Source organism: Salmo salar, chromosome ssa12 (genome assembly GCF_905237065.1).
Source record: "Salmo salar chromosome ssa12, Ssal_v3.1, whole genome shotgun sequence".
Lineage (NCBI taxonomy): Eukaryota > Metazoa > Chordata > Actinopteri > Salmoniformes > Salmonidae > Salmo > Salmo salar.
The window spans coordinates 87,293,462-87,365,550 of NC_059453.1; the positions used below are offsets into that span (position 1 = coordinate 87,293,462).

The 72,089-nt window shown below is 42.4% G+C and overlaps 4 protein-coding genes across 8 annotated transcripts; all 4 read left to right on the forward strand.

The window, feature by feature from the left end:
- Window positions 1–13,890: 13,890 nt before the first annotated feature.
- Window positions 13,891–14,967, forward strand: LOC106566071 (putative uncharacterized protein DDB_G0286901). The gene has a single exon (XM_014133892.2). The coding sequence runs from the start codon at window positions 13,891–13,893 to the stop codon at window positions 14,965–14,967; it is 1,077 nt and encodes a 358-aa protein (XP_013989367.2).
- A 1-nt stretch (window position 14,968) lies between these two features.
- LOC123725661 (putative uncharacterized protein DDB_G0286901) lies at window positions 14,969–19,048 on the forward strand. The gene is made up of 2 exons (XM_045692143.1): window positions 14,969–16,366; window positions 19,040–19,048. Exons 1-2 carry the CDS (start codon window positions 14,969–14,971, stop codon window positions 19,046–19,048), a joined length of 1,407 nt encoding a protein of 468 aa, XP_045548099.1.
- Window positions 19,049–31,475: 12,427 nt separating this feature from the next.
- On the forward strand, window positions 31,476–42,874 carry LOC106566038 (potassium voltage-gated channel subfamily A member 3). 3 transcript variants are annotated; one of them, XM_045691886.1, is made up of 3 exons: window positions 31,476–34,111; window positions 39,669–39,772; window positions 39,954–42,874. In XM_045691886.1, exon 1 carries the CDS (start codon window positions 31,601–31,603, stop codon window positions 33,149–33,151), a length of 1,551 nt encoding a protein of 516 aa, XP_045547842.1. In that variant the 5' UTR covers window positions 31,476–31,600; the 3' UTR covers window positions 33,152–34,111; window positions 39,669–39,772; window positions 39,954–42,874. The 3 variants fall into 3 exon arrangements, with proteins under 3 accessions (XP_045547842.1, XP_045547841.1, XP_045547843.1); XM_045691885.1 differs by having other exon boundaries at window positions 31,476–34,096; XM_045691887.1 differs by having other exon boundaries at window positions 31,476–33,344.
- A 6,932-nt stretch (window positions 42,875–49,806) lies between these two features.
- LOC106566037 (potassium voltage-gated channel subfamily A member 2) lies at window positions 49,807–58,061 on the forward strand. 3 transcript variants are annotated; one of them, XR_006758096.1, is made up of 3 exons: window positions 49,808–50,979; window positions 51,823–55,617; window positions 55,815–58,061. XR_006758096.1 is itself a non-coding variant. In XM_014133844.2 (2 exons), exon 2 carries the CDS (start codon window positions 51,962–51,964, stop codon window positions 53,444–53,446), a length of 1,485 nt encoding a protein of 494 aa, XP_013989319.1. In that variant the 5' UTR covers window positions 49,807–50,969; window positions 51,823–51,961; the 3' UTR covers window positions 53,447–58,061. The 3 variants fall into 3 exon arrangements, 2 of the variants coding, with proteins under 2 accessions (XP_013989319.1, XP_013989318.1); XM_014133844.2 differs by having other exon boundaries at window positions 49,807–50,969; window positions 51,823–58,061; XM_014133843.2 differs by having other exon boundaries at window positions 51,823–58,061.
- Window positions 58,062–72,089: the final 14,028 nt, after the last annotated feature.

The following is a 72,089-nucleotide window of genomic DNA, read 5'->3' on the forward strand; positions in this document are numbered from 1 at the left end:
TTAGCAAATTTAGGCATAACATGTCAGCAACAAACGCTGACACTACACATCCAAGTATATCTGACCAAATAATGAAAGACAAGTATTGTAATTTTGAATTCCATAAAGTGTGGAAGAGGTGAAAAATTACTATTGCCTATCAACAATGACAAGCAACCAGGTTCTGGCAACTTGGATGGAAAATTACTGAGGATAATAACGGACGATATTGTCACTCCTATTTGCCATCTGTTCAATTTAAGCCTACTAGAAGTGTGTGCCCTCAGGCCTGGAGGGAAGCAAAAGTTATTCCCCTACCTAAGAATAGTAAAGCCCCCTTTACTGGCTCAAATAGCCGATCAGTCAGCTTGTTACCAACCCTTAGTAAACTTTTGGAAAAAATTGTGTTTGACCAGATACAATGTTATTTTACAGTAAACAAACAGACGTCCAGCACACCTATAGGGAAGGACATTCAACAAGCACAGCACTTACACAAATTACTGATGATGATTGGCTGAGAGAAATGTATGATCAAAATATTGTGGGGGCTCTTTTGTTAGACTTCCGTGCGGCTTTTGACATTATTGATCATAGTATGTTGCTGGAAAAACGTATATGTTATGGCTTTACACCCCCTGCTATATTGTGGATAAAGAGTTACCTGTCTAACAGAACACAGAGGGTGTTCTTTAATGGAAGCCTATCCAACAAAGTAGAATCAGGAATTCCCCCGGGCAGCTGTCTAGGCCCCTTACTTTTTTCAATCTTTACTAACGACATGCCACAGGCTTTGAGTAAAGCCACATTAGCTACCACAGCGACTGATATGACAACAACACTTGACAAAGAGCAACACTTAAACAGCAACACTTAAAAATACACCTTATACAACAGCGGGTGACTGTGAAGCAACACAAACATAGACACACGAATACAAACACACGACAACCTACGCACTATACACACACGTACACATGTATTTTGTGTTATAGATATTCAGTAGTAGAGTAGAGGCCTGAAGGCACACAGTTAATATGTTGTGAAATCTGTTCTGAATGTATTGTAATGTTTTTAAAATGTATAACTGCCTTAATTTTGCTGGACCCCAGGAAGAGTAGCTGCTGCCTTGGCAGGAACTAATGGGGATCCCTAATAAACCCCCAGGAAGAGTAGCTGCTGCCTTGGCAGCAGTAGCGGATTTAGGTATAGGTGACATGGGCAGCCGCCCAGGGCGGCATCTTGCTGGGGCAGCACGGGGCATCCGATCAGTTTTCTATCGCTCATTTGAACGTCATGTCAATGATATCATGTCACTGTGTGGGACTGTGGGTCAATTAACCTTGTCGGAGTGGGCGCCCTGATTCTAGTTTGTGAACTAGGCAGGCTACTGTCTGGGAAGGTGTCCCACTCAGAAGTACGAGATGGGGAGGGGGGCGGGGATAGGTTGACCTCAGGTCACCCCACTGGAAGCCCGAGGTAGGGGAAGCAGAGGAATCTATCAAATAGCGCACCTCTAACTTTGTACAGTACTAATGCAATTAGTAAAATCAGTCACACTATGAAATGCTACCAAATAAACCCCAATTAACTCATAACAGTTTGAATATATAGTTTCACAGACATATTGTTGTATTTTTTTCTGGTTTGTGTGAAATCGTTAAGAATAATATAAAACCGGTCTGCACACCACCAAGGTGAATTGGTTGACTCTTGACTCTTGTTTGAGGGGATGGGTAATGTATTGACGCTCGAGTGCCAAATCAGCACAAATTTGTTTTTATTTGTGTTTGTTACTTCTTTTTGTTATTTATGAGTCTTATTTTTGTATATAGTTTTATATTTATATAGTTTTAAATGTTATGATAATTTATTTGTGTTGTTCCAAATGTATGAATAAAAATGACAGTTAGTGCAAAATTGTGCTTTTTTTTGTTTTTTGGGGTGGGGGAGCTGAAGGGGGGGTTCGCCCAGGGAGCCATACAAGCTAGAACCGCCAGTGCTTGGCAGGAACTGATGGGGATCCCTAATAAACCCCAGGAAGAGTAGCTGCTGCCTTGACAGGAACTAATGGGGATCCTTAATAAACCCAAGGAAGAGTAGCTGCTGCCTTGGCATATAAATACAAATACAAAATAGAACAAGTAGGTCACATGGGGTAGAGGCATTGTGCCGTGAGGTGTTATTTTATTTGTTATTTTAAATCAGGTTTGTCTTTCTCTTGAGCTATAGAACATCAAATCAAATCAAATTATTTTGGTCACATACACATGGTTAGCAGATGTTAATGCGAGTGTAGCGAAATGCTGGTGCTTCTAGTTCCGACCGTGCAGTCATATCTAACAAATCTAACAATTTCACAACAACTACCTTATACACACAAGTGTAAAGGAATGAATAAGAATCAGTAGATATAAATATATGGATGAGTGATGGCCGTGCAGCATCGGCAAGATGCAGTAGATGGTATAGAGTACAGTATATACATATGAGATGAGTAATGTAGGGTGTGTAAACATTATATAAAGTGGCATTGTTTAAAGTGACTAGTGATACATTTATTACATCCAATTTGTAATTATTAAAGTGGCTAGAGATTTGAGTCAGTATGTTGGCAGCAGCCACTCAATGTTAGTGATGGCTGTTTAACAGTCTGATGGCCTTGAGATAGAAGCTGTTTTTCAGTGTCTCGGTCCCAGCTTTGATGCACCTGTACTGACCTTGCCTTCTGGATAATAGTGGGGTGAACAGGCAGTGGCTCGGGTGATTGTTGTCCTTGATGATCTTTTTGGCCTTCCTGTGACATCGGGTGGTGTAGGTGTCCTGGAGGGCAGGTAGTTTGCCCCCGGTGATGCGTTGTGCATACCTCACTACCCTCTGGAGAGCCTTATGGTTGTGGGCGGAGCAGTTGCCGTACCAGGCGGTGATACAGCCCGACAGGATGCTCTCGATTGTGCAGCTGTAAAAGTTTGTGAGTGTTTTCGGTGACAAGCCAAATGTCTTCAGCCTCCTGAGGTTGAAGAGGCGCTGTTGCGCCTTCTTCACCACACTGTCTGTGTGGGTGGACCATTTCAGTTTGTCCGTGATGTGTACGCCGAGGAACTTAAAGCTTTCCACCTTCTCCACTACTGTCCCGTCAATGTGGATTTGGGGGTGCTCCCTCTGCTGTTTCCTGAAGTCCACGATCATCTCCTTTGTTTTGTTGATGTTGAGTGTGAGGTTATTTTTCTGACACCACACTCCGAGGGCCCTCACCTCCTCCCTGTAGGCCGTCTCGTCATTGTTGGTAATCAAGCCTACCACTGTCGTCTGCAAACTTGATGATGAGGCGTGCATGGCCATGCAGTCATGGGTGAACAGGGAGTACAGGAGAGGGCTGAGAACGCACCCTTGTGGGGCCCCAGTGTTGAGGATCAGCGGGGTGGAGATGTTGTTTCCTACCCTCATCACCTGGGGGCAGGCTGTCAGAAAGTCCAGGACCCAGTTGAACAGGGCTGGGTCGAGACCAAGGGTCCCTCAGTTTGACTCAGTCAAGGTCTGGTGGAGATTCTGCAATTCCGCCCACAACCATGTTGTTTTGCCTTGATTGTCCTTCGATTGAATCTGATTTGTAATCATGGATTCACTATTATTTATTTATTTAGTAAATATGTTCTTAACTCTATTTCCTAACTGAATATTTTCTTAACTCTATTTTCTTAAACCTAAACTCAGCAAAAAAAGAAACGTCAACTGCGTCCTCTCACTGTCAACTGCGTTTATTTTCAGCGAACTTAACATGTGTAAATAGTGGTATGAATGTAACAAGATTCAACAACTGAGACATAAACTGAACAAGTTCCACAGACATGTGACTAACAGAAATGGAATAATGTGTCCCTGAACAAAGGGAGGGTCAAAATCAAAAGTAACAGTCAGTATCTGGTGTGGCCACCAGCTGCATTGAATACTGCAGTACATCTCTTTCTCATGGACTGCACCAGATTTGCCTGTACATGCTGTGAGATGTTATCCCACTCTTCCACCAAGGCAGCTGCAAGTTCCCAGACATTTCTGGGGGGAATGGCCCTAGCTCTCACCTTCCGATCCAACAGGTCCCAAACGTGCTCAATGGGATTGAGATCCGGGCTCTTCGATGGCCATGGCAGAAAATCACGCACAGAACGAGCAGTATGGCTGGTGGCATTGTCATGCTGGAGGGTCATGTCAGGATGAGCCTGCAGGAAGGGTACCACATGAGGGAGGAGGATGTTTCCCCTGTAACGCACAGCGTTGGGATAGCCTGCAATGACAACAAGCTCAGTCCAATTATGCTGTGACACAATGCCCCAGACCATGATGGACCCTCCACCTCCAAATCAATCCCGCTCCAGAGTACAGGCCTCGGTGTAACGCTCATTCCTTCGACGATAGATGCAAATCCATCACCCCTGGTGAGACAAAACCGCGACTCATCAGTGAAGAGCACTTTTTGCCAGTCCTGTCTGGTCCAGCGACTATCAAGGCACAAGGCAAGACCCAAATGCAGACACAGGAGGCAGATGGTTGGAGTCTTACAATGTTTATTAATCCAAAGGGGTAGGCAAGAGAATGGTCGTGGACAGGCAAAAAGGTCAAAACCAGATCAGAGTCCAGGAGGTACAAAGTGGCAGACAGGCTCGTAGTCAAGGCAGGCAGAATAGTCAGGCAGGCGGGTACAGGCAAGGGTCAGAAACAGGCAAGGGTCAAAACCAGCAAGACTAGAAAAAGGACAATGCAAAAAGCAGGAGAACGGGAAAACCGCTGGTTGACTTGGAAACATACAAGACGAACTGGCACAGAGAGACAGGAAACACAGGGATAAATACACCAGGGAAAATAAGCGACACATGGAGGGGGTGGAGACAATAACAGGAACAGGTGAAACAGATCAGGGCACGACAGCAACGGTGGCTTTGTGCCCATAGGTGATGTTGTTGCTGGGGATGTCTGGTGAGGACCTTCCTTACAACAGGCCTACAAGCCCTCAGTCCAGCCTCTCTCAGCCTATTGTGGACAGTCTTAGCACTGATGGAGGGATTGTGGTGTAACTGGGGTAACTCGGGCAGTTGTTGTTGCCATCCTGTACCTGTCCCGCAGGTGTGATGTTTGGATGTACCGATCCTGTGCAGGTGGTGTTACACGTGGTCTGCCACTGCGAGGACGATCAGCTGTCTGTCCTGTCTCCCTGTAGCGCTGTCTTAGGCGTCTCACAGTACAGACATTGCAATTTATTGCCCTGGCCACATCTGCAGTCTTCATGCCTCCTTGCAGCATGCCTAAGGCATGTTCACACAGATGAGCAGGAACCCTGAGCATCTTTCTTCTGGTGTTTTTCAGAGTCAGTAGAAAGGCCTCTTTAGTGTCCTAAGTTTTCATAACTGTGACCTTAATTGCCTACTGTCTGTAAGCTGTTAGTGTCTTAATGACCGTTCCACAGATGCATGTTCATTAATTGTTTATGGTTCATTGAAAAAGCATGGGAAACAGTGTTTAAACCCTTTACAATGAAGATGTGTGAAGTTATTTGGATTTTTACAAATTATCTTTGATTTGAACTGATGTCCTCTCTCAATTACTTACAGATTGCTGCCATCTTGCCATTATCCTGTTTGAACTCATCGAGCTGACCCTGGAAGAACTACAAACTGTTCTTCAGGTCCTGGATGGGTCGTCCATTCATTTATTAGTTGACTCCATTAGTATTTGAACACAACACTTGAAGCTATTTTCTTGTTGTTTAACTCTTTTTGTTTGTTTAAAAGATCCTTCACCTGTGATAGAGACACCACTGTCCTCAACGGTACTCCCACCGGCTTTGGTCTTTGTCATGGTAGCAATGTTGGTTTCGCTGTTACTCCTCTCAGTTCCAGACAGGGAAGGTTGCAGGGAAGATAGGAAACAACAACAACAAACGGCAGGGATCTAGACAGCCACAAGCCAGGGACAATCCGCGGTCCCATCCACAATTGCTAACTGCGTTGCGGGTTGCATTGAAGCCGTCAAGAAAACCCTGCTAGGCTAGCTGCTACGCCAAGCAGCTACTCTGACCTGGCCTTGGTCGGCAGGATAACTGGATAGGTAGTAGTGGTCCTTGCAACTGATGCCAGCGGAATCCAAACTCTAAAGGCAGTTAGCTAGTAGCCAAACTTTTCAAATAGTCTTTTAAATCTTTCCAAAACAACAAAAATTCCAAAACACCAAATCAAGCTCTCCCTCGTTCCACGTTCAACAGGAAGTCACGTGTTTTTCAGACTGATAATATTCTTCCCAAACAATGTACTCACAGTTTGGCAGACTCCGAAACAGAATAGAATGAGCCAAGAACAATACATTTAGATAACATGTTGCTGTAATTGATGGGAATAGCGAAGTAACAAATACATTCTTGGAGAAATTGGTCATCAGTGGTGTTGCTCTGAGGAGCTGCGTGGTTCAGTATCTTCAACGATGAACAGATCAGAAGACTTAATGTGGAGTAGTACTTTGAAGTCTGTTCTAATCAGATGTTCAGCTTTGTTTGCTTTTGGGATTCTAAATAGGATTTCCTGCTCTGCCTGACACACAGTAAAATTCATAGTGAGACATTTGAGGGGAATGATGCTGGCTGGTGTTATACGGCCTGGTGGTAATGTAGGACAAAACTATCCTTTTTTTGTGTCAACGTACAAAACAGTTCCACAAAAATAGCAAAGGTGTGAAGATGTACAGTTCAAACAACTTTGATTTATGTTTGTACAAGCGTACATTTGAATAATTATGCAGACAATCTCTTACGTATATAATGATACCTTACATTGAATTAGTTGCATTCATTTACATTAATTTCCAGAGGACTTTCAGAAACCTTGTCCAGTTCTTCTGGTGGCTGCCTGATTATACAGCTCACATGATTTGCCAGTGGCAGGAAATGGGCTAGTTTACATTGTCATTGGCACGTCCTGCACATTGTCACACTGTCATCACACAATAACAAGTCAACAGATGTCGGGTCTGTATTTCTAGCTTGCATCATGAGTGTGGGCTCCTGAGTGACGCAGCGGTCTAAGGCACTGCATCTCAGTGCTAGAGGTGTCACTACAGACCCTGGTCCGATTCCAGGCTGTATTACAACCGGCCGTGATAGGGAGTCCCAAAGGGTGGCGCACAATTGGCCCAGCATTGTCCGGGTTAGGGTTTGCCAGAGTAGGCGGTCAACGTAAATAAGAATTTGCTCTTAACTGACTTGCCTAGTTAAATAATGGTTAAAAAATAATGATAATAATACAAAAAAATGGTATGCTATCATTTTACTGTATGCGAGCCTCATCTTCAGCAGAGAATGGCATAAGGGCATTGATTGACCATGTTGGGAGGATTCTGGGATTAACGTCTAGCTCTGTTCTAGCTCACCTGATTCACTTAGTCAAGGTTTTCATGATTAGTTGTTGACAGGTTGAATCAGGTGTGCTAGCTGTTGAATAGATCAAACCCATGGAATTGTTGTGGGTCCCCAATAGAGGAATGAGAACCACTGGTCTAGTTAGTAGGTTAGTGTGACATCCACTTCAGTACCCACTCTGAGCAGAGACAATGTAGCAGAATCACCATGGATCATAATGGGGATAGATATATTCATAGTGTTGCAGTGACTCTCCCCAAATGTAGCTAAAACAGGATGAGCCAATGGGCTATGTAGAGTGACCCTTCCATTTCAATGGGCCATGTGCAGTGTCCCCTCCATTTCAATGGGCCATGTGCGGTGTCCCCTCCATTTCAATGGGCTATGTGTTGTGTCCCCTCCATTTCAATGGGCCATGTGTTGTGTCCCCTCCATTTCAATGGGCCATGTGTTGTGTCCCCTCCATTTCAATGGGCCATGTGCGGTGTCCCCTCCATTTCAATGGGCCATGTGCGGTGTCCCCTCCATTTCAATGGGCCATGTGCGGTGTCCCCTCCATTTCAATGGGCCATGTGCAGTGTCCCCTCCATTTCAATGGGCCATGTACGGTGTCCCCTCCATTTCAATGGGCCTTGTGTTGTGTCCCCTCCATTTCAATGGGCCATGTGAATTGTCCCCTCCATTTCAATGGGCCAGGCGCGGTGTCCCCTCCATTTCAATGGGCCATGTGCAGTGTCCCCTCCATTTCAATGGGCCATGTATGGTGTCCCCTCCATTTCAATGGGCCATGTGTTGTGTCCCCTCCATTTCAATGGGCCATGTGTTGTGTCCCCTCCATTTCAATGGGCCATGTGCATTGTCCCCTCCATTTCAATGGGCCAGGCGCGGTGTCCCCTCCATTTCAATGGGCCATGTGCGGTGTCCCCTCCATTTCAATGGGCCATGTGTTGTGTCCCCCCATTTCAATGGGCCATGTGTTTGTCCCCTCCATTTCAATGGGCCATGTGCCGTGTCCCCTCCATTTCAATGGGCCATGTGCGGTGTCCCCTCCATTTCAATGGGCCATGTGCAGTGTCCCCACCATTTCAATGGGCCATGTGCAGTGTCCCCTCCATTTCAATGGGCCATGTGCGGTGTCCCCTCCATTTCAATGGGACATGTGCGTTGTCCCCTCCATTTCAATGGGCCGTTTGCGGTGTCCCCTCCATTTCAATGGGCCATTTGCGATGTCCCCTCCATTTCAATGTTCCATGTGCAGTGTCCTCTCCATTTCAATGTTCCATGTGCAGTGTCCTCTCCATTTCAATGAGCCGTGTGCGGTGTCCTGTCCATTTCCATGGGCATGCATGCCTTTGCTGTTCAGGAAGGTATTTTCCCATAGACCCCTCTAGAGCAAGCTGTTTGATCATAATTTCAGTTGACCTCCATTGCTGTCTGCTCTATCGGTAAATATTCCAATGTCCCAATACCACTCTAAGTGGGGCGAGTAAACTCAGTATAAAGGCTGAGTCATCCTCGAAGGGTAGTGAAATCTAATTGTCAATAGCTTGTCCAAGAGGTCCATATACTGTATAGGTCGTTATCAATAAAACGTGTTCGATTTGTCTCCTGGGGGGCAAGGAGACTCTCAGCTCTGCAAAAACCACTAGAAACTACATGCTGTTTTCAAGGGATTGTTAAAGAAATGTTATAACTATTTGGTTTTAATATCATCACCTCTTGAATAGTGTATTCAGAACTACACGTTTCAGATTATTTCACATTTACAGTGCATTCAGAAAGTATTCACACCCTTGACTTTTTCCACATTTTGCTTAGTTACAAAGTGGGATTAAAATTGATTTCATTTTCATTTTTTGTCAACAATCTACACAAAATACTCTGTAATGTCAAAGTCTAAGAAAAATTATAACATTTGTAAAAAATGATCTGAAACATATAGCACTAATATATCTTGATTAGATAAGTAGTCAACCGCCTGAGTCAATGCATGTTAGAATCACCTTCGGCTGTGATTACAGCTGTGAGTTGCTAAGAGATTTCCATACCTGGATTGTGCAACATTTTCCCATTATTCTTTTCAAAATTCTTCAAGCTCTGTCAAATTAGTTGTTGGTTAATGCTAGACAACCAATTTCAGGTGTTGCCAATGATTTTCAAGCAGATTTAAGAAAAGCAGAACGAAGCAGGTTTTCCTCTAGGATTTTGGCTGTGCTCCATTTAGTTTCTTTTCTATCCTGAAAAACTCCCCAGTCCTTAACGATTACAAGCATACCAACATGATGCAGCCACCACTATGCTCGAAAATATGGAGAGTGGTACTCAGTCATGTGTTGTATTGGATTTGCCCTAAACATAATGCTTTTTATTCAGGACGAAAGGTGAATTTCTTCGCCACATTTTTTGCTGTATTACTTTAGTGCCTTATTGCAAACAGGATGCATGTTTGGAATATTTGTATTCTGTACAGGTTTCCTTCTTTTCACTCTATAAATTAGGTTAGTATTGTGGAGTAACTACAATGCTGTTGATCAATCCTTAGTCATTAAACTCGGTAACTTAGACATTAATAAACTCTGTAACAGTTTTAAAGTCACCATTAGCCTCATGGTGAAATACCTGAGGGGTTTCCTTTCTATCCAGCTAATGAGTTAGGAAGGACGCCTCTATCTTTGTAGTGAATGGGTGTATTGATGCACCATCCAAAGTGTAATTAATAACTTCACCATGCTCAAAGGGATATTCAATATGTGCATTTTTTTACCCATATACCAATAGGTGCCCTTCTTTTCAAGACATTGGAAAACCTCCCTGGTCTATGTTGTTGAATCTGTGTTTGAAATTCACTGCTCGACTGCGGGACCTTATGGATAATTGTATGTGTGGGGTACAGAGATGAGGTAGTCATTCAAAAATCATGTTAAACACTATTATTGCACACAGAGTCAGTCCATGCAACTTTTTGTGTGACTTGTAAAGCAAATGTTTACTACTGTACTTATTTAGGCTTACCATAACAAAGGGGTTGAATACTTATTGATTCTAGATATTTCATCTTTTTAATTTGTATTAATTAGTAAAAAAATGTAAAACATAAATCCACTTTGACATTATGTGGTATTGTTTGCATCAAACATCAATTGATCATGTCTTTTAGCTAGCAAATCAACCAACATGTCATTTAACTTGCTTCATCAGAGATGAGCAGGAGGCTTTTGGAAAGAGCTTGACATTGGCAAGTCCTCTTCCTGGTAAAGTTGTTAGTCAGACTACTATTATCACCACTATAGATGGAAAGAAAATCAAACAATATTTGTATGTAGCCATCTAGTTTATCCCCTGAAAGATAGCTTGTTAACTAGACATACTGACATGATCTGTTATTAGCTAGCTAGCCAATTTGAAGTGGTCCATAAATCAATGTAGCCTATCATGTCTGTCAGCAATCGTGATTAAACATTCTTTAAAAACAATGTTGAAAAGTGGATATTGTTAGCTAACTTTGCGAGGTAGGCCAACGTTGGTTAGAGAAAAAAGTACATTAGTAGGTCTTAACACTATGTTTAGGCAGCTGTACAACATTTCTACCGGTATCTTACAAAGTAAACATTATCAGCTAACAGTACATATGCAAATGTGCCATTCTGCTGCTTGACAGGTAGACCTAACTGTTATGTATGATACGACATGCTGTACGTCGTACTGTACGTTGTTATGGTTTACGACAGTGTGCTGCTTTACGGATGAATGGGTTGTCAGGATGAGTGGCACATGTCATTAAACGACAGAGTGATGTACAATGTGAAACTGTGCAGATGTGCATTCTTCTACAGCTAGGCTAGATATAACACTAACAAAGATGGGAAATGAACCTAAATCACTCACAATTGTTAGGTATAGTTTACTTTTATTTTATATCACTCAAATATCCAATTAATGGTGGCCAATATTGAGTGATGTCGTGAGTCTACCCTTACACATCTGAAATTACATGATCAATTGAAATTTATTGATCATGAAAAGCATGCAGTTACTTGCTGTATAACTCTGATTTGAGATAAATGTGCACTATTGTTTTGCATGGAATAATCGGAAATGTGTAGTTCTAACTATGCCACCCACATGTACAGTATGTTTATTCTCATTTAAATGTATTCTCCAGGGGAAGCCAACCAAGTGAGGGAGATTCCTATTAGCCAGCCCATTTAATACATTTTGCATAGCATACTAAAGTGTGTGTGTGTGTGTGTGTGTGTGTGTGTGTGTGTGTGTGTGTGTGTGTGTGTGTGTGTGTGTGTGTGTGTGTGTGTGTGTGTGTGTGTGTGTGTGTGTGTGTGTTGCCTGGCCTGGGGCTTTACCAGGCTGTAAATAATGTGCTATAGAGATCATCTCCCATGCAGTAGCTAAGGCATTTAGCTCTTCTCTCTCTTTGCATGTTTTCTCTCCTTGGCCATGGTCACCAGTATACCATATGACTAACAGATGAGGATTTCTCATCACTGTGGTTAAATATACATGTACATTATATTGGACTGGGTCTTGGTTAGTGCTCTCTTTTTGGAAGGATCATTCCGTCAGAAATATCCTCTACCTGCTGTTGTTTTGATGCGTTTGTATTTCTAGCTAGCTAACAATCCTGCTACAAAAGAGGAGAACATCAATGGGTCACATGCTCCTCCAGTTTCACATCAGTATTCTGTTCAGTAGCTTTGAGACTCATTGTGTAACAACAAGATGAACAGAAGGACTTTTTTTATTATATCTAACTAGGCAAGTCAGTTAAGAACACATTTTTCTTTTCAATGACAGCCTAGGAACAGTGGGTTAACTGCCTTGTTCAGGTGCAGAACGACAGATTTGTACCTTTTCAGCTCGGGGATTCAAACATGCAACCTTTCGGTTACAGGGCTAACACTCTAACCACTAGGCTACCCTGCCGCCCCCGGATGAACAGAAGGATGAACAGCAAGATGAACAGAAGGATGAACAGTAGGATGAACAGTATGATGAACAACAAGATGAACAACAAGAAAATGAACAGTAGGATGAACAGTTGGATGAACAACAAGATGAACAGCAAGATGAACAGTTGGATGAACAGTAGGATGAACAACAAGATGAACAGTTGGATGAACAACAAGGTGAACAGCAAGATGAACAGTTGGATGAACAGCGAGATGAACAGCAAGATGAAACACAAGATGAACAGTAGGATGAACAGCAGGATGAACAGAAGGATGAACAACAAGATGAACAGTAGGATGAACAACAAGATGAACAGCAAGATGAACAACAAGATGAACAGCAAGATGAACAGTAGGATGAACAGTATGATGAACAACAAGATGAACAGTAAGATGAACAGCAAGATGAACAACAAGATGAACAGTAGGATATAGGATGAACAGTAGGATGAAGAACAAGATGAACAGTAAGATGAACAGCAGGATGAACAACAAGATGAACAGTAGGATGAACAGAAGGATGAACAGCAAGATGAACAGTAGGATGAACAGTATGATGAACAACAAGATGAACAGTAAGATGAACAGCAAGATGAACAGCAGGATGAACAGTAGGATGAACAGTAGGATGAACAGCAAGATGAACAGAAGGATGAACAGCAAGATGAACAGTAGGATGAACAGTAGGATGAACAACAAGATGAACAGTAAGATGAACAACAAGATGAACAGCAAGGTGAACAGCAAGATGAACAGTTGGATGAACAACAAGATGAACAGCAAGATGAACAACAAGATGAACAGTATGATGAACAGCAAGATGAACAGTAGGATGAATGGTAGGATGAACAGTAGGATGAACAGTAGGATGATCAGAAGGATGAACAGCAAGATGAACAGTAGGATGAACAGCAAAATGAACAGTTGGATGAACATCAAGATGAACAGCAAGATGAACAGTAGGATGAACAGTATGATGAACAGTAGGATGAACAACAAGATGAACAGAAGGATGAACAACAAGATGATCAACAAGATGAACAGTAGGATTAACAGTAGATGAACAATGAACGAGGATGAACAGTAGGATGAACAACAAGATGAACAGAAGGATGAACAGTAGGATGAACAGCAAGATGAACAGTAGGATGAACAACAAGATGAACAACAAGATGAACAGTAGGATTAACAGTAGGATGAACAGTAGGATGAAGAACAGGATGAACAGAAGGATGAACAGTGGGATGAACAGCAAGATGAACAGTAGGATAAACAACAAGATGAACAAAAGGATGAACGGCAATATGAACAACAAGATGAACAGAAGGATGAACGACAAGATGAACAACAAGATGAACAACAAGATGAACAGAGGATGAACAGCAAGATGAACAACAAGATGAACAACAAGATGAACAGTAGGATGAACAGTAGGATGAACAACAAGATGAACAGTGAAAGCAGATGAACAACAAGATGAACAGTAGGATGAACAGAAGGATGAACAACAAGATTAACAGTAGGATGAACAGTAGGATGAACGGAAGGATGAACAACAAGATGAACAGTAGGATGAACAACAAGATGAACAACAAGATGAACAACAAGATGAACAACAAGATGAACAGTAGGATTAACAGTAGGATGAACAGTAGGATGAAGAACAGGATGAACAGAAGGATGAACAGTAGGATGAACAACAAGATGAACAAAAGGATGAACGGCAATATGAACAACAAGATGAACAGTAGGATGAACAGTAGGATGAACAACAAGATGAACAACAAGATGAACAACAAGATGAACAGTAGGATGAACAGTAGGATGAACAACAAGATGAACAGAAGGATGAACAGCAAGATGAACAGTAGGATGAACAGCAAGATGAACAGTAGGATGAACAACAAGATGAACAGTAGGATGAACAGCAAGATGAACAACAATATGAACAGTAGGATGAACAGCAAGATGAACAGTAGGATGAACAGTAGGATGAACAGTAGGATGAACAACAAGATGAACAACAAGATGAAACACAAGATGAACAGTAGGATGAACAGTAGGATGAACAACAAGATGAACAGTAGGATGAACAGTAGGATGAACAACAAGATGAACAGTAGGATGAACAGTAGGATGAACAACAAGATGAACAACAAGATGAACAGTAGGATGAACAGCAAGATGAACAGTAGGATGAACAACAAGATGAACAGTAGGATGAACAGCAAGATGAACAACAAGATGAACAGTAGGATGAACAACAAGATGAACAGTAGGATGAACAGTATGATGAACAACAAGATGAACAGTAGGATGAACAGTAGGATGAACAGCAAGATGAACAGTAGGATGAACAACAAGATGAACAACAAGATGAACAGTAGGATTAACAGTAGGATGAACAGTAGGATGAAGAACAAGATGAACAGAAGGATGAACAGTGGGATGAACAGCAAGATGAACAGTAGGATAAACAGTAGGATGAACAACAAGATGAACAGTAGGATGAACAGCAAGATGAACAGCAAGATGAACAGTAGGATGAACAGTAGGATGAACAACAAGATGAACAAAGATGAACAGAAGTATGAACAGCAGGATGAACAGCAAGATGAACAGTAGGATGAAGAACAAGATGAACAGAAGGATGAACAACAAGATGAACAACAAGATGAACAGTAGGATGAACAGCAAGATGAACAACAAGATGAACAGTAGGATGAACAGTAGGATGAACAACAAGATGAACAACAAGATGAACAGAAGGATGAACAGTAGGATGAACAGCAAGATGAACAGTAGGATGAACAACAAGATGAACAGAAGGATGAACAGAATAGGAATGAACAGTAGGATGAACAACAAGATGAACAGTAGGATGAACAGTAGGATGAACAGTAGGATGAACAACAAGATGAACAAACACAAGATGAACAGTAGGATGAACAGTAGGATGAACAACATGATGAACAGAAGGATGAACAGTAGGATGAACAGTATGATGAACAACATGATGAACAGTAGGATGAACAGTAGGATGAACAACAAGATGAACAGTAGGATGAACAGTAGGATGAACAACAAGATGAACAACAAGATGAACAGTAGGATGAACAGCAAGATGAACACCAAGATGAACAGAAGGATGAACAGTAGGATGAACAGCAAGATGAACAGTAGGATGAACAACAAGATGAACAGTAGGATGAACAGCAAGATGAACAACAATATGAACAGTAGGATGAACAACAAGATGAACAGTAGGATGAACAGTATGATGAACAACATGATGAACAGTAGGATGAACAGTAGGATGAACAACAAGATGAACAGTAGGATGAACAGCAAGATGAACAACAAGATGAACAGTAGGATGAACAGTAGGATGAACAGTAGGATGAAGAACAAGATGAACAGAAGGATGAACAGTAGGATGAACAGCAAGATGAACAGTAGGATAAACAGTAGGATGAACAACAAGATGAACAGTAGGATGAACAACAAGATGAACAGTAGGATGAACAACAAGATGAACAACAAGATGAACAGTAGGATGAACAACAAGATGAACAACAAGATGAACAGTAGGATGAACAACAAGATGAACAGCAAGATGAACAGTAGGATGAACAGCAGGATGAACAACAAGATGAACAGTAGGATGAACAACAAGATGAACAACAAGATGAACAGTAGGATGAACAGTAGGATGAACAGCAAGATGAACAGTAGGATGAACAACAAGATGAACAACAAGATGAACAGTAGGATGAACAGTAGGATGAACAGCAAGATGAACAGTAGGATGAACAGTAGGATGAACAACAAGATGAACAACAAGATGAACAGTAGGATGAACAGTAGGATGAACAGCAAGATGAACAGTAGGATGAACAACAAGGTGAACAGCAAGATGAACAGTAGGATGAACAACAAGATGAACAACAAGATGAACAGTAGGATGAACAGTAGGATGAACAACAAGTTGAACAACAAGATGAAGAGCAAGAGGAACAACAAGGTGAACAGTAGGTTGAACAATTGGATGAACAGTAGGATGAACATTAGGTTGAACAAGAAAATTAACAAGATGAACAATATCGTCTGCTATTATCCTCAGTAATTTTCCATCCAAGTTGTCAGACCCCAGTGGCTTGTCATTGTTGATAATCATTTTTTCACCTCTTCCACACTAACTTTACAGAATGTAAAATTACAGTGCTTGTCTTTCATAATTTGGTCAGTTTTACTTGGTTGTGTAGTGTCAGCATTTGTTGCTGGCATGTTATGCCTAAGTTTGCTAATCTTGCCAATGAAAAAAAGATTAAAGTAGTTGGCACTATTAGTTGGTTTTGTGATGAATGAGCCATCTGATTCAATGAATGATGGAGCTGAGTTTGCCTTTTTTCCCAGAATTTCATTTAAGGTGCTCCAAAGCTTTTTACTATCATTCTTTATTTCATTTATCTTGCTTTCATAGTGTAGTTTATTCATTTATTTTTATTCAGTTTAGTCACATGATTTCTCAAGATGAACAGTAGTAACAGTACTTTTTCACACAAATTATTAAGCATTTCACAAATGTTATCCAGACACTGACTGTTAGCTCTTGGTGGTCTGAAGCAGCTTCCCACCAGAAAGGGCTTTAAGTGAGGCAGATGTACCTGCAGCCATATTACTTCATCAGTATTTGACATGAGATCCTCTCTAATCTTTACAGGAATGTGGTTCTGAATATAAACAGCAACACCACCATTGGCATTTCTATCTTTTCTATAAATGTTATGACCTTGTATTGCTACCACTGTATCGTCTAAGATACTATCTAAGTGAGTTTCAGAATATGTATGTCATCTGTTACTAGAAAATTATTGATTTCATGAACCTTGTTTCTTAAGCTACATATATTAACGTGGGCTATTTTGAGCACTTTTCTTCTGGGATGCTTACTTGCTTTCATTGCTTTACTGGGAAGCTTAGCAGCAGTAGATGTGCTCATGTTATTTATTTAACTCTGTGTCACAATGGTGGGGATTAGTTGAGCTGGGCTTGGGTCATTGATAAGTCATTGTCTCAATGCAGCCATATAGTGCTGTGAAAGGATCCAGGATGACAATGATTTGGGTGGATCCCATCCTCCTTATAAAATGTGTTTTGTTTCCAAAAGGTATCGAAACTGTCAACAAAAGTTACACCCATTGAGCTGCCATAATCAAGTAGCCAGCTGTGAAGAGAAAGAATCCTCCTAAAGCTCAGCCCATCCAATCCATTACCTTGACAGGATGTCATATGGGGGGTGAGGGAACACCTGCTTAGCCCATCCAATCCAACGCGGTGATTTAGTTAGGAAGGGGGCTTTCTGCTCAGCCCATCCAATCTATTACCTTGTCAGGATGTCATATGGGGGGTAAGGGAACACCTGCCCTGCACGCCTCCTCTACTGCAGAATGGGGAGAAGTAATCCTGGAGGTCGGATCACCTACCCCCTGCACGCCTCCTCTACTGCACGTTACCTTTGCTTGGGTATCATTTGTAATAGCGTCGTAAGATGTGATATGTCCTCTCTGGGGTTGTAAGTCATAGTGTGTATCCTGTCACTCCTCTGGAAGTCGGGTTACAGTATATCTTATTAAAATGGGGTTTCAGCTTCTATTCATGACCTTGTGAGTCAAAGGATCACAATAGCAGCCATTTGAAATGATGTATTACACAATAACTGTTTGGTTGGAAATGTCTATCCCTGTATGTATGACCTATGTGTGACCTTCACAGAGGAGGCTTATTGTGGAAGCAGAGAAGTTTGTCTGTAGCATTTTAAATGCACAGACTCTGAGCTGTGTGTGTGTGTGTGTGTGTGTGTGTGTGTGTGTGTGTGTGTGTGTGTGTGTGTGTGTGTGTGTGTGTGTGTGTGTGTGTGTGTGTGTGTGTGTGTGTGTATTTACCCATGATATTAGAGTGTATAGGTTGATAAATAGCTTCAGTATATCCCCCTGCTGTTTGTTATGTGTGTCATGCTTGATTTGCACGTTGCCGAGGCAGCAGTTGCTCTTCACATTTCCATGGTGGCAAGGACTAATTAATGAAGAAGAACATTTCACTGAGGATGACAGACCTCCAAACAAATGAAAATAAACATACAGGTTTCCTATTGTTTGACTTAACACTTCACTGTACAACCTCACTTGTTGAATTATCATGTATAGGCTGTTTATATACATTTACTTACTCGTCTGTATCTATTCTCAACATATTCCTTTAAGACAATATCATATGAGTATAGTATTAGTTTTACTTAAGGTAATTAGTTAGCCAATAGTGATTGAGCAATTGCTGCATGGATCTAATTTGACTGAACTACCCCTAGTGGCTTTCTCTCCCTGCCAAATGGTAGTCTGGTAAAATTAGCTTTGTTATGCTATGTTTATCATGACCTTGACCCAACAATACTGTATACAGTAGATGGACAGTGTGAAAGTGGCTGCATCCACACACAGCCAATTGATTACTAATCAATGATCCCTGGGCTCTCTCTGGCTCTGTTAATTCCACTGTGTGCTCACGAGCTGCATCAGACAAAAAACAAATATGTTTCTCATTAATCAAAGAGGCACCTAAGAACACAGACGTCATCTGGCCTGGTGTTCTGCAGTAGAAGTATGATTATCTGAAGTGGAGTATTCTCTTTATTCCCCAGTGCAGATAAGAGTGTTTTGTTTCCGAGTAGATTGTCATAATTCCTGGTGTGCTTTGCATTGCCAGGCTGTGAGGCAATCACACAATGCAATTTGGAATGTCTTTTTATATTTCAGCGTTACCAAAGATACAAATTCATTACCAAAATGAATTTGTAGCACATTTTAAAGTGCCTTTGACTCCTGAGAGTTGAATGCAGAACAGGTCTCCTAGGTTATGTTAGAATGGGGTAAATGCATCCAAGCGGCTTTATATGGAAGTCTATTAACTATTATTGTACATATGTGATATTTATTGAGCATTGGTATAACTGAAAATGTTGTCCATATCCATTCACAACCCTGGCCTGTTCTAGATGGGAGAGTTGATCACTTGTGGTGGTGTTTGTGACTGGAACAATTTAAAGAACCAACTTGACTGACTCTCTAGCCAACATGGAAAAACTTCTAAAAACAGGAAAGGCAAATGAAAACATTTGACCAGATAGACAAAACAATGTTTATACAACTGGGAAATTCAAGGAAGACTGATTATCCCTCCAGGGGTTTTGACCCTCCAATTGGAAAATGCTGCGCTATAGTAGCTTTTCTTTGATCCTCAGCTGGCACCAACTGCAGACAACTCTCAAAGCCTGAAACACCCGCTCAAGAAAATCACTATTTACTGCACTCTGAGAATGAAACCTTTCATTAAGATGTAGATTATGCTATGTTTCAACCATTATATAATCACATTTGTGAATCAATTATTAGTAGGCCTAATGTTGATGTTTTCTATGTGGAGGTGCAAGAGTAATACAATTTTTCAGCAGTGCGGGTTTCTTTTGTGAAGGAACAGTTCAAATAACCAACATGATTTGCAGCCTGACTGACTCTCATATTGGTTGTACTCGTTGGGGAATTCCAGCCTATAAAAGAGGATGGAGTGTGAACGGTTTCTCTCTCTCTCTCTCTCTCTCTCTGCTCTCTCTCTCTCTCTCTCTCTCGAGCACACTCACACAAAACACATGGAAAGCATGCGTGAAGATACATATTATGCACACACCATCACCAAAATGACATTAGGCAGGTGTAATTAATGCTGTCTGAATATAAAGTAGGCCTATCAAATGCTCTCGGAGCTTCTGAATAAATGAATCTTCTTCCCCTTTAATTTGCCCTTCTAATCTCTCCAGCGAACATGGAACCATTTCCAAAAACAGGAAAGTAAAATGAAAACATGATGTTTGTCAAAGTGTGAGATCAGATCCTGGGTATGTAGTGACGTTTATTCATAGATATCAAGGGAAGCCAGGCTTCCCCCCAAAAAATTGACCAAGAAAAAACATACAAAATAATGTATGTTTTGTCTCTCTGTGTTTAATAAGTGACTCCCTCAATGTCTATAGGGATAAATACACACTGGTTAGTGCTTACACAAATGCCCCTTGGAAATTACACATTTAAATTCTATTTACTCTGAGCTGAAGATGTGAATTTCAATTTGAAGAGAGAGTTGGGGGAGAGCGGGGGGAGAGAGAGACGTATCACAGTTACCATGGTAATCTATTCAGAAGAGAAAGTCCCTGTTAAAATTAAAAGGGTATTTTTTCTGTATCTGTCACTTTGTTGATCCAACGCTAAAGTGATTGAAAAGCACCCTCACATTCAACACAAAGAGCCTATTACTTCTTTGAACGATTTGAAAAGTGCTATTCACTATTTGTGACACGATTCAGGAAACTAGGCGTATGTCGCAAGTCATGAATTCAAAGGAGAGCTGTTTGAATGTAAAAAATATTTTTGGATCAAAATGCGTTTTCTGGCAGAAATGCCTTCTCGAACATTTGAACTTCCATGTGCCTTAATATCAAACTTGTATGCCATCTGTAAATATTAATACAATTGTTAAATTATGAGCCTAGTTGGCTTAGTCACAGAAAAAGTGAACAACCTTCCCGCCAGCCATGATTGGCTGAGATAATGAGTTGGCTGGACATGCCGAGAGTTGAGTTTGTATTGGTCTGCCATATAGCTCGCATCTGTCTATTTGAGCTGGTCAGTATGTCTGGGTCATCATGTCAAACGCTGCATTTTTAAAAATGTATCGTGTAGTACTAGCTGGCTGGCTCGCTAACTAATGTTATGTCATGCGTTGGGATTCATTGTTTACCTAGCTAGTTATCTAGCTACATTTCTTAACAAAAGACTCTTGTCTTAGTGTGCCAAAGCGCAGAATAACTGATTCATTTTTGAACGCTGATCACTGGTGTCAGTAAATGTCGGCAACAAAGCGTATTCAATTGTTGCCAGCAGCACTGTTACAGTCACCAATGCTCTGGATAACATGAAAACTGCCTAACCCGCTCTGCTAGGGGGAGTAAAATGGTCAGAGTGGGGTGTTCTCTCATTATGTGTCTGGAAATAGCTAGCCAATGTTAGCCAGTTAGCTTGGGTGCTTGACTGTCGTTGTGAGGTCAGAGCTTTCGGAACAACCCTACTTATTGGCCAGAGCGTCCAGTGAGTGCTCTGAACGTGAAACGCTCTGAATTTACGAACAGACAATCCGACAGCACAGTTGCAGTCACCAATGCTCTGGATAACATAACAGCCTAACCAGCTCTGCTAGGACGAGTAATGTTCAGTGAGCTGTTCTCTCTCTCTCTCTCTCTCGCTTAGATGTTTGGAAGTAGCTGGCAAGTTAGTGCAGAACGCACGGATTAACCCTTAAAGAGATGGGTGGGGCTAAGGCTTAAGAAGATGTGAACATTGCTGAATAGGTATAGACCAAGAAGGGCTCTCCAATAGTAGTACCAAAACATTGAAATACGGTTTTCTCAAAAGTGAGTTTACAAGTTGATCAACTTTCGAAGCATAATTTCTTTCCAATTGTTTCCTCAAATGCAGTGTATGATATATCATGTTGTAGCTCCGAGTCTCTACTTTTATCCAATGTAAAAAACAGAACTTCAAATGTTGCTACATAAGACCGAATCCAGGTGATGAGTAACATTTTTCCTTTAAGAATAATTTGGTATAACTGTCTCAACCAAAATGTAACATGCCACCAATTCAACACTTTTCATCTTACAGAGGCTTATGATGTGTTGTTGCCATTGAGGCCAAAGGGGCAATAAACATGATCCTAGGATGAAGTGGTGATCAGCAGGATAACTGCTCTAGATATTTGGATTTAGTCCTTTTTTTATTTATTTATTTATTTTGTACCTTTATTTAACCAGGTAGGATTGTTGAGAACAAGTCCTCATTTGCAACTGCGACCTGGCCAAGATAAAGCATAGCGATTTCACACATACAAGAACACAGAGTTACACATGGAATAAACAAAACATACAGTCAATAATACAGTAGAACAAAATAAAACAAAAAGTCTATATACAGTGAGTGCAAATGAGGTAAGTTAAGGCAATAAATAGGCCGTGGTGGCGAAGTAATTACAATATAGCAATTAAACACTGGAATGGTAGATGTGCAGAAGATGAATGTGCAAGTAGAGATGCTGGGGTGCAAAGGAGCAAGATAAATAAATAAATACAGTATCGGGATGAGGTAGGTAGATAGATGGGCTGTTAACAGATGGGCTATGTACAGGTGCAGTGATCTGTGAGCTGCTCTGACAGCTGGTGCTTAAAGCTAGTGGTCTCCAGCTTCAGAGATTTTTGCAGTTCGTTCCAGTCATTGGCAGCGGAGAACTGGAAGGAAAGACGACCAAAGGAGGAATTGGCTTTGGGGGTGACCAGTGAGATATCCCTGCAGGAGCGCATGCTACGAGTGGGTGCTGCTATGGTGACCAGTGAGCTGAGATAAGGCGGGGCTTTACCTAGCAGAGACTTGTAGATAACCTGTAGCCAGTGGGTTTGGCGACGAGTATGAAGCGAGGGCCAACCAACGAGAGCGTACAGGTCGCAATGGTGGGAAGTGTATGGGGCTTTGGTGACAAAACGGATGGCACTGTGATAGCCTGCATCCAGTTTGTTGAGTAGAGTGTTGGAGGCTAATTTATAGATGACATCACCAAAGTCGAGGATCGGTAGGATGGTCAGTTTTATGAGGGTATGTTTGGCAGCATGAGTGAAGGATGCTTTGTTGCAATATAGGAAGCCGATTCTAGATTTAATTTTGGATTGGAGATGCCCTTAATGTGAGTCTGGAAGGAGAGTTTACAGTCCAAACAGACACCCAGGTATTTGTAGTTGTCCACGTATTCTAAGTCAGAGCCATCCAAAGTAGTGAAGCTGGACGGGCGAGCAGGTGCGGGCAGTAATCGATTGAATAGCATGCATTTAGTTTTACTTGCATTTAAGAGCAGTTGGAGGCCATGGAAGGAGAGTTGTATGGCATTAAAGCTCATCTGGAGGTTAGTTAACACATTGTCCAAAGAGGGGCCAGAAGTATACAGAATGGTGTCGTCTGCGTGGTGGTGGATCAGAGAATCACCAGCAGCAAGAGCAACATCATTGATGTATACAGAGAAGAGAGTCGGCCTGAGAATTGAACCCTGTGGCACACCCATAGAGACTGCCAGGGGTCCGGACAACAGGCCCTCCAATTTGACACACTGAACTCTATCAGAGAAGTAGTTGGTAAACCAGGCGAGGCAATCATTTGAGAAACCAAGACTGTCGAGTCTGCCAATAAGAATGTGGTGATTGACAGAGTCGAAGGCCTTGGCCAGGTCGATGAATACGGCTGCACAGTAATGTCTCTTATCGATGGTGCTTATGATGTCGTTTAGGACATTGAGCGTGGCTGAGGTGCACCCATGGCCAGCTCTGAAACCAGATTGCATAGTGGAGAAGGTACGGTGGGATTCGAAATGGTCGGTAATCTGTTTTTTTAACTTGGCTTTCGAAGAGCTTAGAAAGACAGGGTCGGATAGATATAGGTCTGTAGCAGTTTGGGTCTCGAGTGTTACCCCTTTTGAAGAGGAGGATGACCGCGGCAGCTTTCCAACCTTTGGGAATCTCAGACGATACGAAAGAGAGGTTGAACAGGCTAGTAATAGGAGTTGCAACAATTTCGGCAGATCATTTTAGAAAGAGAGGGTCCAGATTGTCTAGCCCGGCTGATTTGTATGGGTCCAGATTTTGCAGCTCTTTCAGAACATCAGCTATCTGGATTTGGGTGAAGGAGAAATGGTGGGGGCATTGGCGGGTTGCTGTGGAGGGTGCCGGGCAGTTGACCAGGGTAGGGTAGCCAGGTGGAAAACATGGCCAGCCGTAGAGAAATGCTTATTGAAATTCTCAATTTTAGTGGATTTATCGGTGGTACAGTGTTTCCTAGCCTCAGAGCAGTGGGCACCTGGGAGGAGGTGCTCTTATTCTCCATGGACTTTACAGTGTCCCAGAACCTTTTTGAGTTAGTACTACAGGATGGAAATTTCTGTTTGAAAAAGCTAGCCTCAGCTTTTCTAACTGCCTGTGTATATTTGTTACTAACTTCCCTGAAAAGTTGCATATCACGGGGGCTATTCGATGCTAATGCAGAACGCCACAGGATGATTTTGTGCTGGTCAATGGCAGACAGGTCTGGAGTGAACCAAGGACTGTATCTATTCCTAGTTCTACATTTTTTGAGTGGGGCATGCTTATTTAAGATGGTGAGGAAGGCACTTTTAAAGAATAGCCAGGCATCATCTACTGACGGGATGAGGTCAATGTCATTCCAGGATACCCCGGCCAGATCGATTAGAAAGGCCTGCTCGCAGAAGTGTTTTAGGGAGCGTTTGACAGTGATGAGGGGTGGTCGCAGACCCATTACGGATGCAGGCAATGAGGCAGTGATCGCTGAGATCTTGATTGAAAACAGCAGAGGTGTATTTGGAGGGCGAGTTAGTTAGGATGACATCTATGAGGGTGCCCATGTTTACGGATTTGGGGTTGTACCTGGTAGGTTCATTGATAATTTGTGTGAGATTGAGGGCATCAAGCTTAAATTGAAGGATGGTCGGGGTGTTAAGCATGTCCCAGTTTAGGTCACCTTGTAGCCCGAGCTCAGAAGATAGATGGGGGGCAATCAATTCACATATGGTATCGAGGGCACAGCTGGGGCAGAGGGAGGTCTATAGCAAGCGGTAACAGTGAGAGACTTGTTTCTGGAAAGGTGAATTTTTAGAAGTAGAAGCTTGAATTGTTTGGGTACAGACCAGGATAGTAATACAGAACTCTACAGGCTATCTTTGCAGTAGATTGCAACACAGCCCCCTTCGGCAGTTCTATCTTTGCGGAAAATGTTATAGTTAGCGATGGAGATTTAAGGGTTTTGGTGGTTTTCCTAAGCCAGGATTCAGACACGGCTAAGACATCCGGGTTGGCAGAGTGTGCTAAAGCAGTGACTAAAGCAAACTTAGGGAGGAGGCTTCTAATGTTAACACGCATGAAACCAAGGCTTTTACAGTTACAGAAGTCAACAAATGAGAGCACCTGGGGAGTGGGAGTGGAGCTAGGCACTGCAGGACCTGGATTAACCTCCACATCACCAGAGGAACAGAGGAGAAGTAGGATGAGGGTACGGCTAAAGACTATACGAACTGGCCGTCTAGCACGTTCGGAACAGAGAGTAAAAGGAGCAGGTTTCTGGCACGATAGCATAGATTCAAGGCATAGTCTAGAGACAAAGGTAGTGTAGGATGTGAGTACATTGGAGGTAAACCTAGGCATTGAGTAATGATGAGAGAGATATAGTCTCTAGAGACGTTTCAACCAGGTGATGTCATCGGATATGTAGGAGGTGGAACAACATGGTTGGTTAAAGCATACTGAGCAGGGCTAGAGGCTCTACAGTGAAATAAGACAGTAATCACTAACCAGGACAGTAATGGACGAGGCATATTGATGTTAGAGAGAGGCATGTGTAGCCAAGTGAACATATGGGTCCAGTGAGTGGTTGGGCTGACTGGGGACATGGCGATTCAGACAGTTAGCAGGCCGATGCTAACAAGCTAACAGTTAGTAGGCCGGGGCTAAACAAGCTAGCAGTTAGCAGACCGGGGCTGGCAAGCTAACAGGTAGCAGACCGGGTTAGTAAGCAAGCAGTTGGCAGACCGGGGCTAGCAGTTAGCAGACCGGGGCAGGCAAGCTAGCAGTTAGCAGACCGGGGCAAGCAAGCTAGCAGTTAACAGACCGGGGCTAGCAAGTTAGCCTTTGGGGGAGGTCGCGATTGGGGTAAGTCTGTTTTTGCCTCTTCGTGCGGTGACGTCGATAGACCAGTCGTGGAATTAGTAGGGTTCCAAGTAGCTCTAGGTAGCTAGTAGGCCGCGGTTAGCAGAATGGGCCTTCAGCGGACATCGCGCCTGAGGGGCCTGTTGGAATCCTCGGGCAGATTATGTCGGTATTCCAGTCGTAAAGGATCGGCGGGGTTCAGTGCCCCATACCGGCAGTAGAAGGGGTCCGGATATTGTAGCCCAGGAGTGGGCTTCGGTGGTAGCACAGGAGCCCTGGCCGGGCTAGCTTCATGCTAATTGGTGCTTGCTCCGGAATGGAAACGCTAGCCAGGAGTAGTCACCTGGGATTGCGGTTAGCTAGTTGCGAAGATCCAGATGAAAATGTTCAGAGTTTGCGGTAGGAATGGGAGGAATGGGGAGAAGAAAAAAAATAATAATAGGTCCGTTGTGCTCTGGTTTGAGTCACGTTGTTCGAACTGGCGAGAGCTTTCCAAGCTAAAGGTTAGCTGATGACCACTAGCAATGGTTTGCTGACTGATAGCTGGTAGGTAGTTAGCTGGCTAGCTTCAGTTGAGGGATTCCAGATCTGAAGTAAATAGAAATACTTTAGAAAAAAACAGATCCACGCCACATTGGGTGAGGCGGGTTGCAGGAGAGTATTTAGAAGTTGAGGTTTAGGAAAATATTTTTTAAAAGATATGCGAAGAAAAAGATCTAAAAAGATATATACAAGAGACACGACAGGACAAAGCCAAAGACGTCTGACTGCTACGCCATCTTGGATTTAAGTTTTTACTATGCCTTTCTCTGTTAAAGCCTTAAACTGGTTTAAAATAAACGATGTCATGGTTCAGTATTACAGTTATACATGCACAAAGTCCTAATGCAGTGTTTCGAATTTAGACCAAATAGACAAAACCATTTTTATACAACTGGGAAATTCAAGGAAGACTGATTATCCCTCCAGGGGTTTTGACCCTCCAATTGGAAAATGCTGCGCTATAGTAGCTTTTCTTTGATCCTCAGCTGGCACCAACTGCAGACAACTCTCAAAGCCTGAAACACCCGCTCAAGAAAATCACTATTTACTGCACTCTGAGAATGAAACCTTTCATTAAAATGTAGATTATGCTATGTTTCAACCATTATATAATCACATTTGTGAATCAATTATTAGTAGGCCTAATGTTGATGTTTTCTACGTGGAGGTGCAAGATTAATGCCATTTTTCAGCAGTGAGGGTTTCTCTGAACTGCAGGTTTGATGGAATTCCATCCTACCATCTCTTGTGAAAGATTAGTTTGTCTGGACAGATCAATGTGTTGCAGCTGATCATAAAACCATGCCTCTGATGAGCCTTGACATCATTACTAAGAAATGCAGGTATTGAGATTGAATATTGATTTTGCATTTTCCTCATCAATCCCATGCTGCTACAGAGGTTGACACTTCAGTTCAGACACTTACATTAAATGTTAATTGAGGCCATTTTATATCATGCAGAATACTAGTGCTGCTCTTGAGATATACTGTGAGGTTATTATTGACACCTTTGATAAAAATGAGCAAAAATGACCTTATAAAATAAACAATTAAAATATTGTATGCTCCAAATAAAATGGGACATTATGTTATTTTATACTAATACAATTGCTCAGAGAAAGAGATTTTTCAAGTAATACTTTTTTTCTCAAAAAGGTTAAGGCCAAAATTATTGACACCCCTAAAGATTCTTATAAAAAAATTGTCAAAAGTGTAGTATCCTATGTGGTCCCATATTCCAAACAATGACTACATCAAGCTTGTGACACTACAAACTTCTTGAATGCATTTGCAGTTTTTGGCCATCGAAGAGCCTGTCAGGTGTCAGTGTGCAGCGGTTAGGACGGAGTCAGGCGCAGGACACAGAACTGAGTAAAAGACGTACTTTACTCGAAAAGAAACAACACTAATTTCCACACAGGGAAAAACACACCAGCTCACAGAAGTCTTGAACGCTAAACAAAGAACAAACATGCACAAAACCATGTGGGAACCAGAGGGTTAAATAGGGAATAAATTATAACGTAATGGGAACCAGGTGTGTACAATCAAGACAAAACAAATGGAAAAATAAACGTAGATCGGTGACAGCTAGAAAGCTGGTGACGTCGACCACCGAACGCCGCCCGAACAAGGAGAGGCACCATCTTCGGCGGAAGTCGTGACAGAGCCAAGCATTTGCTTGCGTTTCAGATTATTTTGTGCCCAATAGAAATGGATGGTAAATAATGTATTGTGTCATTTTGGAATCACTTTTATTGTAAATAAGAATATAATATGCTTCATGTTTAAACACTTCTATGTTTATGTGGATGCTAACATGATTATAGATAATCCTGATTGAATTGAGAATAATGATGAGTGAGAAGTTGCAGAGGGTCAAAGATCATACCCCCCAAGACATGCTAACCTCCCCTGTTATTGGTAACATTTTAAGTTAGGGCAATTTTTTTAAGTATAAATTACAAACTTTATAAGCTCGTTTAAACCTCAAATAGCCTACACTTGGAAATGTCCTGCAACAACAGGGTGATCAAATTAAGATCTAACATTTGTATGCCTGCTGTGTTCTAATAAAATGGGAACATTGACAATATACCTAATATTGGCAGCATCTTTAGGCTACATCTTAGAAATGGCTTCATTTGAAGCAATATTATTACTGCATACGGTAGTCTGGACAATAGGCCTACATATTACTGACACATTTTATACAGAAACAGAAGGCAAAATTCTGCGTAGCCTACTGTTAGTGACATTTGGTGAAGCAGGTCTGATTATAATATGTAATATGCAATCATGTATAACTTAATTTCATTAGGACTAAATGTAGGCCTAAAAATGCAGTGATTGTGGTATAATGTGTATGTGGTATGAGTACGAGATTGATCTGATTATTCTTCATGAATCATTATGAGCTAAGAGGCCAATGAGATAAATGTTGTGTCCATGCGGGTAATATTTGTATAATCCGTCGATTGAACGGAGTGGGCTAACTTCAGCACCATGGAGAGCAACATTTTTTTGGCTGAATGGTAGGCTATTTTCAAAAACAAGTACATCTAATGTAGAAATTACTTCTAGCCCCTTGTAATAGACAGTTCTGTCATTTAAATGAAATTCTCATCATATTAGACAGTAGAAATGCACAGGAAAACTTATTTTTTCCTCTTTGTACTAGCCTACATTTTGATGGTAGGGAGTAGACAGTGGGTTTTGTGATAGTTAATCCGTTTTGTAATAATGTTTTCAATCAGGGAAAATATCTGTAATATTCATATGTGAATACATACTGAATTATAATTGGATGCATTTTACCGCCGTATCATACTGTGCGGTGATTGGTTAAGACCACCCAGACGGTTAGGTCATGGGCAGTTGATCGTGGTTGGAGATAGGCTAACATGTAGTTGTAGCTAGTTAATAAAGAGTTATGTTAAGAAACATCCTGTAGTTCTGCGTTTTATTATTTTGTACAAAGTGTACAAAACAAAACATGGTGTCAGAAGTGGGATGGTCTTAAAAGATGGATTTTTCTGGAGTTCCTTCACCTCGAATGGACTGGGAGTCTACAAACTTACCCGATGCATGGCGTAAGTACAAACAGCATGTGGAGCTAATGTTCACGGGTCCCCTGAAGGAAAGAGGAGAAGAGGAAAAATGTAGCTACCTGCTCCTCTGGATCGGTGAAAAAGGGAGAGATATTTACAACACATGGACAAAGCAAAAGCAGACAAGCGAGACCCCTACCTCAGTCTCCTTGAATACCGCAACACTCCAGTTGACAACTTCAAATCACCAGCCCAGCTGTTGATGAGCCGCAGACTTCGCTCAACCCTTCCCAGCACCAACCAGCAGCTGCAACCTGAGGTTGTCAGCTACAAGGAAATGCATGAAAAACGTGTACAGAGACAACAACAACAAAAGCGATACTACGACAGGTCAGCTAGACCACTGCCACCACTGATCGACGGAGAGTCAGTTAGAATCCAGGAGCATGGCCTCTGGAAACCAGCAGTCGTCATCCAGCCAGCTGACACTGAACGTTCATATCACGTCCGCACAGCAGAAGGAGCAGTGTACCGCCGCAATCGTCGTCACTTACTGAACACAAAAGAACAACACACTGATGAGATGAACTGTTCCCCTGAAAGAGAACGTGATGGACTAAACACACACACGGCACAACATACACCACACTTACCTGCAACACCACAAGAGCTGTTGACTGACACAGAAGCATGCTCAACATCATATCGCACAAGGTCAGGAAGAGAGGTCAAGCCCAGAGCTGTCCTCGACCTGTGAAATGTCAAAGGGTGTAGGCGGATCGCTGCCCTAAAAGCGTTCCAGACTGTAAACTTGTTATTGAAAGTTCACTTGACATGCTTTGGTATTGTATTTGTTTCAAATGTTAAGATGTCATTTCTACAGTGAAAGCTGAGTTGCTGAGAATCCCTTGTTTGAAAAGTTGGATCATTGTTTCAGAGTCTATGTTGATTCAGTTGGTGTATTATGCAATATAAATGGTTACTTACCTTGAGTTCAAACTACAGAGCATGTATCCAAAAGAAAAGCTTAGAATATGTAAAACATTTGTATTTTGTTTAAAAGAAGGGGGATGTAATATTCATATGTGAATACATACTGAATTATAATTGGATGCATTTTACCGCCGTATCATACTGTGCGGTGATTGGTTAAGACCACCCAGACGGTTAGGTCATGGGCAGTTGATCGTGGTTGGAGATAGGCTAACATGTAGTTGTAGCTAGTTAATAAAGAGTTATGTTAAGAAACATCCTGTAGTTCTGCGTTTTATTATTTTGTACAAAGTGTACAAAACAAAACAATATCAAATGTGATAACCATAGGAACCCAATATATTTTGGGAATTTGCAGTTATCCCTTCATCATATTTGCTGTTTCCGTTTCATTGACAAGGTGTGCAGGTAGCCAAGCGGTTAAGAGCGTTGGGCCAGTAACCGAAAGGTTGTTTCGAATCCTAGGTGAATAATCTGTCGATGTCTCCTTTAGCAAGGCACTTCAACCTAATTGCTCCTGTAAATCTGATAAATGACTCAAATGGAAACAAATGGAGATGGCGTGCGCCTGCTGGTGTCTATGTGTTTAAGTTCCAACTGGGTGGAAGTGTGTCAGATATGCGCGCCGTGGGCGGGAATAGACCTGTGTTTATTAACCCCAGTGTGTGCTTCGTGGGGCGGAAACACTTCACAGTGGCAACGAGCGGAGATGATGAGAGGGGAGGGAAGTCGCGTCGCTTGAGCGTCTGCTCTGCGTGTATGGGGGGTTTGGCTAGAGGAGGCGCGGCGCACTCTGCCCTCTCCATACCACCTGTATGGATGACCACTTTAACCTAATCGACTCACCCCGCTCGGTGAGACACAGAGGCAACAACGTTGAGAACCACGGTTACTTCGAGACGGAGAAGGGCGTCATGACAGTCGAGAACATGTTGGAGGAGTCAGTGGCGCTTTCGAGCCACCTGTCCGTGGATCGATATGAGCGAGAGCGTGGACGCGATTGCTGCGAGAGGGTGGTTATCAACATTTCAGGTTTACGCTTCGAAACTCAACTCAAAACTTTCAACCAGTTTCCGAAAACGTTGCTCGGGGACCCCAGAAAGAGAATGCGTTACTTTGACCCACTGAGGAACGAGTACTTCTTCGACAGAAACCGACCCAGCTTTGATGCCATTCTCTATTATTACCAGTCAGGAGGGCGCATACGGAGACCTGTTAACGTGCCCATTGACATCTTCTCTGAGGAGATCAATTTCTATCAACTCGGGGAAGAGGCTATGGAAAAATTCCGAGAGGACGAAGGATTCATAAAAGAAGAGGAACGTATTTTACCCAATAATGAATTCCAAAAGCAGGTTTGGCTTTTGTTTGAATACCCTGAAAGCTCTGGGCCAGCTAGGGGAATAGCTATCGTCTCAGTGCTTGTCATTTTAATATCAATTGTTATATTCTGTTTAGAGACCTTGCCTGAGTTTCGGGATGACCGGGAACCTATCCCGTTAGCACCTACAGTCAATGGGACGGCCTCCTACCACGCAAATCCATTCACCGACCCTTTCTTTGTGATAGAGACACTTTGCATAATCTGGTTCTCTTTTGAGTTGCTGGTCAGGTTCTTCGCGTGCCCCAGCAAATCCACGTTCTCAAAAAATATCATGAACATCATCGACATTGTCGCCATATTTCCCTACTTCATCACTTTGGGGACAGAACTGGCTGAGAAGCAGGGTAACGGTCAACAAGCCATGTCCCTGGCCATTCTCAGAGTGATAAGGCTCGTGAGAGTCTTTCGCATCTTCAAGCTCTCCAGGCACTCTAAGGGCCTACAGATCTTAGGGCAGACGCTAAAGGCCAGCATGAGGGAGCTTGGACTGCTGATATTTTTTCTTTTCATTGGAGTTATCCTTTTCTCCAGTGCTGTTTATTTTGCCGAAGCCGATGACCCATCCTCCAGTTTCACAAGCATCCCAGATGCGTTCTGGTGGGCTGTGGTCACCATGACTACTGTCGGATATGGAGACATGCACCCTGTGACAATTGGTGGCAAAATTGTTGGGTCATTGTGTGCTATTGCCGGAGTGTTGACTATTGCTCTCCCTGTGCCAGTTATTGTCTCCAACTTCAATTACTTTTACCATAGGGAGACTGATGGAGAAGAGCACGCACAGTACTTGCACGTCAGCAGCTGCGAGCACCTACCCTCAGCCACAGAGGGGCTGAAAAGGACTCGTAGCACGTCATCTCTGAGCAAGTCAGAATATATGGTTATAGAGGAGGGCATCAACAGTGGGTATAAACAGCCCAACTTCACCAATGAGAATAACCAAAACTGCGTGAACATCAAAAAGATATTCACGGACGTGTAAATGCTTTCATTTTATATGATGGAGATATAGAGTTACGACTACTATTTTTTTCTATGATAGCTAAACTAATCGTGATGTGTCGGTACATATCTGTCAAGTGGAGTGTGCTAGTGTGCCACAGAGGTTGCAAAACGTACTGTAATCTTACAATTCGTCCTTGAGTCCAAAACAGGTGTTGATGTTCGGTAGTTCGGTAGGTTGTAAGTGTTGCATATTTATTCCCGAATCGAAACAGTGTTGTCGTTGTGTTTTTTAAAGGGAAACGTTCGTTGGTTTATCAGTGTTCAGTCTTGTCATTAATAGCAATACAATATAATCTACAATGTCTGTAGGATGTTGCTTACATCGGATGATGACAAACATAGGCTATGCTTGAATGGGCAACATATGCGTAATGGAAATATCATGGACATACAGTATCATAGCCTACGAGAGCAGGCTTTTAGCGTTACAGCCAATACCAAATAAAATAAGAAAATGAAATTACCAAGACTCGGGAATGTCTTTGATAAAATATCTCCATGTAATTTGAATGTCTCATTACCCGTTAAATGGGCTAGAATAATTGTATAGCCTACAATTGACAGTGGTAGTAATTATTGGTAATTAATGGATCTAGTCATAATTCCATCCAAAGACATCGTCAGGACTACATGGAATTTATTTTCCTACAAAACATGACTTCAAGACTATTTCCATCATGGAGGATAGTGTGAGCACAATGATGAAGACATGGACACATTGCATATAATGCGCGTGGATGGAAGAAAGAAGAACAGCAAAGTCCCGCCTCCTGGATGCCGCTGAGCCTTGTGATGCAGTCTCCATGACGACTACAGTTTCCTGGGTAACCCCGTTAATGTTACCATGGTATCGCTCTGCGTTTTCACAGAAACCCTCCAGATGGATGAGCAGCCCGCCTTGAAAGAGAGAGCAGAGCCCTCCGTGAGTCTTAATATGGTAAACATGTAGACCTAATGAAACAACCGTTTAAAAAATCTGCAAAAAAAATAATTTCCACTCACTGTCAACTGCGTTTATTTTCAGCAAATTTAACATGAGTAAATATTTGTATGAGCATAACAAGATTAAACAACTGAGACATAAACTGAACAAGTTCCACAGACATGTGACTAACAGAAATTGAATAATGTGTCCCTGAACAAAGAGGGGGGGTGGTCAAAATCAAAAGTAACGGTCTGTATGGCCGCCAGCTGCATTAACTACTGCAGTGCATCTACTCCTCGTGGACTGCACCAGACTTGCCAGTCCTTGCTGTGAGATGTTACCCCACTCTTCCACCAAGGCACCTGCAAGTTCCCGGACATTTCTGGGGGGAATGGCCCTAGATCTCACCTTCCGATCCAACAGGCCCCAAACGTGCTCAATGGGATTGAGATCCGGGCTCTTCGATGGCCATGGCAGAACACTGATATTCCTGTCTTGCAGGAAATCACACACAGAACAAGCAGTATGGCTGGTGGCATTGTCATGCTGGAGGGTCAAGTCAGGATGAGCCTGCAGAAAGGGTACCACATGAGGGAGGAGGATGTCTTCCCTGTAACGCACAGCGATGAGATTGCCTGCAATGACAACAAGCTCAGTCCAATGATGCTGTGACACACCGCCACAGACCATGACGGACCCTCCACCTCCAAATCGATCCCGCTCCAGAGTACAGGCCTCGGTGTAACGCTCATTCCTTCGACGATAAACGCGAATCCGACCATCACTCCTGGTGAGACAAAGCCGCGACTCGTCAGTGAAGAGCACCTTTTGCCAGTCCTGTCTGGCCAGCAACAGTGGGTTTGTGCCCATAGGCAACGTTGTTGCCGGTGATGTCTGGTGAGGACCTGTTGTTGCCATCCTGTACCTGTCCCGCAGGTGTGATGTTCGGATGTACCGATCCTGTGCAGGTGTTGTTACACGTGGTCTGCCACTGCGAGGACCATCAGCTGTCTGTCCTGTCTCCCAGTAGCGCTATTTTAGGCCTCTCACTGTACGGACATTGCCCTGGCCACATCTGCAGTCCTCATGCTACAAATACCTCAAAAATGCTATAACTTCAATTTCTCAAACATATGACTCTTTTACACCATTTTAAAGACAAGACTCTCGTTAATCTAACCACATTGTCCGATTTCAAAAAGGCTTTACAGCGAAAGCAAAACATTAGATTATGTCAGGAGAGTACCCTGCCAAAAATAATCACACAGCCATTTCCAAAGCAAGCATATAATGTCACAAAAACCAAAACCACAGCTAAATGCAGCACTAACCTTTGATGAACTTCATCAGATGACACTCCTAGGACATTATGTTATACAATACATGCATGTTTTGTTCAATCAAGTTCATATTTATATCAAAAAACAGCTTTTTACATTAGCTTGTGATGTTCAGAACTAGCATACCCACCACAAACTTCCGGTGAATTTACTAAATTACTCACGATTAACGTTCACAAAATACATAACAATTATTTTAAGAATTATAGATACAGAACTCCTTTATGCAATCGCGGTGTCAGATTTTAACATAGCTTTTCGGCGAAAGCACATTTTGCAATATTCTGAGTACATAGCCCGAGTATCACGGCTAGCTAATTTGACACCCACCAAGTTTGGCCCTCACCAAAGTCAGATTTACTATAAGAAAAATTGTATTACCTTTGCTGTTCTTCGTCAGAATGCACTCCCAGGACTTCTACTTCAACAACAAATGTTGTTTTGGTTCCAAATAATCCATAGTTATATTCAAATAGCTCCGTTTTGTTCATGCGTTCAGGTCAGTATCCGAAGAGTGACGCGCGAGTGCATTTTCGTGACAAAATTTTTCAAAATATTCCATTACCGTACTTCAAAGCATGTCAAACGCTGTTTAAATTCATTTTTATGCTATTTTTCTCGTAAAATAGCGATAATATTCCAACCAGGCAACGTTGTATTCATTCAAAGGCTGAAAGAAAAAAATGGAGAATTCACATGAACTCGCATCTCCAGTGTCACTGTTCCCAGCCTGACCACTCACAAAATCTCCTGCTGTTTTTCGCCCAGAGACAGGAGAGACGTCATTCCACTTTCTGGCGCCTTCTGAGAGCCAATGGAAGCCTTAGAAAATGTCACGTTACAGCAGAGATGCTGTATTTTCGATAGAGATGCCACAGAAGGAGAACAAATTGTCAGACAGGGCACTTCCTGTATGGAATCTTCTCAGGTTTTGGCCTGCCATATGAGTTCTGTTATACTCACAGACACCATTCAAAGAGTTTTATAAACTAGAGTGTTTTCTATCCATATCTACTAATTATATGCATATTCTCGTTTCTGGGCAAGAGTAGTAACCAGTTTAAATCGGGTACGTTTTTTATCCGGCCGTGCAAATATTGCCCCCTAGCCCCAACAGGATAAGACAGGAGAAATACTGCAGATATAACAGACTGACCCTAGTCCCCCGACACATAAACTACTGCAGCATAAATACTGGAGGCTGAGACAGGAGGGGTCGGGAGAAACTTTGGCCCCATCCAACAATACCCCTGGACGGGGCCAAACCGGCAGGATATAACCCCACCCACTTTGCCAAAGCACCGCCCCCACACCACGAGAGGGATATGTTCATCCACCAACTTACCATCCTGAGACAAGGCCGAGTATAGCCCACAAAGACCTCCGCCATGGCACAATCCGAGGGGGGCAACCCAGACAGGAAGATCACGTCAGTGACTCAACCCATTCAAGTGACGCCTCCTAGGGATGGCATGGAAGAGCACCAGTAAGCCAGTGACTCAGCCCCTGTAATAGGGTTAGAGGCAGAGAATCCCAGTGGAGAGAGGGGAACCGGCCATACAGAGACAGCAAGGGCGGTTCGTTGCTCCAGTGCCTTTCCGTTCACCTTCACACTCCTGGGCCAGACTACACTCAATCATATGACCTACTGAAGAGATGAGTCTTCAATAAAGACTTAAAGGTTGAGACCGAGTCTGCGTCTCTCACATGGGTAGGCAGACCATTCCATAAAAATGGAGCTCTTTAGGAGAAAGCCCTGCCTCCAGCTGTTTGCTTAGAAATTCTAGGGACAGTAAGGAGGCCTGCGTCTTGTGACCGTAGTGTACGTGTAGGTATGTACGGCAGGACCAAATCTGAAAGATAGATAGGAGCAAGCCCCTGCAGTGCTTTGTAGGTTAGCAGTAAAACCTTTTCTACATTGTAGAATAGTAGTGAAGACATCAACACTATGAAATAACACAAATGGAATCATGTAGTAACCCAAAAAAGTGTTAGACATATCAAAATATATTTTATATTTGAGATTCTTCAAAGTAGCCACCCTTTGCCTTGATGACAGCTTTCACACTTGGTATTCTCTCAACCAGCTTCATGAGGTAGTCACCTGGAATGTATTTCAATTAACAGGTGTGCCTTATTAAAAGTACATTTGTGGAATTTCTTTCCTTATTAATGCTTTTGAGCCAATCAGTTGTGTTGTGACAAGGTAGGGAAGGTATACAGAAGATAGTCCTATTTGGTAAAAGACCCATATTACGGCAAGAACAGCTCAAATAAGCAAAGAAAAATTACAGTCCATCATTGCTTTAAGACATGAAGATCAGTCAATCTGGAAAATGTCAAGAACTTTGAAGTTTCTTCAAGTGCAGTGGCAAAAACAATTAAGCACTATGATGAAACTGGCTCTCACGAGGAACGCCACAGGAAAGGAAGACCCAGTGTTACCTCTGCTGCAGAGGATAAGTTCATTAGAGTTAACTGCACCTCAAATTGCAGCCCAAATAAATGGTATGCATACGGGGGAACTCCTTCAAGACTGTTGGAAAAGCATTCCTCATGAATCTGGTTGAGAGAGTGCCAAGAGTGTGCAAAGCTGTCATCAAGGCAAAAGGTGACCACTTTGAAGAATCTCAAATATAAAATATTTTTTGATTTGTTTAATTTTGATTTTCCATAATACATGACTCCATAAGTGTTATTTCATAGTTTTGATGTCTTCACTATTATTCCACAACGTAGAAAATAGTAAAATAAAGAAAAACCCTTGAATGAGTAGGTGTGTCCAAACTTTTGACTGGTAACATTAAACTTTACAGAATGGAGGCAGTTTTTTCTGTAGCCTATATCCAAGACATCAAATCAATGATAGCCACAATAAATTAATAAATACATCACTTAAAATGTTTTGGGTTGTGTTAATGCAAAAATGGGATCAACATAACATCAAAACGCAGTAATATATCAATATTTCAACAGCCCGTTCTAAATCTTAGCTATTTATTATATACCTATATTTTATTATCTGAAGAAAATGCAATCGCTCATCACAATTCCTTGTCATTACTAGAGGCTTATGCTTGATATCTCTCTGAGTTGGCATGCCAACTGGGGCTGACGTCAAGCCAAACTATTGTCTCTTGTTCTCCTCACGCGGCTGTGAACTGTCCCTCTCAAAACAAACACAAAGGCTATGCCAAAAATAGGAGCCGGCATTGGACATAGACAACCCATGCGACAGACAACAACATGCATATAATGTATGGCCAATAAATAATAAACGAAAACATAGCAAATGTCAATAATAAATATATAGATACATAAACACATAAATACAATTAATAAGAATAGCATTTATTAATATTCGTATAATTATTAATGTTATTTTATTTTTTAGTACGATTATTATCCATGTCTGACAATTAATCACTTAAAACAACAACGAAGATGAGTAGCCTGATTATTCTGATAAATAATTCATCTTTAAAATACTATTATTGAGGTCTTCATAAGTCTTTTGGAAGTTAAAATGTGGGAAGGACAGTGCTTGCACGCTGTAAAGTCAACGAAATATTGATTTGTTTTTCACCCGCGCAGGGCTTGGAGCTGTATGGCTGGTCACTTCCACAGTACTAGCACTGCCTCCCGCAGGGTGGTGTCCCAGCGCTGTTCTGCTTTTCCGTCTCTTTTAGGATTAATCATAGCCACGCTGCACCGTTCCCTTCCATCAAGGCTAATCAGACCCAATTCACCTACATTAAATCAGTTACGCATAATTTAGATTTAGTTCAAATGTAAATAGGCATGTTAGGGCCTAACTATCTCTGAAAAATACATTATCCTAGTTGAGAAACCATTTGTCATTTGTAAGTGATAGTGCTGAATGTGGGAGAAAATCGTAGGAGTCTAATTAATTGGTAGTTAAATGGGCTAGGGCAGAATTAGCTTCACAGATCTCTTTTTATGTCCTTATAAATTTACCCACCACTACTCTGAAAAGTCTATGCCCAAAACAAAGTTCAGTGCTGCCCTCAAGTGAGATAACATATGTAGGACAGGGAGGATACAAGCGGGTTATGTTCAACATTATGATATGTCTAGACTTTTTTTATTGTATAAAGTGCACGTTATGATATCAAACATGCATAATGAAATGAAATATGAATGAACTAATAATGGCAGAATATGAAATTATTTATGACAATCCTAAATCACATGTAATTTCCCCCTAGTCGGATGGATATTTTCACTTGGCTAGATCAGATAACCTCATCTCAACCTGCCAACAAGCATCGCCCAACCAACACTGCTGCAGCAGAACACATGCACCTGAAAGGTAGTGTACATCTCTCTGTTATTCTTCCTTTTGTTATGTGATGGATTATGTCTGCATGTCATTGAAAGATGTAAAAGCATGAAAGCTTCTTGTCTTGTACATATTACATAGTCATAAAAACTGCCTGAGTTTCACAAAAATAAAATAAAAAATGTAGTACATTAATCTCTTACCTCCACAGGCCTAGAGGAGAAATACCCTGACTCATACCAATGGCCTCAAGCTCCAGCAGCACAACACCCCACCAACTGAAATACATCAAGATATAGAGGATCTCTATGGCTCCACCATCTCCCACACATACTGTACTGGGCTAGAGAGAGACCCCAGAGGCAAGGTGCCATGGACACAGTGCCTTCAGCTAAGACCTCAACACACCTCCCATGGACTGTCTATCAGAGAAAAATATTATGTGTTGTACTCTGTGCTGATTTCTCGCTCTCTCTCGCTCTCTTTCTAGTGTCTTAGATCTGGAATACAATCCCAGAGATGCCAGTGCAAGAAGTCACACTGTGTATGTGGCCCATCATAACTCCCCAGTCCCCATCAGGCCTGCGGTTGGTCCATGGCCGTCCCCAGTCCCCATCAGGCCTGCGGTTGGTCCATGGCCGTCCCCATCAGGCCTGCGGTTGGTCCATGGTCGTCCCCAGTCCCCATCAGGCCTGCGGTTGGTCCTGGCCGTCCCCAGTCCCCATCAGGCCTGCGGTTGGTCCATGGTCGTCCCCAGTCCCCATCAGGCCTGCGGTTGGTCCATGGCCGCCCCCCGTCCCCATTAGGCCTGCGGTTGGTCCATGGCCGTCCCCAGTCCCCATCAGGCCTGCGGTTGGTCCTGGCCGTCCCCAGTCCCCATCAGGCCTTTCGTTGGTCCATGGCCGTCCCCAGTCCCCATCAGGCCTGCGGTTGGTCCATGGCCGTCCCCAGTCCCCATCAGGCCTGCGGTTGGTCCATGGCCGTCCCCATCAGGCCTGCGGTTGGTCCATGGCCGCCCCCTGTCCCCATCAGGCCTGCGGTTGGTCCATGGCCGTCCCCAGTCCCCATCAGGCCTGCGGTTGGTCCATGGCCGTCCCCATCAGGCCTGCGGTTGGTCCATGGCCGTCCCCAGTCCCCATCAGGCCTGCGGTTGGTCCATGGCCATCCCCAGTCCCCATCGGGCCTTTTGTTGGTCCATGGCCGTCCCCAGTGGAGTAGAGGACTGAGATCATGTTTTTCAGCATCACAATGTATTCATGGTGTGTTGTCGTTGTCCCAGACAAATGTAAGCACATACATGTGTCATCAATTCAGTAAGCTTTTGCCTGTTGAGTGAAAATATTGCAGTGTAACAAGTTAGGATTGTTTATCTGAAGAATGAATGTCATTGGGGAAATGTATTTATCACACAAACACACAAGCACACACACATGATTGCATCCTCCTCTCTTTCCCTTCCTCCTCCACTCTCTTCTCTCCTCTTTCCTCTGTCATCCTCTTTTCCCAATACAATATAATACAATGACGTCACAGGTGCAGGTGGCTTATCAGAAGTGCTGAGTGGCTTTGTTCTCTCTGGAAATAGGGTCCACTCTTCATTTCTCCCCACTTCAGTATTTCTATGTTTGGGAAAATGAAAACATGTCTGTGACTTACCCTGAGCTATAAATCACTTGTCAGTGGAGCTCAAATTGAATGCTTATGTGGAACACCTCAAGCTGCAGTTCAGTGCACCTCAGGAAGAAAAATGTAATTTTTTTCTACTGTATGTTTAATACATTAGGTGAGGCATGTGATTCCATTTATATTTAGTCAACTGAACATAATTACTGTACATACTGTACATTACGTGTGTGTGTGTGTGTGTGTGACTGGAAAAGTGTGTGACAGTATGTATGTGTGAATCTGAACATTAGCACAGACAGTATATATGTACGTTTGAGAGATGCCCAGCTGTAAAATGTAGATCGTCTCAGCTGGTACAGTACGCCTGGCTGACTGCACTCTGGAACTCTCAGCATCAGAGTGCTGAGAGACCCTTCTCAGGAGAGACCCTTCTCAGGAGAGGCACTCTCTCTGTTGCCACTGTGTTGGAGGAAGAACACACACACACACACACACACACACACACACACACACACACACACACACACACACACACACACACACACACACACAACACACCATCCATATCATGGTTTAGCTGCACTTAAGGAAGCCAAGCCCCTCTGTGTTGTCAGCCTCTCACAGCGGGCTGGTCTTCTCTGTGGCTCGGTAGGGGCTCTCGTTGTAAGCAGACGTGTGTGTGTGTGTGTGTGTGTGTGTGTGTGTGTGTGTGTGTGTGTGTGTAAGTCATGCTCATCCAGAGGAGGCAAGGAGACCCCAGGCATCCCCCTCTACTCTCAGGCAGACATCCGCCACATGAAAGGAGTGAATCAGTAGCAGCAAACTATAATGATACAGGGGATGCAGCTGACATGCAGTCCATTCTGGGGAGAGAGAGAGTTCATTTATAGTACTACTAACTTCACCAACTGTACTGATGATTGTGTATATCTGTAACACTTCCTGTCTTAGCCCTAAAAAGTTTATAAAAAGCTATAGGGCTGCGGACAGAAATATAGTATGCTTCAGACATATTGCTATTATTACTCGATACAAATGGAAAACCATCCATCTACTCTTCAGAGGACGTCTAATGGCAGACTGGGGGATATTTATAAAATTCACTCTTCTGGATCATGACTCTGCGTTCATTCAACACTTTGAGTCAAGACTAAGGAAGGCCCACAGACCATATCATGGGTATTGTACACATATCCTTTTCTCCCAAGGGATATAAATACCAAAAGCCAGTTATTAAAGAAAGGGTTTTACTCTCAAGTGTTTCATTTCTATTGTCCTGCTCTTTGGCCGTATGTGTAAAGATGATCCGCTATCCGATCAGTCTAAGAAGCGCGAATGAGACCAAGGATACCAGAGATATTCAAAGAAAATGTATTAATACATGAATTGATCATTTAGAGGGGAAAAAAGACTCATATAACTTTCATTAACAAGTATAAATTACACAGTTGCAGAACTTTCTGAATGTGTTGTAATTTCTACCTATCAATAAAGTCTAGCAAAGCCTTAAGGTATTACAAGGCCTTTTTCATTGAACTGAATGTTTTAGTACTTTAGAGGACACTGTAGAATGCATCAACCTCTACAAGGACATGCAAAGTCCTGTGTCACTGTGCTTTGACTTTACCTCTAATATCCCAGAGGAGAGGAGAGAGAGACTCTCCAGGACTGATCACAGAGCCTCCTACTTCTGCTTGATGAAACCCTAGGGGCAGTCACCATAGCAACAATATAAGACTAAGCACAACACTGTCCAATGGCAGAGGCATTTCAGGTTTGGATGTAGCAACAATAGTGTTATTAAACACACTGGCTGTGCAGTATATAATCATGTTACTAAAACCGTTATAATTTAACAGTCATAATTTAATCTGGTGGGAAACACCTGATTCAGTTAGTCAAGGTGTGAAAGATCAATTGGTTATTTAGTGAATCAGGTGTGATGGCACTAAATTGGGACAAAAACCAAGGGTTAGGGGCTAAGAGGTAAGAGGTAAGGGATAGCCAGTTGTTTCTGGCCCAGGCCCCAGCAACACACATTTAAGTTCCCTCATGGCACACAGGGAATCCCCTGTACAAATGTAGGATCTAAATTTGATCACTCTTTTGTTGCTGAGAATTCTTTCTGCACAGCAGGAAATGCAGAGGAGCTTCGTGATTTACATAAATTCACTGAAAACCCGCACTAACGCACAGGCTTACCATATATTAACAGTATTCCACTTTTCAAGGAGCCTCACTTTGACCAGCTAATAGACCTAACCATCGATCAAGCAACAGTATGGACTAAATGTTCAAATCCAGGATTATTTTGCAGAGACAATACGGGTCAAATTAAGATCCTACATCTTATCAGTAGCATTGATTCAACCCTGCTTCTCACTGACTGGAGGAAGCAGACAGTCTGAAGGGCCTGAGTCATGCAGTGCAGCAGAGCCAAACTAAACTCACATGAGCTCATAGATAATGGTTCCCTGCAACAAAAGGTTAGTATACTGGTTGGTGTCTTAATTTGTTTCACTGTTTGCGTGGTTGTCAGAAATGCTAATGTTTTGGATTTGGCCTTTCAGTCAAATGTCACATTGGAATGGACTGTAACCTTTGATCTTTCCAACTTCTGCTGGATAAAATACATAATTTTTAATACAATCTGTCCGTACTGGGAGCATGTTGGTCTATAGTGGTGTATCTGAGGTGAACTAGTCAGGCCACGAGGGAGGCTGCTGCTGCAGTGATATGAATGCCCTTGTGCTTCTTTCTCCTGGTGTTCTGGCTCTGCTCCACCGTCTGCTCCGTGCTCTCTCTCTTCATGCTGCCCGCACTGCTGTGGCTGTACGTGGTCCAGGCTGCAGTATGACTGGCTCGCTCTGGATCTCCCCCTCCTGTCCTCGCACCCTACACCAAATCAAAGTTTATTGGTCACGTACACATATTTGCAGATATTATCACAGGTGCAGCGGAGTGTTTGTGTTTCTAGCTCCAACATTGCAGTATACCTAGCAACACAAAACAATGCACACATAATGCAGCCCTGCCCTCCCAATTGTCTTTTCCTTTTCGAAATTACGAAATATCCGAACGAGCAATGTCAGAGGCCAGAATATAAATATTTATATATTAGTGTGTATAGAAAGTATGGACAGTCTATGAATTGAAAAGGTGCATACCACACAGGGACACCACACAAGGACAGACCAGAGGGTACTTCTAAAATGTCTGACTAGTACAGTACTTAACCTTGGGTCTCTTTGAGGAGTCTGTTCACCTAGGATGTCTACATTACCAGCGCCGCATGTCTAGTAGCACTCTGCAGTATGCATAGGCTCAGGCTACCTTGTTTTCCTTCAGTATCCTGTATGGTATGTACAGCACGTCCCCTAGCTCTACTCCTCATGGGACCACAAGATACTGCCCAGTAATAGTCTCTCTCTGTCCAACACAATACTGATATCCCAAGGGGAGGAAGATTAATTCAGTCTCATTGAAAATGTATTGTAAAAAAACGTTCTGCCTTGGGGTGGACAATCTCTAGCTGTCCTAAGGAAAAGGATGTTGATCTTATCTGTTGAGGGTATACCGACTACAGGAAGGTCATTTCAGTCCCAGTCCATTAGAATGAATGAAGATTTACAAGATGGACAGACACTAATGAGGGTATTGTAACACTAATGAGGGAATTGTAACACTAATGAGGGTATTGTAACACTAATGAGGGTATTGTAACTCTAATGAGGGTATTGTAACACTAATGAGGGTATTGTAACACTAATGAGGGTATTGTAACACTAATGAGGGTATTGTAACACTAATGAGGGTATTGTAACACCAATGAGGGTAGTGTACGTCTAATGAGGGCATTGTATCTCTAATGAGGGTATTGTAACATAATATTAGCGTGTTCTAACTCTAATGAGGGTATTGTAACTCTAATGAGGGTATTTTAACTCTAATGAGGGTATTGTAACTCTAATGAGGGTATTTTAACTCTAATGAGGGTATTGTAACTCTAATGAGGGTATTTTAACTCTAATGAGGGTATTGTAACTCTAACGTAGTTATTGTTCACAAGATGAAATTACATAACCTTATCCAGCAGCAAGAAAATACATTTTCATGCAACATTTAACAAATGCAGGGAAGTGCATAATATCTAGATATAATCTGCCCCTCTCCACTGGGTCCTTACTGAATGCTCTACCTGATCTTGGCTGAGAAGCTATTTATGTCATAGAAGTTGGTATTTCTTTGAATGAAGGTGTCCTTGAATCTCTCTTTGAATCATCATTGTCCTTGTATCAGTGTAAATGTAAGGATTTTAAAGTATGTATTTAGTACTTCATTAACCAGTTACTGTGATTATCACTTTGAATTATGGACAGTAATGTTCGTTGATTATTTATACAGGCCAAAATGGTGATCTGACGTGTGTGTGTGTGTTTGTGTGTGTAAGCATGTGGTGTGTAAGTGTGTTTAAGCATGTATAGATTGCGCGTGTGTGCTGTTAAGCTCCTCAGAGTGGGCAGTGATGAGGTGCCGTCTTATAACAAGAGGCTATCAAGCGTGCGATGGTGCATTGCAGTGTCAATAGTCCTCTGCCTGGAACACACAGCTCCCTGCTCTCTGCTACCCTCCACACAAATAGACAGCCCTCCAGAGAATTGCAACGCTACTCAGGGTGAGAGAGACAAACTTGTACTGCATATTCAATAAGTCTAATTATGCTAACACAAGCTGTATGTAAATGACAGGGAACAGATGCATCAAGCACAAACACGAGTTGATACCAAACCAAAGTCACTAACTACACCGTATACTGTACTGCCGTACCACAGCACTATATGTCAATGGAACAAAGGTCTGAAAAATGGGTTGAGCTACCAGACAGTATCTAAGAAAAGGAACCCATAAGATACAAAGCCTTAGTTTCACCACTCATCAAGCTTTTCTCAGCTCTCCTTCATATGGCATGGTGGTATTGACTGATCAGGAGATGTGGACGGGTGTGGAGTGACACACAATCCATACCCCTCAGATGCCATTCATTGTCATCAGCCCTTAGCCTTCACCCCCACCACCACCTGATTGAAACGCACACCAAACTCATTTTGCCCGGGGGTTGCATTAGGTCTTCAACGTGGTCCGGAGGGCTGCACTGAAAAGGTGTTATATTTCCTTGCTGTCAAAATTAGCAAAAAATAGTCCCCTACCCATTATGCTCCCTGCGAGTTGGACACAGTCAAGAAACCAGTCAGGTCACCCGTGATACAATTCAGTGTTTGTCGTCCATCCATGTCTGATGGCGTGAGCACTGTTACCTTCAAGTAGGTTTCAGTTTTGCTAGGGCATTGTGGATGGAGGGTGTCGGATGGGAGTGAGCATCTGCATCTGGTTCAAAAGCTTGCATGTTCAATTTCAGTGACAGAAAGTTGTTTTTGGCATTTTTGTTTTAAGCCTATCCCAAACCTTTACCCTTATCTTAACCATTCGGAGTTAATGCCTAACCTTAAGAATTTTGTGTTAATGCCTAAACTTAATCCTAGCCTTAAAAAATCTGAGTTAATGCCTAAACTTAACAAGAAACTGTCACGCCGTGATCTGTTTCACCTGTCCTTGTGCTTGTCTCCACCCCCCTCCAGGTGCTGCTCATCTTCCCAATTATCCCCTGTGTATTTATACCTGTGTTCTCTGTATGTTTGTTGCCAGTTCGTCTTGTTCATTCAAACTTACCAGCGTTTTTCCTGTCAGCTCCTATCGTTTCCCAGCCTCTCTTTGCTAGTCCTCCCAGTTTTGACCTTTGCCTGTCCTGACCCTGTACCCGCCCGCCTGACCCCTCTGCATGACCCTGAGCCTGCCTGCCGTCCTGTACCTTTGCTCCACCTCTGGATTATTGAACCCTGCCTGTCCCTGACCCTGAGTCCGCCTGCCATCCTGTGCCTTTGCCCTACCCTGGATTTTCGACCCCTGCCTGCCTTGACCTGTCTTTGCCTGCCCCTGTCTCTACAATAAACATTGTTACTTCGACAGTCTGCATCTGGGTCTTACCTTGATTCCTGATAGAAACTATATGGATGTAGGTGCATTACTATTTCTATACAGTTTCAATTTAGTTTTGTCATTTTAAAGTATATTGAGATCGTCCCCACCCCAACACAAAATATTGTAAAAAGAAATGCATATATAATTATTATTATTGTTTTATTTTTTACTCAAACCACCACGGGCCAGATTGGACCCCCTCGGCCCATATGTTTGACACCCCTGACTTAGAGCACTAGGGCCTTCACATTTAATTTAAGTACCCACTGGGCACAGAAGTCAATTCAACGTCTAGTCCATGTTGGTTGAAAGTAATTTCATTGAAATTACGTGGAAACAATGTTGATTCAACCAGTGTGTGCCCAGTGGGTAGACAGCTAATGCAACGTGAACTGAGCTTCATAAGACTGCATTAACAGGCTTTGTAACGGGCCCCTAGCTCATAAATAATGTCTGTGCTGTTAGGGAGAACCTGGGAAAGCCATTAAGGGACAGTGGGAAAGGTGTGCGCATGTGTGGCAGACGGTACAGAGCTGCAGGGGCAGCCTTGACAGTCCCGCTCCTTCTATAGGGGCTGCTGCCAGTAGTAACCTTGATGAAGCCAAGTCTCACACAAATCACCAGCTTGCTCCTTCACCTATCCCTCCACCTCCTCCTCTTGCAGGGGATTCCCCTCCCAACCTTTGACAAAGCAGGTCGTTCAGGTCATTGCTGCTCTCCTTGCACTTTCTCTCATTGCTCCTTTTGGCCAGAATGGCATTCACTATTGATCCCCCTCCCCCTGACTACATCATTAATTGTTTTGTAAAATATGAAAAAACATAATTCTATTGTATTTTGGTATCGCTTTTGACTTAACGAACTCTCAAAGTCACACAATAATAATGCTCAGTACCACCTACAAACGACTTATACCACCTACAGTAGTTTACAATGTATCAAGTAATGTAGGCAGTTTTCATTCACTTTTCACTTGACAACATGTAAAGTGTATTTGTGAGCTGCGAATGGTGAAAGAAAGCAGATTATAACTTTCTATGAGTCACCATCCAAATGGGGCAGTACCAGAGTCAGAGAGTTTACCAGGCTGTGAAATTGAACAAACCAAAGACAAACTCTCTGCACCTTCTCAAGAAAACAAAAGACAAACTCTCTGCACTCTCTCAAAGACAACTAAAGACACATTCTCTGCACTTTCTCAAAGAAAACTAAAGACAAACTCTCTGCACTCTCTCAAAGACAACTAAAGACAAACTCTCTGCACTCTCTCAAAGAAAACTAAAGACATGTAGAGTGACAAAACCATTGCCAAACATCTGCCATGTAACTCGTAATTTCATAGGAAATCCTATTAAAGGTATCTAGAAGTCCCTGATTAAATCCTTGCACAGTGAGTCAAAGTATAGTGTCCTGTTAGTGGGAGTCCTTCACAGTGGCTGGGTCTGTGAGTGATGCAGTGTTGTGACTGGTGAGAGGAGGGGTACCTGTGTTGTTTTCTGCCTGTTTAAGCTGTGGCCATACATGTTAACTGCCTTCTGATGACTGGAGAATCACCCCAGATGAGAATGTTTTTTGTTTTTTTATTATTTAATTGAATCGATATGATGTAGCTCATGTTACATGTACAGTAGCAGTCTTTCCTTAAAATAGTACAACTGTATGTCTTTTAAAATGTAAGAAATATATTTTGGATGTCCCTATTGATGACAATATGAGGATGCAGAACCGAACAAAACTCTAAATTGCTGTGCCATTGGCATTTAGAAATCATCCAACAATTATGAAACCACTCCCCTAGTTATCTCCCTCGTTTGGAAAGTGTCACAGTTTCATATGACATAATCATTTCTGGGGATCACTTTAATAACCGAAGCACTTTGAAGTTATGCATGACATTATGACACCAGGCCTATGTCAGATAACAAAATAGCAGCCTACAGTGTTACTGCATAATTAAAGTTGTAAGTTACACATTTACATAGTTACGTAGTTAACACTGTTAACTGGGTTGTGTATAGTGAATGATAGCTTACATTTCACATGAATATACAATTATTAGCTATTAATAAAGGCCAAGACTGGGCGGCAGGTAGCCTAGTGGTTAGAGCCTTGCGCCAGTAACTGAAAGGTTGCTGGATCAAATCCCCGAGCTGATAAGGTAAAAATCTGTCGTTCTGCCCCTGAACAAGGCAGTTAACCCACTGTTCCCCGGTAGGCCATCATTCTAAATAAGAATTTGTTCTTAACTGACTTGCCTAGTTAAATAAAAAGATGCGTTCCCTTTAAATATCCTGCGCTGCAGATAAGGTGAGTAGTGGTAGGCTACACAGCGCGGGTGGAGAGAGCGCGTTTTCTCGCCCATTCTCCATCCCCTGTCTCTTTGTATGCATAGCAGTGCCCGACTGCAGGTTTGACTAAGCTTTGTAGATACGGCTACACCGGGGTAATGGCTGTACTGATCATTAGAAGGACTGAGACCTAGGGTAATTAAAGCATGCCTTACCCCCAACTAAGCAGAGAACAGAGAAAGTGATGCAGATGCCAATGATTCGGGATATGCATCACTGAGGAATTGCATAATCTGTCTCTCAGTCCAGGGTGATTCTTCATGCTTGTCATTTCAAGTCAATGTCGGGAGATTCTGTTCTCTTTACAATGTATAAGGAGGCTGCATGGCTTGAATGCTCTCTATTCATTAAACTGTAGACAACCACAGACATATCCCCTTGCATGAGCATTCTGCATTTTACAAACTGTTGTATTCTATATACAATAAATTATGGAGAAAATAATGTGATTTTTTTAACTGAGCATTTGTCAATTAGCCCACGCATGACTTTTAATTTATTTGTCACGATTACTTTTTAATACGACACATGTAGTTGACTAGGGTTATTGTGACGAGTCATGATTGCAGCATATTATTTTTTCCTGCCTGGTAACTAAAACGTTATCCATCAGCACAATGTTAACCCGTTAGTCTAACTCACTACCCATCTCTGTGTTCGTCTGCATCTTGTGGGCCTACTAATTTACTTTTTTTTGTAATATCACACGTTGTAATACGCCTCCCCGCCACCTCCCCTGCTTGCTTTTATTTTTGCAGATGTTGCCACTGAGCACCGTATGAGGACAGTTACCTTTGCGGCTGTCTGATGCGGGCAACGTCATAGCGGCTAAGGACACTGGATGCATAGAATTCTGCCGATCTTAGCACCTTTGGCTATTACCAGAAGTACCATTCCTCCAGGTCGGAACCCTATCCCCTCCTTTTTGTGTCAATCGCCATCCTACGACAACCTGAGCGAGGAACGAAGACGGGGAGGGGGAGGCGAGGACACACCCGCATTCTGTACCTCTCCAACGCCGGTGCGCGCGAGTGGTGATGCTGCAGACAACATGATGATCGTATTAACGGTCCCGAATAGGAAATAGATTCGTTTCTTCTTCTCAGGATCTAAATCACCGGAGGGATTAGCACCAGAGGGATTTTTGGCCACTGGCTATTTATTCCTGATACCAAGTGACCAATGGGAACAGCAACTAACACCCCGTTTTCAACAAGGTGAATGCTGGTATGTAGCCTATGGTGTTGAAAACGTCTGCTATAACCTACACGACTTTCATTCAGAAAAGTATACTAGACCTATGCAGTAAAGGGGAGACAGTAGATGACCATTGAACAAAATAGCCCGTATTATTATTAGCTTCTGAGTATTTATCAACTGAATAGTGCTTAACAAAACTATGCCTCTTTTACGGAAGATGCAAGAGATGGTGTAGAGGGCAGAGACAGAAGATTCTTCTCTTGAAACGTTTTTCCTACTGCCGGTTAATAATTTAGGGATGTTTTTGAATATTTCATAGACAGTCACCATTTGAGACCAGTCTAAAATGCTCCAACAAAACTACCTTAAAGTGAATGATGAAAAAGTGACATCGAGGGCTTCTTGGAACAGAAAAAAAGAGTGCATACTTTTTTCACTATTCAGTTATTGGTTTTATATTATAAGCTAGAGAAGGGGCAATCTGTATAGATTTGGTTCCTATATTGCAAAGGTACGTTCATGCATGATTTCACTGCAGAAGGTGAATGGATATTATCCATTGCAGCAGATTATAAGGAGCTCATGCTCCAATTCATAAACTGTAGCTATGCTAGTTGGAAACTAGTTGGATCTTTGAGCTCTGGGCATACACTAAGTTTCTCCACATTTATAGTAGTTCATGTATGTTTTAGAAAGCTGAATACTTTGGTTGTAGCCTACAGAAGTACATTTTCGTAACTTTTATGCCATTGTTCCGTTACAGTATAATATATGGCTTGAGAGGACAGACAAACAGAATAACACAAATGCTATCAAATTAATTGCTTATGTTATATTATTTAAATTCTCTCTGGTCTCTGTCCCTTCCAGACAGATCCATCCATGAGGTGAGCCAACCGGTCTTTACGGCATTGAACCCCCTCCCTCTTCTCCATCCCCCTCCCTACAGTTTCCAGGCTGCAGGGCCCAGCCCCACTGAAAAGTGCAGGCGTCCTGTTCCCCCCGCAGAATGACTGTAGCCACTGGTGACCCCTCTGATGAGGCGGCAGCGCACCCGGGGAACCCGGCTGAGTATGACCCTGACGCTGACCATGAGTGCTGCGAGAGAGTGGTCATCAACATCTCTGGACTGCGTTTTGAGACACAGCTCAAAACCCTCTCCCAGTTCCCCGATACTCTGCTAGGGGACCCCAAAAAGAGGATGCGGTACTTCGACCCACTGAGGAACGAGTACTTCTTCGACCGCAGCCGAACCAGCTTTGATGCCATTCTCTATTTTTACCAGTCAGGAGGGAGGCTACGGCGGCCGGCCAATGTGACCCTTGATATTTTCTCAGAGGAGATACGTTTCTATGAGTTGGGGGATGAAGCCATTGAGCTGTTCAGAGAGGATGAGGGTTTCGTCAAGGAGGAAGAGAGGCCGCTTCCTGACAATGAGTTTCAGAGACAAGTGTGGCTGCTGTTTGAGTACCCAGAGAGCTCAGGACCCGCTAGGATTATCGCTATCATCTCCGTCATGGTCATCCTCATCTCTATCGTAAGCTTCTGCCTGGAAACCCTGCCCATCTTCCGCAACGACGATGACGAACCGCACAGTGTCTTTGACACCAACACCAACACCACAATCTACTTCACGTCCACCTACTTCACTGACCCATTCTTCATCCTGGAGACGCTCTGCATCATCTGGTTCTCATTTGAGTTCCTGGTGCGCCTCTTTGCCTGCCCCAGCAAATCAGGCTTCTTTGGTAACGTCATGAACATCATTGACGTTGTTGCCATTATCCCCTACTTCATCACGCTGGCCACAGAGCTGGCTGAGAAACCAGAGGATGGCCAGGCCGGTCAGCAAGCCATGTCCCTGGCTATTCTCAGGGTCATCCGTCTAGTGCGAGTCTTCCGAATCTTCAAGCTGTCGCGACACTCCAAGGGACTCCAGATCCTGGGCCAGACCCTGAAGGCTAGTATGAGGGAGCTGGGTCTGCTGATCTTCTTCCTCTTTATTGGAGTCATACTGTTCTCCAGTGCCGTCTACTTTGCGGAAGCTGATGAACCCGAGTCACAGTTCGAAAGCATCCCTGACGCCTTCTGGTGGGCTGTTGTCTCCATGACGACAGTAGGTTATGGCGACATGGTCCCAACCACCATTGGTGGCAAGATTGTTGGCTCCCTCTGCGCCATTGCAGGTGTGCTGACAATTGCCTTGCCCGTGCCTGTCATCGTTTCCAACTTCAACTACTTCTACCACCGTGAGACGGAGGGCGAGGAGCAGGCTCAGTGCCTAGGCCCAGTCGCCAAAGAGGACTCTAATGAAGAGCTGAAGAAGAGCCGGAGCGGCTCCACCATCAGTAAATCAGACTACATGGAGATCCAGGAAGGGGTGAACAACAGTATTGAGGACCTCCCAGAAGAGAACCTCAAGACTCAAGCCAACTGCACCACGCTGGCCAACACAAACTATGTCAACATCACCAAAATGCTCACAGATGTGTAGCCAGCTGGCATTGTCCTCTCAGTGAGGTTGAGAGGTCAAAGGATGGGGCAGGTGTGTAGCCTCCCATTTCACATGTGCTGCTGGAATCTCAAGGCAATAGATTCAGGACGTATAACTGTACTCATCATTTCTTTATGATGAAAAACACCAGAAACTATGTGCTCACTCCTCCCCTAACTCCCACTGCTAACTCCCACTGTTAGCGCCTCACACCTTGCCCTCAAACTGACCTTCTGTCAGACTTAAAATCTTATAATCAAAATTCTGCGTGTTGATGTCTGCATGGAGTTGGCTTTGTCAGTGTGACTATTCCAATAGTAAAATTACCTGCTCACAACGGTAGTACAAAAAAGAGGAGAAATGTAGCTAAAAAAGGTGATTTATCGCTTCCAGAATAACCCCACCACCAATCCTGCTTCAGCCCCCCTGTGCCTGCCGCTACCCCTCCATCGTCAAAGGTACACTTTGCTTCCTGTTTGCGTGCTACAAAATGCTGATTCCTGGAGCAAACTAAACAAACCCGTCCTGTGGTGAACTACTTGGAGATTACAGAACGTGTGAACATAAGACGGGCATGCTCCGTTGCTGCCCACTGGGCACAGACATCAGTTCAAAGTCTATTTTTGATTTACATTTGGTTGTCAGCTAACGTGAATTCAACATGAAATCAACAAAACATGTCATCATGTCATTGGATTTAGGTTCAAATTTGGGTGAAAAAAATATGAAATTCCATTACATTGAAGACGTCATTACATTGAATATTTGGGTTGAAGTGATGTGGAAACAACGTTGATTCAACCCGTTTTTGCCCAGTGGCTGAGGCCTGTCATGGCCTGAGCCTGAGACACACGAGGAGTGTGGTACTGTAGTTGTAATTCACAATATTTAAGGGATGTAGGACATCCATCAGCTCCATAAGCTTATGATGGTTTCACATCTTTTCTTCAGGAACATCAGTATCTGATGAATGACTGACAAAAGGCCTTGACTTTTCACTGCTCTAGTCTTACATCGTTTATGTGTTTACTGTACATGGCAATGCAAGCTTCCCTCCTCCACTCACCTGAACCTGTCTTACTGCAGCTCTGAGGACAAAGTGAATGTCTCTTCCTCTTTCATTTGTACTTATTTACCACTTAACTCATATAGATAGGTAAGTAGTTGTGACTGTAACCGTTACTGTAGCTAGATAGGTACTGTAGGTAGTAACTGTAGCCAGTTGATTGTTGCATGGAGTTCTTATCTGAATGAGTATTCTCACTCACAACTAGCATTGCTCCAAAGACACTGTTTATTGTCTTGCCCTCTATAACCTTCTATCATACATATGAAGGGATGTCGAGAGGTTATTATCTAACATATGTAGGTTACAATGGTGTCTGAAAGGATACCATGCCCCAAACCAGCCCTATAGCTTGGAGGATATTGTATTCCTGACATTTGACCTAAATGTAACATTCCATGTAGAGTTCATTGTCATAGTCTTGTTGCCACACCGCTGAGCTGAAAACATAGAGAGGTGTTTACATACCACCGACATTGCAGCTGTGCTGTAATTTGAGGTAAAATGCATTAGTTAATTAATTACAGCACCCATACAGTGTAGTTGCAGCGTTAATCTCAGTTACAGACAGACTCGACTCACGGCTGCCTTGTTCAACTGGGTCCATTGTGTCTTCATGATGAACCATTGGGACGACTAAAGGGACATGTATAAAAGTATGTTTCCTCCCTAAACTGCCTTTAAAACAAGTAGGCTTAATGAATGCTGCTTTCCTAGTGTTGCATGACCTCAATACATTCCTAGAAGCATGAATTGAAGATCAAAGATGCCTATGAAAACTATTTAATAAGATACCTATATTTATCTCAATATCTACTTACATACTTTAATCTGTGATAACAAAGCAATCTGGGACGTATAAGAAGGGGAATTTACATTCAGCTGACGATTTAGAGATGAGGATGACCATGATGGAGATGATAGCGTTAATCCGATAATCCTTGATGATATGCAGATCGTTGCTATGTTTGTTTTATGATATGAACAATGACACTTGTTTATTTTCAGCACTGATGGTGTAGCCCCATTTCAGGGACTGTCTGTTGGACAGTGTGCCAAAGACATGCATGCCTAATACACTAGCGAGTTCACAGGAGAAGTGGAGGTACAGTAATATATCTATGGTAGTTGCATCCCTCAATAAGAAAATATGAGCATTATCTAAATATTATCATACTCGAAGGAGAGATGGTTTATATTGCCAACGGCTGAAGTATGTAGCCGCGTAGCAACTCTGAACTACAGAGTTCTAGGTCTCTCATGACATTGCTGAGTCTCCTGTCTTTCTACATCTTTTCATAGTGAACTTCAGGACACAGGAGAGTACTAGAAAAGCTGAGGATGTTTAGCCAGCGCTAACAAAATGGTGAAATGGATTGCGTCTAATTTACCTTTTGGTCAATATTTGTTGGCATAGCCACAAGGATGTTAGCTTTGACTCTAATGTGTCTGGTCTGTCTTCTCATTTACGTTTTAGGCCTAAATGTCTGCCACCATTGCCGCAGTGTTCATTCACGCTAGATGGACAGAGGTGAGGTTCTTAGCTCCCGGTCCCTCCCTCTGTCCTCACCATGTTCCTTTCCTCTCTTGTGTCTTCAATTGGCAGTACCTTGTGCAACTGCAATCGCTACTTATTTTGGAGAGATGAAATGTGTTGGAAAGGAACTTGAATTGAAAAATAATCTGGGTCTGGAACCCTGCTTGTTGATGCTTCCACTTGCATTACTATAACATGATGTTATTATGTTCAACCTTATTCTAGCAGTAACACTTCTCATCTAATACCAATGCACCACGCTGTCCAAAACACACATCATATACATCAACCATGCATGATGTGGATAGGTACACCATTATGTGGTGTGTGTGTGTATGTGTGTGTGTGTGTGTGTGTGTGTGTGTGTGTGTGTGTGTGTGTGTGTGTGTGTGTGTGTGTGTGTGTGTGTGTGTGTGTGTGTGTGTGCGTGCGTGCGTGCGTGCGTGCGTGTGTGTGTGCGTGTGTGTAAGTGTGTGTGTAGAGCCCACCTCTGAATGTCAAGATCTTAGCTTGGTTGTACAGCTGCATTAAAGTGACAGCCATTCATGCATGTGTGCATAGTAAGACAAAACTGCTCACAGTATGACCAAAACAAGTCATAGTCTATGCATGCAAATGCTTTGTATTTTTTAAAATAATTTTTCTATTTGCTTTTTACAATGGACAGATCTTCCCAAAACACATCATGAGATAGCATGCTTACCTATTTTTGTTTGAATTGGGCACATTCTGATTCAACACACTCAAATTTAGCAACATATCAAAATAGAAACATTGTAGTTGAGTATCAACAGTTTGTTTACTAGATGCTCTAAGCACAACCATCTATGGAGTATACCCATTTTTATCAATGTGCACATTTACTATGTGAAATGTTTATATATTCCCAAAACGGAGTGTCGCAAAAATCGAAAATCTATCTTTTGCTTTATAGTAAGCATCACTAGACCATTACAACTCAAAGTGTACAGAGGGTTTCACCAGCTAAAGCACAGTCAGAAGGACACCCAACAGAAAATGCTTTCAAAAGTCTATGCAGAGATGAACTGTAGATTGGAAATATAAACACAAGGTTCAAACAAACCATGAATATGGAAAAACACAGAAATACAGAAAAGTAGAGTAGTTTCAGAATTGTGTTTTTGTTTCTCTGCAGATTCTGGGTTGGTTTGAATTTTAATCTGAGTATTGTAAGCGATGATGAGTGCCCCTCCCCTTTTACAGCAAAGCACAGGCCCCAATTAATTCAATCAATAAAAATAAAGGAAAACTGCGCTGTGTGTTATAAAAAAATGCTGAATTGGAGGTCGTAAGTAACTGGGTTGAAAGTGAATACATCCCGCAAGCTGTTCCTCTCACCAACATTGTCATTGAATATGAGTGTAAAGCAACACCTGACCTGTCCTGAAAATACAGCATAAACTTTCTGAGTGAAAAAGCAGTTTGATTTTCCTTTTATCTGTAATTTATTGAATTTGGGTCACAGTGAAAGCTTTGTACTGCACTGTATGGTTTACATCACCAACAAAGTAAACATTCAAGTAGCTACACAAGTAGTAGCTATTCAATCGACTGTTTATGCATGTGTATGTCAGAACAAGAGAGTGTGTTTCTGTGGTCTGAAAGTGAATGACACCGTAGAAACACAGCTACAGTATGTCTGGTACAGTATAGCACCTTCACCTTCAACACTCCCACACATGGTGGCCTGCCCTGACTGCAACTATCAACTTTGGTACAATGGACCAGATTTTTTTTCTATGAAAAGAAATGTGAGGAAAATACTGTACATAACAACAATGGATTATGGAGCCCCCAAAACATGGACAATGTACTATAATGCTAAGCGAAGTCTGGATTTAAATGAGTGTGATCAGCACACTACAGGAGCAAAAAGACAATCTGTGGACAAGAAAAACATGTCAAACTAAAATGCATATAATCCTTCAAAATGACCATAACCATGATAACAAAGTCATATAAATAACGAAGAAAATAATAATTCAACCAAACTGTGTTTTGTGTGTTTTTACTGTGTGAGAGGCCTTTTTCCCCTGTACAAAAAAATATACATTTCATCACCCATCTACACACAATACCCCATAATGACAAAGTGAAAAGAGGTTTTTAGAAATGTTGCACATTTATTGATAATAAAATACAGAAATATATAATATACATAAGTATTCACACCCCTGAGTCAATACATGTTAGAATCAACTTTGGCACCAATTACAGCTGTGAATATTTCTGGGTAAGTCTCTAAGAGCTTTGTACACCTGAATTGTACGATATTTGCACATTGTCATTTTTTAAATTGTTCAAGCTCTTTCAAGTTGGTTGTTGATCATTGCCAGACAGCCATTTTTAAGTCTTGCCATAGATTTTCAAGCCAATCTAAGTCAAAACTATATCTAGGCCACTCAGGAACATTCAATGTTGTCTTGGTAAGTAACTCCAGTGTATATTTGGCCTTGTGTTTTAGGTTGTTGTCCTGCTGAAAGGTGAACTTGTCTCCCAGTGTCTGTTGGAAAGAAGACTGAACCAAGTTTTCCTCTAGGATTTTGCCTGTGCTTAGCTCTATTCCATTTCTTTTTATCCTAAAAAAACTCCATAGTTCTTGCCGATAACAAGCATACCCATAACATGATGCAGCCACCACCATGCTTGAAAATATAAAGAGTGGTACTCAGTGATGTGTTGTATTTCCCCAAACACAACACTTTGTATTTAGGACATAAAGTTAATTTTTTTTGCCACAGGCTTCCTTCTTTTCAGTCTGTCATTTAGGTTAGCATTGTGGCATAATTACAATGTTGTTGATCCATCCTCAGTTTTCTCCTATCACAGCCATTAAACAAGTCACCATTGGCCTCATGGTAAAATCCCTGAGCGGTTTCCTTCCTCTCTGGCAACTGAGTTAGGAAGGACTCCTGGATCTTTGTAGTGACTGGATGTATCGATACACCATTTGAAGTGTAATTAATAACTTCACTGTGCTCAAAGGGATATTCAATGTCTATTTTTTTTTACCCATCTGCCAATAGGTGCCCTTCTTTGCGAGGCATTGGAAAAACCTCTCTGGTCTTTGCAGTTGAATCTGTGTTTGAAATTCAATGCTTAACTGAGGGACCTTAAATATAATTGTATGTGAGGGGTACAGAGATGAGGTAGTCATTCAAAAATAATGTTAAACTATTATTGCACACAGAGTGAGTCCAAACAACTTATTATGTGACTTATTGAGCTATTTATTTTGACCTTTATGGGGTATTGTGTGTAGGCCAGTGACACAAAATCTCAATTTAATCAATTTTAAATTCAGGCTGCAACACAACAAAATGTGGAAAAAGTCAAGAGGTGTGAAATATTTTCTGAAGGCACTGAATGTTGTTATTGATATTATTTTGTTTATTTGTCATTGGCCATCTGCAATTTGAACATGAATTCTGGTATTTGATGCATTGCACCAGAATTAGCGCAATTTTATCTGCAGTCTTTGATAAAACAATGACAAAATCTAAATGAAATCAAGTGAATACACCCCAAAACGTGGACATAAATGATAGACACAAAATGAATTAAAAATAAAGATGATAACTCAATAAGTATTTTATTATATTTATGCCATCAATTGAATTAGATATGCATGCAAATGTGTAATGGCTCTCAGTGAGAATGATGGTTTGTATATTTCATGGTTGAGAGAGGGAATAATTGAATATTGTATTCAACATCTAACAAGGAATTAGTTTGCTCATCGATTTGAAGGATAATTTTAGCAGAACCATTGCTAGCTGTCTGTGTCTATACAAAGTGCTGTGAATCGATCAAAGAGCGTTTTGTTGTTATTCTTAGTACATTCAGCGCGAGTCTTTGTAGCCCTCAGCTGTGTGGAGGACATTTAAAATGCCTCCTGGCATCTTTGGTTGCTTCATCCTTTAAAGTGATGATCCAAAGCTTTGTATAATTTCAGCCTGTGGTTTTCAAAGTAGTGTTCACGAACCAAAATGGGTCCCCGAAAATTGTGCACAATTGTGTAGTACGTCATCCATTTTGTATGATGCCCCCACCAAAAAAATCGTACAATATGTTACAAATTTGTAAGTGCATAAGATCTCGGACTGCATCTTTAAGTGCAGAGAGCTAGAGATAGAGAGAGAGAGAGAGAGAGAGAGAGAAGAGAGAGAGAGAGAGAGCAGGGAATGTACTATTAATAGCGTTTTTGTTGGAGAGAGAGATGGGGGGAAAGCGAGAGGGAGGGGGTAGGAGAGGGAGCAAGATATATGGGAGAGAGAGATAAGGGAGTGTTGGAGAGAGAGACACGAGCAGGAGCAGAGTGTGAGAGAGGGAGGAGAAAGAGGAGGTGTATATTCTTTAAGGAATCCTTCACCGTGGACTTTCTTTGACACTCGTGTCCCAGTCCACCATCTCATGGTAATTAGGGAGGAGGCTGAGACAGACTCTAGTTGATATTTGCATTCATCCGTTTCCAGGACTCTTTCTCTTTCATGGGAAAAATAGGAGCGAGATAGAGAGCATTTGTCAGGCTTGTGAATTCTGCCACGTCAATTTAGAGAGAAACTGGTGTTTGCTGCAACCAGCTGGCAATTAATCACAGCTGTACATCTGGGGTGCCGTCATAGTCTATTCATATTCTATCTCCCGTTCCTATTTGTATTCCGTATATGGTGGGTTTCTATGTCCTCTATAGAATGATTACTGTCACCAAAGTATTTTAATATGCCATGACATTTATGAAGGCTACCTGTGACAAAAGATCCAAATTCACATTTTATATGAAACAAAACGTTTTAGTGCTGCACTGCTCGGCACTGTGCATTGGAACTGCAGACATACATCTCTCTGCTGTAGTCATTAGTTACAGTGCAGTGTGGTGCAGCTCTGCACCACGGCTAAAAGGAGACACAGGAGGAAGAGGAGGGCAGAGAGAGAGAGGGGAAAGGCAGGGAGAGAGAGAGATAGGACAACAGAACCGGGAGAGATAGAGAGACAATGAGAGTAGGGCAGGGAGAGACAGAGAAAGGAGAGTAGGGCAGGGAGAGACAGGTGGGAAGGGAGCAGGGGAGACAGAGAAAGGAGAGCAGGGAGAGACAGGTGGGAGGGGAGCAGATTGAGGTGTGGTGAAACAGCCTGTGCTCTCTGGCATCTCTCCCCAGGATAGGAGATCACACGACTGGGGCAGGTGGTCACGCTTATGCTTTGCCCTAGTGTCAGGCATAATCGTGAGTGTGTATGCTTATGCAGTGTGTGTCTACCAGTGTGTGCATGTACTGTATTTATGTGCAGTGTGTGTGTATGGCAGTATCTAGGTTTCCATCCAATTGGTGAAAGATTTTCATGTGCATATTCTAGAATCTGCATGAAGAAAATATGCAAATGGTGTGTTTTCCACCAAACGGACTTGTTGTGGATAAAAATCAGTGCTTGATGACGCAGTGCACAAATAATTTTCTTTTCGCAAAAATGTTCATGTACCAAATAAAAATCTAAAGCTCAGTGTTTCCATCACATTTTCAACTCTACTGATGGTTTTGTCACATAAACTGTTTCCTACTCTGGTCTTGGCACGTGCGCTCTAGCCAACAGCTTGCAGATACAGTCAGGGTAGGCTGTACAGCTAGGCTAATCTACCTGACGAGATTAGAATATTTTTATTTGTAAAACGGTCTTCATGTGACCAGAATAAGACCCTCAATATTTATTGGAAAGGAGCATCAAGATCACCGTGCACTTTCCCCACCCTGTAACTTATTTAATCAGTAGCCTAACAAACTGCATGGTTTCCCAAGTTGTAAAAGGAGGACCACACACCATATCATCACATTTACTTTGATACTCCTCTCCAACCTTTCAGGGCTGGGTGTCTCAGGCTCTGCACACTGTCGGATTGCATCCTACCTGGCAGGCCGTTCCTACCAGTGGAGTGGAGAGGATCTGTGTCTGCACCACATACTCTCACTACTGGTGTCCCCCAGGGCTTGGTTCTAGGCTCTCTCCTCTTCTCTCTATACACCAAGTCACTTGGCTCTGTCATGTTAGTCATTTAGCAGACGCTCTTATCCAGAGCGACTTACAGTAGTGAATGCATACATTTCAATTCATTTCATACATTATTATTATTTAATTTTTTTCGTACTGGCTCCCCGTGGGAATCGAACCCACAATCCTGGCATTGCAAACACCATGCTCTACCAACTGAGCCACAGGGAGGCATTTCACTGTAAGGTCTCATATCCTCACATGGTCTCTCCTATCATTGCGATGCGGATGACATTCAACTACATTTCTCCTTCCCCCCTTCTGACATACAGGTGGCAACACACATCTCTGTGTGCCTGGCAGATATCTTAGCTTGGATGTCGGCCCACTACCTCAAGCTCAACCTCGACAAGATGCAGCTGCTCTTCCTCCAAGTCCTCTCCATCACGGTTGACTTCACAGTGTCCCCCTCCCAGAGTGCAAAGAACCTTGGCGTGACCCTCCCTGAACAACACCCTGCCGTTCTCTGCAAACATCAAAGCAGTGACTCAATACTGCAGGTTCATGCTCAACAACATCTGTAGAGTAAGACCGTACCTCACACAGGAAGCAGCTCAGGTCCTAATCCAGGCTTGCGTCTGGACAACTGCAACTCGCTGTTGGCTGGGCTCCCTGATGTTGCCATCAAACCCATGCAACTTATCCAGAACGCTGCAGCCTGCCTGGTGTTCAACCTTATCAAGCTCTCCCATGTCACCCGCTCCATTGGCTTCCAGTCGAAGCTTGCATCCAATACAAGATCATGGTACTTGCCCACGGAGCAGCAAGAGAATCTGCCTCTCCCTACCTTCAGACTACGCTCAACCCGAGCAGTCCATTCTGCCATCTCTTGTCTCTTGGCCCTTCCACCCCGCAGGGGTGGGAAGGCAGCCCAGTCAAATAAAATGAAATAAAATTGTATTAGTCACATGCGCCGAATACAACAGACCTTACAGTGAAATGCTTACTTACGAGCCCGTAACCGACAGTGCAGTTTCAAAAAATACGGTAGAGTCAATGTGGGGGGGGGGCCACAACCACAAGCTTTTGTCTGTCCTGGCACGCCAATGAGGGAATCAGCATCGTCCTGAAGCTAGGACAGCAGAGTCCCTTCCCATTTTCCCCCTGAAGCTGGGACAGCAGAGTCCCTTCCCATCTTCCCCCTGAAGCTAGGACAGCAGAGTCCCTTCCCATTTTCCCCCTGAAGCTAGGACAGCAGAGTCCCTTCCCATCTTCCCCCTGAAGCTAGGACAGCAGAGTCCCTTCCCATTTCCCCCCTGAAGCTAGGGAAGCAGAGTCCCTGCCCATTTTCCCCCTGAAGCTGGGACAGCAGAGTCCCTGCCCATCTTCCCCCTGAAGCTAGGACAGCAGAGTCCCTTCCCATCTTCCCCCTGAAGCTAGGACAGCAGAGTCCCTGCCCATTTTCCCCCTGAAGCTAGGACAGCAGAGTCCCTGCCCATCTTCCCCCTGAAGCTAGGACAGCAGAGTCCCTTCCCATTTTCCCCCTGAAGCTAGGGAAGCAGAGTCCCTACCCATCTTCCCCCTGAAGCTAGGACAGCAGAGTCCCTTCCCATCTTCCCCCTGAAGCTAGGACAGCAGAGTCCCTGCCCATCTTCCCCCTGAAGCTAGGACAGCAGAGTCCCTTCCCATTTTCCCCCTGAAGCTAGGACAGCAGAGTCCCTGCCCATCTTCCCCCTGAAGCTAGGACAGCAGAGTCCCTGCCCATCTTCCCCCTGAAGCTAGGACAGCAGAGTCCCTGCCCATCTTCCGAATACATCTGACACCCTACCTCAACATCTGATTCCCCCCTCCCCCCAGCATTTTTGAGATTGAATACCTACACTTGACTTTTTCCCCTTACTAGATCTAACTTTGCAGATAGCTTGTTGGGGGAAAATGTACTTACTATGACTGTGATATGTGGTTGTCACACCTAGCTATCTTAAGATGAATGTACTAAATTACAAACATTTTACCTCTGGACTAACCGTGCGGCCCCATCTCTGTAGCTAGTACACTGTATGCAAACTTTGGTAATGCTTCATTTTAACGGGTCCTTATTATAGTATAATTGCATGTGTAATTACACTGTAACAAGCATTTTAGTTCATTGTAATAACTCATAGTTACACTGTATAACAACATGTAATTGGTGGTAATTGCAGTCTGTAATTACAGAGGTGTAACAGCGAATGCTTGTTAACATGCTTGTTACAAATGGGCAAGTTTACACTAAATTCAACAATTTAGTGTTTAGTTTCTTCTCAGCTGCATCCGATTCAGTAATAGCTATCAAAAGGATGTAATCTCTTGTGGACAGATGTGCTGGGTGTTTCCCGAGATTACGTATGCTCTAATTACCTACACATGAATGCACACTCTTCAAAATTTCCACTCAATGTTGTTGCTAGCACTTTCCTCCCAAAGTGTACCATCTGGGTTAACATGGTTGAGTTTACAAAAACAGATCAGATATAGGTCAATCTCACTGACTGGGGTCTACCATACGGGTGTCATCCTCGAGTGGGAGGATAGCTACACAAGTACACCACAGAGTACATGTAAAATCTGCAACTACAATGTAAATACTAGTTGTTACACAGGATGTAGCTAGTTAAAATGAAATGTATCTTGAGGGGTACTTACTTGTAATTATTGTGTAACTACAAAGTGTGTTACTTATCTTGACAATCTAATTGTCAGCTTCTGAAAGGGCCATACATGTGAGAAAATACACTAATGCACCACATAAAAAAATGACTAAAAACATTGTACATATTTGTAATATCTGCATAAGTACAAGGTTGTCACTAGTTGAAACACAGAATGTATCTATTGAAAGTTAACTGTAACTTCATAGTTACCTATGAGCAACTTCTGTATAATTGCTTACTACTCATTACTAAGTGAAAATACCTACAAACAAAAGATGAGCTTCTTCTTCAGTGAACTTTATTGCAACATGTAAAAATACCTTACATTTCTGTCACAGGTGTAGCCGTGTTGAATAGACCAAATCGCAGCCGGGATATGAATGCTCATCTTTTAATTACTTTAGAATAAAGCATACACGGGGAAACAATAAACATGAACAACTAGACAGTTTCACAGGCTATGTACTTACATACAGCAGTGTGAAATAAAACAACCCACAAAAACCAGGTGACAAACACACTCCTAAAATATGACTCCCAATCAGGAACAACGATAACCAGCTGTCCCTGATCGGGAGCCACACAGACCAACATAGAAACAGAAATACTAGACAAACACATACCCAGTACTTCTGCCACATCCCTGGGTCCCGTGTGGCTCAGTTGGTAGAGCATGGTGTTTGCAACACCACGGTTGTGGGTTCGATTCCCACGGGGGACCAGTACGGGTGGAAAACAATTTATGAAATGTATGCATTCACTACTGTAAGTCGCTCTGGATAAGAGCGTCTGCTAAATGACAAAAAAATGTCCTGACCACAATACTAAACAACTACTCCCTCTGCTGGTCAGGATGTGACAATTTCTTATAAAATTACAAGGATTTTTATTGTTAAATAAATAATTTAATTAGATTTAACAAAGATATAGGCCTAGTCAATAACACAAAAATAACTCTTCCAATGGTGGTGAGTAGTAGCCTAGATAGCTAATTTAAAAAAAAGAAAAAAAAAGGATTTGCTTTTTCTTCCCTAACAATGGAAATCGACAACTCTCTGTCTTCATCTCTTTCTTTCTTGTAAGAATGTTTGCCCATCCTGGAGTCTGAGACCGTGTAGGAATCTGTAGTAGAGACGAAGAATGTAGCTATGCCAATTTAAATTACCCTATACAAGATATTATCATCATGATTTCTAAAGTTAAGGCCTGCTAGTTGTGGTGTTATCCAGCTAGCAATAATAGTGCTTACTAACACTAATAAATTAGCTAGTGTTTAGCTACATTGAAACATTCTCATTGTGTGTTGACAAAAGTAGCTAGCTAGCTAACATGCTGAGTGTGTCTTACGTAATACCCTTGGGGTACTAATACCCTTGGGGTACTGATACCCTGAGGACAAGGTTCAGGGAAGATTAGATCATTGAGCCCAGCTAACGTTAGCTAGCTGGTTAGCTAGAGAGTAGCGACCATAGCATAGCTATTTTCCATCTTTCAGTAGCCAGCTTGTCAAGGTTAGCTAATCCAAAAAGACTCAACAGATTACATGGAAAGTCTATTCTGTAGATGGTAGGCCTAACAAAACAAAAATACTAGAGAAGCTAACATTAGCTAGCTACAGTAAACTAGCTAGCTAACACTAGGCTATCTAGCTGACAAATGCTTTCTAGCTAGCTAACTACCTATACTAAATAGTCCAGCAGAATTAAAATCAAATTGCATGGAAAACTTACTTTCTATCTCCTGTGTTGACGTTTTTGTCTTGTCTACAACACTTTGTTTCTTTCGCAGTAATCTCGCATGTCTGGATTTTGCACACTGGCCTTTTTTGAGCACTGTCACATGATGTCGATGTCAAGAAATTTGGGCCCGTTCAAGGTCTTCGTTATTTTGAGTGTGTTGCGCAGATGGGTAGATCTTGACATTATGCCTTAATTTTGGGGATAAATAAATAATCGCACCAATGCATCCCATCCAAAGTCAGAATGTTCTTCAACAGTGAAACCCTTGCAATGTTACATGATGGAATAAGAGTTTGTCTTGTGAACACTTTAAGTGCATTTATAAACCGTTATTCAAACAAGCTTAATAGGCTTGCAATTTGGCAAGCATGAATGACTCACATTTTTTATCATAACTGTTTCTTAATGTATCAACAACAACAAAAATTTGATGGTTAAAGTAATTGACCCATTTTCAAATGCACCGTTAATTGATTTAACAATTTTAAGTATTTTTTATCTTCTGTAAACTGTTTGTGAACTTGTTTTTGCCATTGGGCCTGTGCATCAGACTCCAGAGCCCTTTACTGCAGACTTGTGTCATTGAGGTGGTCTATTTTAGATTGGCTACCACTTACTACATGGTTTGTGCAGGCTGACATGTGCTGGCTGAAATATGGTGCGTTGGGATATATGGTTGGGATGCTATTTGAAACTTTAAACATTTGTAACAAGCATGGTAACAAGCTTTCATTGTCAAACGTCAGAAATGATAGACTGCAATTACCATCAATTACATGTTGTTATTGCAGTATAACTACGTATTATTACAAATCATTACAATACTTGTTACAGTGTAGTTACGTATGTATTTACACTATAATAAGAACCCTTTAAAATGAGGTGTTACCCAATCTTTAGACAAACTGTGCACAAACTTTTCCCCCTTGTCATGCTCATGGAGGCGTGTCTTCTCATTCAAGGTGAAACCAAAACTGAAAACATTACTGGCCTTTAGAGGATGTACCTTACACTGTAACTTCTCCTTATTGGCTTAGACATTTCGTCTTGCATGTACGTGGACTGCAGATCACAACACATTGGGTGGCTGAGACTGTGTTGTGGAACACACACACACACACACACACACACACACACACACACACACACACACACACACACACACACACACACACACACACACACACACACACACACCGCCCTGTGAGGAGGTGACAAATGGGGAGGATGAAGCTCAGTCAGCCATGTGGTGGTTCCCTCCGGTGGGAAAGTCAACCTGTCAGGTTCAACAGAGAGAGAGAGAGAGAGAGAGAGAGAGAGAGAGAGAGAGAGAGAGAGAGAGAGAGAGAGAGAGAGAGAGAGACAGAGACAGAGAGAGAGAGAGAGAGAGCGAGAGAGACAGGGAGACAGAGAGAGAGAGAGAGAGAGAGACAGAGAGAGAGAGAGAGAGAGAGAGAGACAGAGAGAGAGACAGAGACAGAGACCGAGACAGAGAGAGAGACACACTGTGGAGCTAACTCCCACACAACAGCACACGGCATGATATGATAGAACAGCATGGTGCCTGGCTGATACTGATACTATGAAAAAATCAAGACGACGAGGGCTGGGTGAACAAGATTGGACAGTTGAGGAGACGATGGTGTTTGGATGAAGGCTATATTAATTGTTGTTGTATATGTACACACTACCAGCTGATAGGATTATAATTTAAAGGCATAGTTCACCCCAAACACAAAATTAATTAAACCTCAGTATTTCAAACTCCATGTAGCTGAAAATCTTCACTTTTGTTTATTTATTTTATTCATTTTACCTTTATTTAACTGGGCACTTAAAGAAGACCAGGCTGTTTAGCTTTTAATCGGCACTCCTGGGGTTTAAAAAAAGGTGCTAGCTAGAACCTAAAGGGGTTCTTTGGCTGTCCCCATAGGAGAACCCTTTGAAGAACACGTTTTGGTTTCAGGTAGAACAGTTTTGGTTCCAGGTATAACCCGTTTAGGTTCCATGTAAAACCCTTTCCACAGTGCGATCTACAGGGAACCCAAAAGGGTTCTACCTGGTTCTACCTTTTGTCTAAGATTGAGGATTTAGCAAGCTTAACATAAGCTGCATTTTCTAATTGTGATACATTTATTATGACACTGTTCATACTGTAAATACTAACCTTTCATCCACAGAAACATTTTAGTCACAAAGAAAATAGCTAATTATGAGTCTAATCAGTCACTGACCTGGCCTTGTTCACGATCCCTTCACTCTGGTTTCAGGCTGTAGAAACAGTACTTTGCCTCCTTGATGGGTGCTGCTTGGTTCCATCTTGTAAGATATTGATGTTGTATGGAGCCATTTTCCAACATTCCAACAAGAGGAAGAATGTCAGAGGCTTAAAATATCCTCTGTGAGTTAATATTTCATAGTCATCTAGCCCTAAGATGGCTCGGAGATGGGGAGATGGCTCGGAGGCTCGGAGATGGGGGAGATTGTTGGGCACCAGAATGGCAAGAGGTGTCACTACAGTCCCTGGTTCGAATCCAGGCTGTGTCACATCTGGCTGTGATTGGAAGTCCCATAGGGCGGCACACAATTGGCCCAGTGTCGTCTGGGTTTGGCTGGGGTTGGCCGTCATTGCAAATAGCAATTTGTTCTTAACTTTTTAAGGTATAGGGGGCAGTATTTTCATTTTCGGATGAAAAGTGTGCCCAGAGTAAACTGCCTAATACTCTGGCCCAGAGTCGAATATTTGCATATTATTAGTAGATTTGGATAGAAAACACTCTGAAGTTTCTAAAACTGTTTGAATGATGTCTGTTAGTATAACAGAACTCATATGGCAGGCAAAAACCTGAGAACAATCCAACCAGGAAGTGGGAAATCTGAGAATTGTAGTTCTTCTTTTGAATCCCTATCGAAACTACAGTGTCTGTGGGGTCACGTTGCACTTCCTAATGCTTCCATTGGCTGTCAACAGCCTTTAGAAACGTGTTTCATCCTTCTCCTGTTACTGGGCAGAAAATAGGAGCTCAGTCAATGAGTGGACTGCCTGGGACCAGTGAGTTGTTTACTGCACGGGCACATTTGGCGCGCCGCACCTTCTTTTTCCTCTGTAATGAATACTCTATTGTCTGGTTGGAATATTATCGATGTTTTATGTTAAAAAGACCCTAACGATTGATTGTAAACAACGTTTGACATGTTTCTACGAACGGTAATGGAACTATTTGACTTTTCGTGTCTGGATGTACGCTCGCGCATTATGCCTTTGGATACTGATCTGAACGCACGAACAAAATGGAGGTATTTGGACATAAATATGGAGTATTTCGAACAAAACAAACATTTCTTGTGGAAGTAGGAGTCCTGGGAGTGCATTCTGACGAATATCAGCAAAGGTAAGAGAATATTTATAATATTAATTCTGAGTTTAGTTGACCCCAGAACTTGGCGGGTAGCTGTATAGCTTGCTTTGATGGTTGAGCTATGTACTCAGAATATTGAAAAATGTGCTTTCTCCGTAAAGTTATTTTAAAATCTGACACAGCGGTTGGATTAAGGAGAAGCATATCTATAATCCTTTCAATAACTGTTGTAAATTTTATCAACGTTTATGATGAGTATTTTTGTCAGTTGATGTGCACATTAACCTGTTAGGGCTAGGGGGCAGTATTGACACGGCCGGATAAAAAACATACCCGATTTAATCTGGTTACTACTCCTGCCCAGTAACTAGAATATGCATATAATTATTGGCTTTGGATAGAACACACCCTAAAGTTTCTAAAACTGTTTGAATGGTGTCTGTGAGTATAACAGAACTCATATGGCAGGCAAAAACCTGAGAAGATTTCATGCAGGAAGTGGCCTGTCTGACAAGTGGTCGTTCTTCTTGTCTCTGTTTATTGAAGAGTCAGGATCTTAGCTGTAACGTGACACTTCCTACGGCTCCCATAGGCTCTCAGAGCCCGGGAAAAAGCTGAACGATATCGAGGCAGCCTCTGGCTGAAACACGTTATCGCCTTTGCCAAGTGGCCGATCAGAGGACAAAGGAATTAGGCGCGTGCCCAAGTCGACCCAGTGATATATTTTCTTTCGTCTGTTTACCTAATTGCAGATTCCCGGTCGGAATATTATCGCTTTTTTACGAGAAAAATGGCATAAAAATTGATTTTAAACAGCGGTTGACATGCTTCGAAGTACGGTAATGAAATATTTAGAAATCTTTTGTCACGAAATGTGCCGTGCGCATGACCCTTATTTACCATTCGGATAGTGTCTAGAATGCACGAACAAAACGCCGCTGTTGGAACATAACTATGGATTATTTTGGACCAAACCAACATTTGTTATTGAAGTAGAAGTCCTGGGAGTGCATTCTGACGAAGAACAGGAAAGGTAATCAAACTTTTCTAATAGTAAATAGGAGTTTGGTGAAGGCTAAACTTGCTGGGTGTCTAAATAGCTAGCCCTGTGATGCCGGGCTATCTACTGAGAATATTGCAAAATGTGCTTTCACCGAAAACCTATTTTAAAATCGGACATATCGAGTGCATAGAGGAGTTCTGTATCTATAATTCTTAAAATAATTGTTCTGCTTTTTGTGAACGTAACCTGAACCTATAGGGGAGGGTCCGGGTGGGCATCTCCTCTCGGTGGAGGCTCCGGTGCGGGACGCAGACCCCGCTCCGCTTGAGGCTCCCCCCACTTCCTTGGAACTGGACCGTGGATTGTCGCCTGAGGAACCGGACCATAGATTGTCGCCAGGGACTCCGGACCGTGGATCATCGTCGGAGAATAAGGCTCTAAGGTCAGGGCGTGACACTTACCTTTCCTGTCTCCTCTTCACTGTCCTATCTCAATAAATCCCTAAATCCCTGGAGAAAAAAGGTGTGATTGAGTGGAGGTATTGTATATATTTTTTAATAAAGCTAGCTTTCTTGATACTATATTTTTTTCTCTCCATATTGATGAATGGATCTTGGGTGCGTGATTTGACAAATTAACGATTGGACAAATATAATTTTCAAATATACGACTGGACAAATTTAAAATGTAAAATGTATGATCAGGGGAAGTTCAAATTACACAACTCTAATGGCTATTTAGAATGTACCAGCCAGGCATTGAATCAATGTAGAGCCCAGAATAGCCCTCAGCCACCACACAGCAGCCAACTTGTGCTGAGTCTGTGAAGGAGGAGTACTTACAGAATGTGTGACAATCTTCTGGAACGATCCATTCATTATGTATGCAGGTCTTTCTTAAAGAACATGACGAAAAATGTTGCTTCAAATGAGAGTCATCTCCAATAACGTTTCATTCTATTCCACCATTAAAGTGGCCTATGGAGAAGGAGAATTAACAGAGGGGGCCCAGCTAGCACATAATGTTCTGAGAACCATATTTTTCTTAGATCTTGGTGAGAGTGTGGTTGTCCTATGGTAATTCTGCATACAACCTTCCCACAACTTTCTGAGAATGGTGCAGGATAGTTGCTTGGCTTTGGAAAATTCTCATCACATTTAAGGAATTTGACAAAAAAAACATAATTTTCTTGGTATTTCATTACAAAACGTTTCCTAAAAGTTCAAACACAGTTACATTTAAT

Bases quoted from the DNA above. Each gene is read 5' to 3' on its own strand.
- LOC123725661 (XM_045692143.1), top strand. From the start codon at position 14,969: ATGAAGAACAAGATGAACAGAAGGATGAACAACAAGATGAACAACAAG.
- LOC106566038 (XM_045691886.1), top strand. From the start codon at position 31,601: ATGGATGACCACTTTAACCTAATCGACTCACCCCGCTCGGTGAGACAC.
- LOC106566037 (XM_014133844.2), top strand. From the start codon at position 51,962: ATGACTGTAGCCACTGGTGACCCCTCTGATGAGGCGGCAGCGCACCCG.
- LOC106566071 (XM_014133892.2), top strand. From the start codon at position 13,891: ATGAACAACAAGATGAACAGTAGGATGAACAACAAGATGAACAACAAG.